We start from the raw sequence: 72089 nt of genomic DNA, 5'->3' as shown, positions 1-72089 counted from the left end.
CACACCTCCCTGGACATGCTCAACATTACATGGTTAAACAATCTGCTGTATACCACTGCAGCTCTTCATGAAATCTTAATCCCTTTGAATTTCAGAGGTTTGTAATAAAATCCATGGATTGAAAACCTGCCCCCACAATTATGGATCTGGGCCAGATCCAAGACCAGAAGGTACATATTTCCACTGCTAGTTTAGCTGTAGCCAAAAGTGTCATTTGAACAGCCATTCTTGCAAGGCCTCTCTTATTTCAGTTAGAAATCTGATAGCAGCAGCTTATCTTCTTTTTCTTTTTTTCTTTTAATTTTTTTTTTTAATGTAAAATACAGACCTGATCTTATGTTCCTCCAAAGGCTTAAACACATCTATAATGGTTTCTTTCACTAGAAGTTCTACAAGATTTGAGATTTGATTAAGTGATGAAGTGTTCCAAACTGGACATGTGCTGTAGTCAGCATTCAGGCAAGAGTGTTTCATGCTCTAAAATGAACTTATCAGACACAGGTTCCATTGCAGCTCTTCTGATATGCTTCAGTTACAACAGTTATGTAGGATGCTTGTAGGCACTACTGTTTCTGGAACCTTTTCTTCCAGGAGGTGAATGTTGAAAGCAGCACTCACACAACATTGCCATTTCTAACCTTATACCTTCAGCTAACACCTGTAGACCTTGTCATTAAACCTAAAGAGTCACTCATTACCATCACTTTATTAAACAAATCTGTGTCATTAAAGGTATCTCCTAGGTATTTACTAGATATTCACAGATGGCTTTTTATCTCTTTGACAAGATTAATAAGGCATGATTATTCTTCTTTCTATTACTGTCTAGCCTTTGGAAATGTGAAAAAAAAAAGAAAAAAGCATTGGAGATTTTTTTTCTCAATGGCAAAAGGAATGAATTAAAGACTTTGTGTTAATATTACAGATGGATGCAGATGGGGAAAATAAAAAGCTGCGCACACGCTCAAAAGGAACCAAGGGTGAGTTAGCAAGCACATTCCATGACCCTGTGCCCAGCACACCATGAAATACGATAGTTCTGTGCATAGTCTCTAATGTGCAGTAAGAGTGTGTGTAGCTTCCTTTGGGTTGCTTTTTTAATCAATGTAGGACACAGACTGCTGACATTAAGAGGCATGATGTTATTAGCTATGGCTTAAAGAAAAGCAGAAAAAAAAAAAAAAAAGCAACTCTACTGTATACTATTTTCTTTGAGCTATTTCAAAAGGAAATAAAGGTTATGTGTTTTATTATGCAAACGTGTATTTTCCATAGGGAGTAGAGCAAGACAATATTGAATGGATTCTTTCAAAATAACGTATCAAACTTTGTCTCAGCCAACTAAATGTTTTTCTGCCTATTGCCATTAGCTATCAGTAAATTACCCGTGTAAATGCTTCAGAAGTAAATTTACCTTAATCAAAAAGTGCAGATGTATGCAATGCAGGAGAACCCTGTGCTTTTTTAAAGAACTGGTACTTGTGTTTGATTCTGCAAAGTTATGTCAGAGTTGTATTTCCCAGCTATTCCTCTCTTTTTATAAGGAACAGATGGAAATGCAATACTGAGAGATAAACAGGCACTTAATGATCTCAACATCTGGAAAACATGATTGACTAGCAATACAGTCCTTTCAGGAGAATAACTTTTTATATTAATACATAACTCTTTTTGTGACTCTTGATAATGATTGAAAAATTGAGATACATAAAAATAAATGTCAAAGATTTGCCTTTCCTGCAAGCATTTTTGCTTGTGACTGTTTTCAGAAGAACAAAGCATCCATCTTCCAATCTGATTTTAAAGGGAATTTTGCAGTATTAGTATTGTGAAAAAAGGACTAGTTTGATTAACTGACATAACTTAGAAACTCTAGGTTGTTAATATCATGCCTTCAGCTTGAAGCTGTAGTCAGAGTGAAAAATTAAAATGTAGTTTGGCTTAATTCTCTATATTCAAATGACCAAAGGAGTGTAACATTCCAGATTCCACTGAGAAAATGGCAGAGAATATGAGATGGAATGCTATCCACTGCCCATAGATGAGGGGATAAGTACAAAAATGATAAAAATGTTAGATCTCTGAAGCATCCCTCAAAAATCTTCTCTGAAAGTTAAGTAAAAACATATATTTCAGAAGTATAAGAATAGACAACTTAATGTTACGGGATCCGAAAGATATTGGGATATAGGGAAGTTATTCAAATCTCAACATTAGAGTATGTCTTCTCTGTTAAAAGAGTCTCTCTCTGAGCTAACAGGTGAATCAAATTTAATAGAAGATTTTATATTCATACTCTTTTCACTTAAGAAGATAATTGCATCTTTCTAAAATTTATGAATTTTCTTTATACTTTTAATACACATACAAACACATGTATGAACCAGTAGCTCTTGAGTTGGACAGCTGTCCTCATGTGGACAGCTTTCGTCATTCCCAAATTGAATTAAAATTCAGAAAAAGCAGAGATTTCTTATGCTTTCAACAAACACATGCCATTCTTTCTATTTATTTTTTTCTTATTATTTTTCATGTTTGTTTGTTGTTGTTTTTTTTTTCTTTTTTCCACTGAAGATTATGTTTCAGGTTTCATTCATCCTAAAATAACTGAGAATTATATGTTCAGTTAACATTTGCCACTGGTAGCTAGAATCCCGTGGTTAGCATGAAATAATCAGCTGTGTTTTGATGACTGTTTCTCAATCATCAGATAGGCAGGTGCAAGATTGCAGAAAGCACAAGTCTGGAAATGTAAACTAATTCATTCTTTCCTTCTGCTTTTATTAACAGTTCAAGTGGACTCTATAGCTCAAGAGCTCAGGTAAGAACTCATATTATTTATTTTTTCCAATTTTACTTTCTGATTTTATCAATAAATCCGTATCCAGGATATTGCTATCAAATAGAAAATCCAGAATATGCAGTGGCTTAGCTTTGCTCTGACAAAAGAGTGTTCTGATGCAGATATACTTTTAAAATACACCAAAAATAAAAGCAAAATGTTAGCAGTGATTATGCAAGCATAATCAAAAATGATGCACAATTTGCCTATGTCAAGGCACACAACAAAAAAACCTGTGGCTTATGATCAGTTTTCAGTCTTGTATTGTTGTAATAAATGTAGCATTTTAGCATCTGAACATTCCAAGAGCCATGAACATTTATATGGTTTTTATTGGATGGCTTTTATAAAACCAGTAGTCTCTGTCTATTTCTGTAAAAATTCTAAATATGTTCATTTTTCATCAAGTACTTACTGAGTTTCAACATATTTTAGAAATAGCAGAAAGTACTTTTCAAATTTGTGCAAAGAATGGCATTTCTGTCAAAACTACAGATTCAACAAGGATATATATACAGACCATCCTAGTAAAGTTTGAATATCTAAATCTTATTAATATGGGCATCAGTTCATAATAGCTGGTCCAGGAGCATTAGAAAAATATTATGTAAAGACTGTTATATTTTCAGGACTCGATCTTGACAGAAAGAGCACTTGGAATTAAATACAAATTTTCACCAATACAAATTCACTATTCCTCTCAAGAGAAATATTTTCAGTAGGTGCTAATCCCCAGATCCCTGGACTTATCCATCCAAAAAACAAATACTGCACTATAAATACTAAAAACATTTTTACCAAAAAACTGTTAAAAGATTTGCTCAAATTAATTTAACTTCACATACTCAGTCTTCTTTATCGCATACAATTGAGCTGCATAACAGGCATTTGAAGTATGTATCTGTGGATTCTTCCGTTTGGGGAATAAAACCAGCTTCACATGATTTATTAGATCAGTCAGAATGCCACTCTCTCTTAACATAGGGCATGAAATATTTAGAGAAATTTTTCTTTGCAGTTTAGAAATACAAGGGCTGGTCTGACAGTAATGTCTCCCATTTTATTATGTTGGCCCAAGACGTCAAGAGGAAGGTGTTGGTGGTATAGCAGTAGAGGTTGAACGTTCCCGCCAGTATCCCATTACATTTTGTTGCCATGCAACAGTTGGCAGCAAAGGGGCAGTCAGACAGAATGGCATCTGTCAGGGAAGTACAGATGAAGCAAAGGTGTGTCGCTGAATTCCTCCATGCAGAAAAAAAATTACACCTATTGACATTAATTGATGCTTACAACAAACAAATAATGGTGGTGAGTATGCTGAAAAGTAGTGCTTTGTAGCAGAGAATCTGAGCTATCAAATATGTTATTATGCTCTTTGTATCTTTGTCATTTCATGGAAATAAATAGGAAGCATTACTTTCAGAGCATATAATATTTAAAAGTTTTGTTTTATAATAAAAAAGAGGACATTGTAATCTTTTCATACATCTTAAACAAGTGCAATTGTAGGTTAACTTCTCAGATAAATTATTCATGATGAGTCACTCATTCAGCTCTACAGTGAACCTCATTTTTCTGTATAGCTTCAGTTTCCTGAGATTTAGTGCTTCTCCTTTCTCCTCTGTTCATTCCTAATTTACACACCAGAAGGATGCATTAATCCAAAGAGGCAGTCATCCAAAAATGAGTATGGTCCATGTGTTCCTCAGAGAAAAATGTTTGAAAAATAGAGGATGTGCAAGTTTCTGCAACATCAGAGAAGCTTTTAATTCATTCGTTATCAATTAATAAAGGTTTTCCTAAGCAATTTTCCTTCTCTGTATGAAATACCTGTTATTTAAGAACTACTATGTCACGGATTGATTTTTCTGCCGGTAGCATGAAATGCATCTGAAAAGAAAATACAGTAGTTTAAAACACTGAACTAATCATCCAAAAAGTCATTGTCTAGACGCTAACTTGGTGTTAACAATTTCTACAAAACAAGATTTCATATTGTGTATCTCAGCAGTCAAATGACTACTGACATGAGAGTCAAATGATTGACTTCTATGAATTTATTTGTGCATGAAAAATGAAGCTACAGGAAAAGAGCTGTCTTTTGAAAATGTAGCCTATGAACATATTCGTATTACTCACACCTATATTATTATGGAAGAACTATTGAATGTTCCTCAAGAGTTAAAGAATGAAATAGTCTATTGTGTTCCCTGGATACTGGTATTGGAATGACTGTCTTTTCTGACCAACATTCTAAACACTGTGTCGGCTGAGAAATTTAAATCCAGGCATAATTAATTTCCCCTTTTCCCCTGGCTTATCCTATCTGACAAAGCACTTTTACACTCCTTATTGAGTTTCTGTTACAAAGTGCCTTGGGATACTTCTACATGAAAGGCACTACATAAGCTTGCATGCTCATATTGTGTTATTATTAGTTTTGTAACATTGATTGGTTCTAGAGCATTTGTTAGTCTTTTCTTATTCTTCAAGTTGTTTCACAAAAGTAGAGAATGAAACAAATATAAAGTAAAGCAGAGTTGCAATCACCAATTAAATACAATAATGCATGAAAATGTTTCTTATCTAAATTTCAAGGGATACACTCTTGCTTGAATTCAAAATGGAATTCAATACTAAAAAAAATTATAAGAATTGATTTTAGGAAAACAAAAACTTCACCAAGAAATCTGGCTAATGGTTTTGCTATTATCCATCTTTTCCTGAGAAATATGACCATCATTCTGCTAAAAAATTAAACCCTGAGACAAAAAACACTTTCAGTGCCCAGGTGTATTGTTGTTGTAGTAGCTGTTATTCTGCTGAGTAAAATAATTAAATTTCTCTTGCACTGCACTGAGTTTCTATAATATAGTACCTTTCTTCCTCCTGTTGACCACATATATACAACATTATTTCTATTTAAATGACAAACTTACTCTGATGTCATGTAATAATATGCCTTGAAAATTTTCAAATTTTAAAATCATAGGATTTTCTTCAGATATAATAGGGCCCCCAGCACAAGAAAGACACAGAGTTCTTGGAACTGGTCAAGAGGAAGGCCACTAAGATGATCAGAGGACTGGAGCACCTCTCCTATGAAGAAATGTTGAGGGAAATAGGCTTGTTTATCTTGGAGAGGAGAAGGTTCCAGAGAAACTTCATTTTGACCTTCCAATACTTGAAGGGAGTGTATAAACAGGAGGGGGAATAACTGTTTACATGGGTGGATAGTGATAGGACAATGAGAAGTTTTTTGAAACTAAGACGGGAGATTTAGGTTATACATTAGGAGGACATTTTTCACTCATAGGATGGTGACACACTGGAACAGGCTGCCCAAGGATGTTGTGAATGCCCCATCCCTGGAAGCATTCAAGGCCAGCCTGGATGTGACTCTGTGCGGTCTGGTCTAATGGTTGGTTGGCAACCCTGCACATAACAGGGAAGTTGAAACTAGATGATCATCGTGGTCCTTTTCAACCCAGGCCATTCTATGATTCTATGTCGTCAGTAGTTCAGATTTATAAGACTTTTTTTCCTGTATTTATTGTATAGATTATACTGCTGAAGTGTAGTATGCTAAACTAATACAACATTAATAACACTTCAAAATAGAGCTGCTTCTCCTGTCTGCCTGAATTATTTACTTACAAACTACATGGTTTGTACTTCTACACACAGGAATAAAGTGCTTTGGTCATTCCATTGGTAGCTTAACACACAAGAGATCAGTTTCTGTCACAATCTAAACTTCACAAAACAGAGCAAAATATAATGCATAATAGAAATGAGTTCTGAAGTCAGGAGTTTTCTGTCTCATACGTTCAAGTTTGAATCTGACATTTTTCAGTCATGACATCTCTGTTGTTGAACCCATCAACAAGAAGCAGAAAGAAAAGGTCTTCTCTTAGATTATTTAGTCAGAGACGATTGAAAGGACCAGGATCTTCAGCTGTGCTAAGGATTAGAGTGGAAACCAAGGGGAAGTGAGGAATATTGATATGATGTATTCTCATTATTATGTTCTATTTAACAGATGGGATACAGTACGATGAACCATCTGTAGGTTATGGAGTAGCATCTGGGTCAGACCAAGGAAGAGCAAATTGGATTGATCGAAACATAGGATTATAAATGCATAGATCAGTTTGGCCAGATCCATATCTGAATAGAAAGGGTTTGGTTTCTGGGTTATATACAGGTGAGAACAAGTCTTTCTGACTTCTGTCACTAATGTTTAAAGAAGACTCTACCACACACTTGTGCTTCAAGTCATGGAGAACATACATGCTCTCTGATCACTGTAGCTACACTTCCAGTTACGCTTCCCCTTACTATCAACAGTGTTAGAACATTTCTTCAAAAGGACTATTTCTTTAAGAAAGGTTAATTTTTGTTTGGAGCCCTTGTTTCACATATGGGACATTGTAGATATTCAAATAAGTGATATTGGGATTCAGTGTGAATAAAAGTGCTTTCCCAGAAAGGTGATAGAGCAGAGCTGCCTCAGATGTCTGTTAAAAGAAACAACTAGACACTTTACACTTTGCTGCTGTCTTTTGACTGGGAGCATGGAAAGCAAGGAAAGCAACCTCGCAATCAACAACGCTGAAGTACTTCAAAAGGTTTCTGTTGCTAACTTGTATTCATCAACTTTAACCAAAATATTTAAGTATGTCAGTATAAATGAAAGTATTTACATGTAAGGAAAATCATTTTACCAGGTAATGTACTTATTATTTATTTTGCAATTTGGAATGTTTCGCTATTTTTGTCTAAGTACGGGTAGATGATATGTATCATATTATATCTGAAATTTAATTTCAGACAGCAATGACATGAAGGTAGATAGTTTGATACATAGAAGATATTTTGGCCACTCAGGAAGTTTGCAACACACGCGCGCACGCACACGCACACGCACACACACACACACACACACACAAAAAAAAAAAAAAAAAAAACAAGCCTAGCTGCATTTAAAAAGAAATAATTAACTGGTGTATGGGAACTGCTGAGTCACGGCCTGAACCTCTGATTGATCACCTGAGGTGAGCACTGAGCCAGCTGGAGGAGCACAGGTGAAGGCAATTCACCTGTGCTGCCAGAAGGGGTGGAGCCAGGCTGCACCCCTGCTAGATCTATTTAAGAGCTGGCTACCACTGGGGAAGGTTCTCATCTGGAGATCCCTTCTTCTGGTGTTTTGTGGTGAGCCCAGCATAAGAGTAAGCCTTCCATTTATTCTCTTTTGTTATCATAGTCCACTTTGCTTAACTCTCTTGTTTATATTGTGATTGTAACGTCTTGATATCCATTGATTATACAACTGGTAACTCTTTTTGTGAGCATCAGAAAATAAGCAGGTTTTTGAAGAAGTGTTTTTATGAAAAGAAAGTCTGGTGGATTACCTCAGAAAGAAATGAAAGCGCTATTTAGATGGAAGGAGAAGTGGGCTCGAGATAAAATCATCCAAATAGGCTGGAAGACTCCTCAGTAGGAACTGCGAGTGTGATTGATTTATGTAGCTACCACCTTCGCAGTACTGTTATCCCAAAGAACTGCCTAAAGTTGAGACACTGGCAGAGAAAGCAGTTTGTTCCTAGCTTATATGTAGAAAACTGTCGGGATTCTTCTTAGTTTTTACTTGTAGTTTCACAGAAATTGCTTGTGGACTTATATTTTTGGAAACCACTATGTTAAAGCACGTTGCTGTTGGAGCACATCCAGAGAAGGGCAAGAAAAAATATCCACAGAATGGAACACCTCTCCTATGAGGACAGGCTGAGAGAGCTGGAGCTGTTCCGTCTGGAGAAAAGAAGGCTGCAAGGTGACCTGATAGGATAGCAGTCTTTCAATATCTGAATGAGACCTACAGAATTACAGAAAGACCAAGGTTGGAAAAGACCTACAAGATCATCCAGTGCAACTATCCACCTGTTACCACTAGTTCTCACTGTACCATATCCCTCAACACAAAATCCAAATGTTCTTTGAACACCTCCAGGGTCAGTGACTCCACCACCTTCCTGGGCAGCCCATTCCGAATGCCCAGCCTAAATCTCCCCTGGCACAGCTTGAAGTCATTCCCTCTAGTTTTATCACTAGTTACACAAGAGAAGAAGCTGACCTCCAGCTCCCTACAGCTTCCCTTCTGCCAGTGATAGAGAGAGATAAGGTCTCCCCTGAAAAAGAGACAGACTCTTAGGGAAGGTCTGTGGCAACAGAAGAAGGAGAAATAGCTTCAAGCTCAGGAAGGGTAGATTTAGGTTAGATACAAACAAAAATATCTTTTACAGTGAGGGTGGTAAGGCACTGGAACAGGTTACCTAGTGTTGTGGATGATTCCCTGACACTGGGGACTTTCAAGGCGAAGCTGTATCAGGACCTGGACAGCCTGATCTAGCTGTGGATGTTCCTGTTCGTTGCAGGGAGTTGGACTAGATGGTCTTCAGAGGACCCTTCCAATTCTGAGGACTCTATGATTCTTGATCTAATCAGCAGAGCATTTGATCTGAGACAAAAATCTTTATCGTGCTGGTTTTACTTATAACTGATTTTCAGTTAAATAATAAGCATATATATTAGTAACATCTACTACCAGACTCTGGAGTTAGAAGTAGTTACTGTTTTCCCTATTGTTTGGGAAAGAAACTTCCTACCTACCCATCGTAGAAATTTAAATGAGAATGAGTCTTTGAAACTGTTAACTTTGACTTCTTATTCTAGGACTTCTGGCATAATCAAGGATGTCCTGATGTCACCAATAGTATTTTCTTCAATTCAAAATAACTTTTATTTCTTATTCTTTTATGATGACATTTTTAGATTATCGAGGAATTCAGGCTACCATTCTAGTCAGTATTTTCCTCAAAGAATCTGTGGAAAACTGTTTTTTACTAAGGAAAAATTATTTTGTAATTGGTGTTTAACAGAAAACATTGAATAGTTAAATATAAACAAACAATGAACAATCTGTACGTGGTACTGTTTAGAGTAAGGCAAAGGCAAGTGCATGATGGTCACAGACCTAATAAAATACTAGTGCTGAAATTCACCTGTCCTTATAATTATAGCCCACATATCAACTGTTCATATCATAATAAATAAAATTTTGTGGGACTGTCATGTCTAATATCCTCCCATGTTTCTTTCTTCATATCCTAGTCCCACTTTAAAAAGCCATCAAATTGTGAATTGTGCTTTTTTTGCTCTACTTTTCCTCCCCCTATGCCTTACTCTAATCCCCCTCTCTTCTACTCTCTTTCCTAGTGCTCTGAAGAGCTTATGGACCTCAGGATTTTTGCCCTTTTTGTAGCCCCCATATGTTTTCATACTTCAGATGGCACTTCCAATACTGTTAAATCATATCAATAAAGCAAAAACATTAGCATAGGAATAAATTCAAAATTCAAATATTCCTCAGTTTTTTCACTTTCAAATGTTCACATTAGAGAGTTATAGCTTGCATTAAATGTTTGGAGCTGGTGTATAATGAACACCATTTTTTTTTCCCTTGAAATTCTTAAATGAAATTATAAGTTGTAATAGAATGTTCATTCAAAAAATATAACCCTTGTTTCAGTGAAGAGAAATGAAAGGGTTTTGTTCTGAATGAGCACAAGTAATGACATTAACATTTCACAGGTAATCCTAAGATTGACAGTTATTTTACTTGACTATTTAGTGAACAGCTCTCAATAACCATTAACGTAGCTGAAATAGGAACTGTATCTTACATTTTGTTTGATATACCAATAGTTGGAGTTGCTCACTACAATGGATCATTTGCCTAAGTCATACAGCTATTAAAACTTTTTGATTTATACTCTGTGACCTCTATCTTTTTCTCTGTATTTATTTAAAATTTACATTTTACATTTTCTTCTAATGTCTATCATGTACATTTCTAGCCAGCACCTGTAGTATCAATGTCTTTTCTTGTGTTAACATGACTTTTCATTTGGGTATGGTTCTACTGTTTTTCTCCTTAAAGTCTCAATTTTATATAAAAGCTACAGTGTATATACAGTGTATAATTAGCTTAAATGTATTTTTTTTTAAATTGTTACTTTTTCCACATGTGGCAAGTCTGCACCTCTTTAACTGTGGCTGCTAGGCTGGCAGGCTCTTATTTGCTGGTTTTTGGTTGTGTTGTTTTTTTTTTTTTTTTTCCTGAGAATTTTTTGCTGGGTTAAGTGACCAGGCTGGATGGGGTCCTGGGCAGCCTCATCCAGTGGGTGGCAACCCTGCTCAAGACAGGGTTGTGGGAACTAATGTCTTCAAGGTACCTTCCAACCCAATCGGTTCTATGGTTCTATGGTTCTATGGTTCTATGGTTCTATGGTTCTATGGTTCTATGGTTCTATGGTTCTATGGTTCTATGGTTCTATGGTTCTATGGTTCTATGGTTCTATGGTTCTATGGTTCTATGGTTCTATGGTTCTATGGTTCTATGGTTCTATGGTTCTATGGTTCTATGGTTCTATGGTTCTATGGTTCTATGGTTCTATGGTTCTATGGTTCTATGGTTCTATGGTTCTATGGTTCTATGGTTCTATGGTTCTATGGTTCTATGGTTCTATGGTTCTATGGTTCTATGGTTCTATGGTTCTATGGTTCTATGGTTCTATGGTTCTATGGTTCTATGGTTCTATGGTTCTATGGTTCTATGGTTCTATGGTTCTATGGTTCTATGGTTCTATGGTTCTATGGTTCTATGGTTCTATGGTTCTATGGTTCTATGGTTCTATGGTTCTGCAGTGTTCCTTACTTTGAACTAAAAAAATTGTTATTTAATGTATTCCTGGAGGCATTATCTACACCATCAAAATTTCAGTGTTCATCAGCACATAGTAAATATCATCCTTCTAATCACGTGCTGGAATTTCAAGTTTTGTATGCCTTAGTGTTTTCTGTTGAGTGACAGAATGTATCAAATGTTATGGCCCCAGATGGTTGCTTCTTATGGCAGATCCATTCTCTGTGAATGACCACAAGCCATATAGAGAATGAAATGTCAGACACAAATTTCTGCCTCACATATATCAATCATGAGTTTGGACTCGATGATCCTTAAGGTCTTTTTCCAACCTGAGTGATTCTATGAGTTAAATATTACTACTAGCTGCATTGCTCTGTTTAACTGATGATAAGGGTGGATTCAGACAATAAAAACAGAGACAAAACAGACTACATGCAGGCAAAAGACGGCTAAGAAAGGTAAAGAATAAAGCCAGCATCCTTTTATGTTAAAACAGTTTCTGACAATGAATTACTTAGGATCCCATTGTCTGTTGTCAAAAGAAAAGGGGGGGAAAAAAAAAAGTCTTATCCTCTCTTACATCTTCTCTAAACTAACTGAAGGAATTTGCATGGTTTTTATTTACAAATTTATGGCAGCTAGCAGGCTGACCATTCACATGTAAGGCTTTATGCATCCAGAGATTGTATGGATGATCTGTAGTTCTGACTATGAACTTAATCCGTTCCAAGCTGCATTCCTGGCTTGGGTCCAAGAATGTATTATTGACCTAGTGAGCAGAGACAGACTGAGTGACTGACTAAAAAAGGGGGTAGAAAGACTGATTTGGCCAAGCTCTTGGGCACACATTCAGATCACCAAGTTTAGGAATTTCCTGAGTTCCAGTAAATAAAAAATAAGTTTTCTCCAAACTGTCTTTTAATAAACATAACTTATCTGTTGTTAAAGCATCCAAATCTGTCTCTAGCTACGTAGAATTCTTGAACTGTGAACATTAGAATAAAACTTTAAAGTAGCTGCTAATTTCATGACATATTTAAGTAACAGTATCTATGTATGACATATCTGAATATCATTATGAGCCCACAAGCTTTTAAACCAGAACAGGAAACTCAGAAAAGAGAATTAGAGTCTGTGCTGTCCTCTGAGTTGTCTTTTCTGGGAAAGAACCATACTGAAATAGCAAACTGTAGTTTAAAAAGAGAGAGAGAGAGATTTAAAGAAAAAAATACAATTTCTTCAGCATAATTACATTTCAAGTTCTTTTTCTAATCAAAATTTACCTATTGCAGCTTGAAATCCTTATCTTTTAGCCTCTGGTATCACATGATTAGACTTCACCATAACTACGTGTTTTTTCCTATGTTACTGCTGACTTACCATCACTCCACTCTTAACATGTATCATTTTATTTGCTCAGTCATTTCAGTTCAGTTGTTCTTTTTGGTCAGGTGGCCTATAACATTTACTTTAGTGTCTGAAACATCTCCAAGCTCAGTATATAATGACTCAACACGATTAGCCATTTCTCCCCAGTCTCTTTTCATGGGGGCCAATAAATCCTCTTTTACCAACAAGGCTGTGGCAACTCTTTTACTTTTCTTATATGTCTTTTCAAAATAAAATATATCTTTCAATATCATTCTCCCCCCAGCTTTTACTTATGATACAAAATTTTCTCCACTTTATTATCTGTCTAGTCCTGTTACTTTTTTTCCTAGCTAAATCTTTAATTTGTGTATACAGGCACACACTTTAATATCTTAAAGTTACTGAGATAATTTTGCTCATATTAGTGTTCACAATTCTCCTTTTATCTTTCTTCTCATCTATACCTCATGTGCTTTCCTTTCATCTTGGCCTGGCTCTGGACTGAACTTTTCACAGCTCTGACATTTGAGAAAAAGATCATTGTCCATGTATGGTAGTTACCTTTTCTATTTGTGGAATGCCTTTTAACCCTGGAATGATTGCTTCAGTGCATAGGAACAAGCCCTGTACCTTTCATAGATACAGCTTGTAGGTTAAATGTTTTGGTTTCTATGGCTTTGTTAGAGAAAGAAAGAGGTGAAATGCATTTTTGTGTCGTGTTATAATGAAAAACAAGAAACATTTCTATTTTCTTTAGTTATCTTTGTCATGTTCTGACTTTTTATCATCACTTCTGTGACATCAGTTCACCAGATCTAAATGACAAGCTAGTTTATTAGTTTGATCTCTTCCTATTTTTATGTTTAAAAATATCGATGAAAGGAAACTACTCTTATCTGATGAATTCCAAAAGATTTTTCAGGAATTCTCATGTGCAGTTTTTTTTCTGGTGATACACTGTGTCTCATAGTTCATCCATTGATTACAGTTTTCTCAGTTGCACATTTTTTTTACTCCTTGAAGTTCTTCAGCCAGACAATATGTTGCCACCTCTAACTTGTAAAGTAAGCAGTTGTTTCTGCTCATGTGTAATTTTCTCATGTCTCAAAATTCACAAGTATTTCTTTTATTTTTGTAGGTAGGTAGAATGATCTTCTCATATAACCTGTGTTCCAGCACATTCTACTATTCAATGAGCAATTCAATGACACACAAGATATCGGTTAAGTTTACAGTCATGTCCTCCAGAGTAGAATAACATTTGTAAATGGGAAGTACGTTTTAGCATGAAACATCAGAACGCAATGCTGTATAAATTTTGAGAATGTATGTAATATGTAAAACAGACCAGGTACAGGGAGACATCATTTCAAGCTTCCAGTATTTAAAGAGAATTTATAAACATGAGAGAAATCAACTTTCTACACAGGAGGTTGGTAATAAGACAAAGAGGGATGCTTTTAAACTAAGCAGAGGAGATTTAGGTTAGATGTCAAGGGGAATTTTTTGACTCAGAAAGTGGTAAGGTGCTGGAACAGGCTGCCCAGAGAGGTTGTGAATTCCCTGTCCCTAGAGTTGCGTAAGGACAGGTTGGATGGGGCCCTGGGACACCTTGTTTAGTGCTTGCTCTAAAGGTATGCAATCGTATCTGTGGCAGAGGAGTTGGAACTTGATTCTTGAGGTTCCTTCCAACCAAAATGATTCTGTGGTGATCTTCCTAACAATTTGGCTTGAAGAGTTCTGAGATAGTGCGAATTTGTTACTCTTGAGCTGTCAGTCTCACTGATGAAAAATGTCTCATTGAGTATATTCCTTAATAAGTAAACTTGTAAATAAACATATGATAATAAGTGATTAATCTAGAGGTTCTTACTCAATTAGAAGAATCATTTTTAATGTCATCTGATTGACCTTTTCTTAGTTAACTACCTGGCACCTATACTGATATTAGAGGGGAATACTGTAAATTGAATTATTATTTAATTATTATTTTTCCAAGGATTCAACCTTTTGTATTCCATCAAAATTGATGCATTTTCTTCCATTAGAAAATTATGTTCTCTCCCTACTTGTAAAATCTGAGAGTAACTTTTGTCATTTAAAAGTATGCTCTATCTAGTTTCCTAAGTTTAGGATTTGTCTTTGTATGTCGTCAGAATATGTGGATTCTTTAATGGTCAGTAATTTCATGGTACTGAGAACAACATCCTAGCCTTTGTATAATTAATAGTTTAAGTGGACTTGACTGATATTGTGGCTTTTTAGACTTTTTGTGAACTCCAACTTCTGACTATGATGAGACAGTGTCTTAATTGTCTTTATGCCTCTGCTCACTTTTAGAGCAACCTGAACTAAGAATATTAACACTCACTCCAACTAGGCTATAAAATTTACATGCAGTCTGCAAACAATGAGGATTACTTAAGGAAACAGAACATAAATCTGACTGACTTAATCTGAAAACAAAGAATATAATTGGATTATAGTCACTTTCCACCTTCCTCCTCAACCACTAATGTCTATCTGAAGATGCTGTAATTTACAGTATTTGAGTCTAGTTGCAGTGATGAGAAAACCTATGTTGTGTTTCTTTTAAGTCCAATGTTTCATATCCTTTCAGGAACTTCTAGCATTCTTAGTTGCTGTAAACAATTACCTCAATGTCATTTCAATCAACATATGATCATCCCTTTCCTGTACCCAGTACTAGTCATTTCTCCTGATTATCATCAGCTTATGTGGAGCTCAGGATTTTTTGTTTGAATTTGAGGGATTAGTGACATATAGCTGTAGCCTAATCCCTTGGGAGCCACTAGGCAGTTAGAATCCAACTCATCTATTTCTTAGGTTGCTAGAAGGTGTAGAAAAGGACTAAGGTAGGGACATTAAGGATTTCTATTCCTTTTCAGTACTTCCACAGCTTTCACATTCTTAGAAGAAAATCCAACTATGACAGAAAATTGTAAGCTATAGGTTCAGCTTTGAGTAACGTGTTCCTGAATCCTAGAATATAAACTTTTCTCACTTTTAAGAAATAAGTAGTATTTGATAGAGAGTAATGGGACACCTGCAAATCTGTGAACAAACTTGATCAAGCCCTAAAGAAGCCAAAAATATCTTTACTCACAATCTAATTAAGGAACAGTTAGGCTAACCTTCTCCTTTTTCTGCTGGTGTGAAATTAAATTAAAAAAAGACAGATCAGAAGAGCATATATCCTTTAATTGAAATCCAATAGTTTAATATTTACCTTTGTGACATAGCTATCAGTCAAAAGGTAACTCAAATTAAGAATTCAGTTGTTTTCTCCACAAACTAAAATGTTCCATTAACTACTCTTGTGCAAACTACACGAAGAGCAATCCTTAAATACAAATCCTTAAATAGTATTAGACAATACATGAAAATTCCTTGATATTCAAAGACAGATATTTTTTGTCCTTATGCTAAGGAGCATACATGAGAAGAGGTGTGTTCTGTTCTTATTATTTTACATGACATCCACTATAGACAGTAGTAGACACCAGTTATCAAGCTAAATGTACCCCTGGTTTTATCCACTGTAGCAATTCTTATGTCTGTTACCATGCTTTACCAACCTGCAGGCTGCTTTGAATAATTAAAAAGAAAAAATTCCCCAGAGGTTGGAAATCTTGACAACATACTGATGACAAAAATCTTTGCTGGCTACAAAAGGTCAGGGTAAAGGTTTGACATACACACTGCTTAGATGAACTGTTTACAAAAAAAAGATGGACATGACAATAAGACAGTTTTCAGTATTAGGAAAAACTACAGACTGTGAGGATTGCTCTCTCTTCTTAGGCATTGCTTTGTGAATGCAAACCAATGCACCACTGTATGTCTATATTACCAGTGTCTGTCTCAATACATGCAAGTAGATCATATATGTCTTAGATATTAACCTTTTGGACCATACTGTAGCTGACACAAGATTATTTTTCCTAGCTCAACCAATGACTAAAAAAAAAATAACAAAAAAATTCTTCATTATAAAAGTGCTAAAATTATTTATTATTCAAAAAATATTAGTACATTTAATTTGGGGAAGAAATGTGCATTGACTTTGAGCACAAGAACAAAAAGAACTTCCCCTGGTTTATGAGCCTCACATTACCAAATAACCTTGACAGCTGAATCAGTGTTCCATGACAACAAGCAAGCCATTGATAAATAGCAACAAAACTATTAGACGTTGAATTTATGAGATGAGTAATAGAGAAGCTAAATTATAGGTTTACCATTTGAAAAACTACAGTATGACAAATCTGTTCTAACGTGTGTGTGTATGTGTGAATGCACAGAAGGAAGAGAGAGAAATGGAAACTTTTAAAGACAGATATAACATAAACATGCCATGGATATTACAAATGCACAAATATATTATTTTGTGAACTAGTGAAATTCAGTGTCCATTATGAAGTAATAAACAAATCATGTGTAAGTAATTGAAAAAGCTACCACTTGTGAAGTTGTCTTCCTGGTTTTATTCTCATTTTTATTTTTAAGCATTGTGATGTAGGAAAAGGGAAATTGTGGTAAGTAGTAGATCTTTAAACTGCCTATTGCAAACTAGTAGATTCCATTTAAAACTGAAGTATGAAGAGTCACCTCCAAAAGCAAGAGTATGTTCTTCTGGAGTTCAAAAACCTCTTCTTGGTCTATGGAAAGTATTTTGCTCTTCCTAGGAAAGAAAAAACAATTATTTTTTATCCTCCTGTAATCAGAATGAATGGTATCAGAAATCATTTCAAGTAAGGTTGAATCTTGCATCTGAAATAGTTTTGCTAGCAGGGGTGGGGAAGTAATTGTCCCTCTGTACTCAACAATGGTGAGACCATAACTCCAGTACCGTGTTTCATTTTGGGCACCTCACTGCAGGAAAGAATGTGATGCCCTGAAGTGTGTCCAGAGAAGAGCAACTAAGGTGGTAAGGGGTCAGGAGCACAAGTCTTATGAAGCATGATTGAGGGAACTGAGATTGTTCAGTATAGAGAAGAGGAGGCTCAAGGGAGACCTTATCATTCTCTATAGCTATTTGAAGGGAAGTTGTAGTGAGCTGGGGGTCAGCCTCTTCTCTAGTGTAACTAGTGATAGGATTAGAGGGAATGGCCTCAAGCTGCACCTGGGTGGATTCAGACTGGATGTTAGGAAATACTATTTTTCTGAAAGAGGGGCACTGGGATGGGCTGCCCAGGGAGGTGGTGAAGTCATCAACCATGGAGGTGCTGGGGGACATGGTGTAGTGAGAAATATTGGTGATATGTGGATGGTTGGACTGGGTGATCTCATATGTCTTTTGCAACCTTGATTCTATGATTCTGTCTTATGTAGTCACTTATTTTAATTTATTAATATTTTTATTTTATTATTTATTATTTTAATTTATAGGAACTATAGAGGAAATCTGAGTGAGTGGCTGTTCATGTACAGAGACAGATATGATAAGAACAAGATAACAGGAAACTTGGTAATACGACTGATTGTTTTCCAGGCAGACCTGTAGTGGGATTCTTGTGCTCATTTTTCAAAGCAGGACTACATTGGCAGGTGGCAGCAGCACTCTAGGGCTCATCTTGTCTGTTATCTGCAAGTGTTTGAGTTTGGCTGTTTTTCATGGTGAAACACCAATAGATTGACAGCTGACATTAAGTTCCTAGAAAAGTACTGTAGTAGTGAGGAAGAATACAGCAATCACCTTACATTCTGATTATGTTTTTCCTTACCTTGACTGGAAGATGCACAACAGTCAGACAAGTTACAGGATTAATGCTGAGGAGTTATATGAAGTTCTGTGACCTGTGTTAAAGAGGATAGTATACTAGATGAATTGATGGGATCTTCTGTTCTAAAAATCTATTAATTATACTTCTGTAAGAAACAGCTGCAGCTTTGTCAAAGGGAATTAAACACTGAAAATGCATATTGTCCCAAATACTGTTACAGTAGCTACTGGAGATAAATTTGAAGCTTGACAAATAAATGAAGGAGATTCAAAGGCAAACTTAGCAAAGGTTTTGGTTAATAAAGCAATTGTGTGTGAAGGGTATTCAAACATTTGTCATTTATTCATTTTGCCTGAACCAGCATGAATGGTACTGTCACTCACAAATATTCATTAAGAAACATTTGATTGTACTTTTTTAGAAACTAATTATGCATGTTCATCTGTACTGCATCCATGTCTGATGTCTGTTATACGGCCACCTTTTCTAAAGGGACACTTAAACTCTGTTGTGATTCTGACCTTTAACATGGTATTCGTGTTATCCTCTAGTCTTAAAAAGAGAAATAACCGAGAAGTCTTAGTATATTCAACCTCAGATAGTAGTTAATGTCCAGTAATGCTAATGCCCATGGCATTTTAGCTTACAGAAGATCATGAATATCTGCTGTGTTTGAGGTGCATATGGTAGAATTGTAACATTCCCTCAAACTGCAGATCATCGTATTTCCACGTCCTTCATGTTTGCAATGATGAGTTGCCAAAAAGGTGCTTAGCCAAAAATGGGTATTTTTTTAAACAAAATGCTGAAGTTAGTCATATGCTTTCATCCAAAACAATCAGAACCTGAGCCAATTTAGTGCACATAAGATACCTTGGAAGGATTAATTTATGCTGTAGAGCTTGTAATATGTTTAACCAATAGGAGTTCTCTGCACACATGGATTTTTAAAAAAAAATTTTTTTTTTTTTTGCAAATCTTGCAGCTAAGTCAGTGAGCCAAATGCAAAATCTAGCACCTAAGAGCATCTTGTAGATTTGTAATGCACCCTGGGGGTGCCTAGGGTTGAGAAATCATTGAGTGGATTGCACAGATTCATATAGTTATTTTTGTCAATGCTGAAAGACATAATATGAATATTATTATTCATACAGCATAAATTTCTCAGAATACTATGTACAGGAGAACAATAAAACTGCACAATATCGAAAAAAGTTATTTTTAAAGAGTGATTTGAAGGTTTGAGCCTCTTTATTGAGGTACTGCAAATATAATACCTATGCACCATACAGATCAGGTTTACAGTGGACAAAGCTTTATTAAATTTCTCTAGAAGCAAATTAACTGGCAGGTCTTGTAGGAGATGAAAGAAATATATCAAATCTGCTAATAATCTTCCTCATTAAAAGTCAGTCATTTCTCCTCAGTCAGTCATGCAAAAGTAAAGTATTTAGACAAGGCTTATTCCAGGGGGTGGTTTGCACAATTTATGCCGAATAACTAGTTCTTAGTGGGATGAATAGCTCTCTGTTGGAGCCTCTTTCCAGAGTCTTTACAAAGACCTGAGAAGATCCTAAACCAGGCACTTCTGGCATAAGTTAATGAAATGAAACCAGTGCTCAGAACTAGTACTGAAAGACCGATACTGAAAAATATTCTGAATATGCACTGTCTTTCAAGTGTGTTCTGTTGTTGAACTGCATGTGATGACTAAAATTGAATTCAAGATATGTGGTTAGTTTTTCAGCTTATGTGAGTATGTGGAAAGATCTGGCTCAAAAAGAAGGAATGAAAAACATGACTGTATCTAATGTGTGTTATATTTTCTAGTCATACACAATACATTTTTGGGTCAAAATCTCCTTTTTTCCCCAACGTGGCTTTATAATAAACAGGTTTGCCATGTTTCTACCTATAGAGATGGCAAGGAAGTTTGTTCTAAATGATGCTCAATGCAGCAACAAATATACCTAAGAAGACACAATCTACAGACTTGGATATAACAAGAAATTGTCATGTTGGCACACTCCAAGACACTGCTGCAATTCTTTTAATACAGGAAGATATGGAGAACTGTATTTAAGAAGGAAGCATTGCCCAGTCTCAATGGGGTCTGATGACTGCATCTGATATACAAATCCAAAAACAAAATTAGACATTAAAAGTATAAAATTTATTATACTTCTCCACCCAAATTCTGTGTGAACATTTTTAGTTAATATCAAAGATAATAATAAAATTGATCACTGAGTCACAAAATAACATGCTTATCTTAAACTTGAATGTCAACCAGTTATCAAAAAATGAATAAGACCTCTGTGGTCAACACTGGTATGAACAAAGAGGGACTGCTGACTGTAGGTTTTGTAATTTAAGGATGGTGGGGAACAATACAAAGTACACAAGTAAATGTACTACTAGTATAAAGACAGTGGGGCTAAAGCATATTGTAATATAACTGGTGGTATATTTTTTTTCCCATTAGTTGTTTTCTCTGGATTATCGGCCCAGCCTGCATCTTTGTTCATCCTTTCCTGGGTGTATTTATTCTACAGCAGAGCTTGGATTAACATATGATTACTTAAGATCAAGCATGTTGAATTATCGGTCTTTTAGTTTTGTCTTCCTCTTCATTCCCCTTCCCCCAAAGAGATTTTGGCAGCACTCAAAAAAAAAATAATAAATTTGTCAGGATCCTGGAAACTTGGAGAACATAAGTTAAAATTAAATTTCTGCTAAACACAACTTGTTGCTGTTGCAGGTGAATTGATATTGTGTCAGTCCTCTCCCGTATACATGAAATGATGATTGTAGTTTTGTAACCAGTTTATCCCTCACTTCTCTCACTTTTTTTCCCTGTCATTACCCATTAATCATTGCAGTGCCTACAAATGCTCCATGGCTAAGAGAAAAGCTGAAGAACAGATTTCAGGTGTTCCTGTCAACAAAAGGAAGTCTCTGCTAATGAAGCCTCGCCACTACAGTCCCAGCCTGGAATGCAAAGAGGAAAATGAAGACAGGACAGATTTACAGGAGAATATTGGTGTCCTCGATAGCAATTCAATTCCAGGTAATCATGTAATAAGGCTCCACTCAAACCTGAATTCCACAGAAGGGGAGGTATGAAACACTGTTTTCAAAAACGATGCAGAACGCTTTTGGCTTGTAATGGAGTTGGAATAGTGCATTTCTATCTAGCTTTAACCATTCAATTATTTTGTACAAACTCCTCCTGGGGTCTAGTAAATGCTTTGTAGGTCACACAGAGAGACAACTACTACAGCAGGTCAGATATGGAGCAGCATCTGCTTCTCCACTAGGTCTGTCAAAGAACAAGGTTAAACCCACCACAGATAAAAACACATTTATGAAGAGCAGATTTTCATTGGAATATATAGAGCTCTTAGGGAAAAAAAATGCTTGGCAAAATGTTGTTGACTTTAGCATTTAGCAAAGCAATTTCATGCGTGTGACGGCTACGTGTGTTCTGATTAACACAATTATTAGAGTCAGCACTTTTATACTTGTTATTTAAACTCTTCTAAGTCAGACACGTCTGACAATTTATTGAAACTTCTACAATGTGTCTGCTGCAAAATATAGAAGAGCGTGGGGATACAGAAATATATAGCTATAGGTTTTTTTGTTTCTTTCTAATATATTTATATATATATATATTCAAGATGAACAATTAACATCAATCTAAATTGACTGTTGCATATCTGTTTAAATAATACTGCACAAGTTGATAATCAGGGAAGTGAGAAATCAGTGGAGTATATGCTGCATTGTTTTAAAGGGAAGAGTCATCATTAGATGGCAAACATCAAGATAAAAAGAAAGGGATCTGGCACTGGGAAATTAGTAATCACAGCTACTATGAAAACAGAATACAGAATGAACTTGTATCCTGCTTGGTTGTTTGTTACTATAGATGTTTAAAGGTAATTTACTTTCCTCTCCCATTACAAGGTTTCCTGCACAAACTTCTAAAATATTTTGGAAGGAAGCAGAGAAATGAGATTAAGAATTTAGATCTTTATTCACTCTAAATAGGATTTTCAAAGAAGTAAATAACTCTTCCACATATTCTACGTATGACAGCTACATATACATACAAACAGAAGACAACTGTCAGATTAATCAAATCCCTGTTCTGCTTAAATCAGTGCAGAACTCTGTCTTGTTTCTGAACTCACTGAAGGGAAAATATTTTGATGATTAAATAGGTAGAATGTGCCATATTCAGATGAACATAACTTATTTAACTTTTTTTTTTTTTTTTTTTTTTTCAAAAAAAGGGCAAGTGTTGAGCCAGACCATTGACATAAATTAGTAGAACCTTATTTGCACCCAGTCATTCAGTTATGAGAAACAAACTGATTTCAAAAAGGGTAACTTGATTCATATTACACTTCTTGCAATTGTTTTTGGCATTGATAATGCAATCTATATCTTTTGAATTAACCTTATTAGTTAAAGTGTCTATGAAAAAACTTCAGCTGGAACATAAGACTGATTGGATATTTACTTTTAATTTCTTAGAGTAATATTGCTGATTTTATTGTGAACTTTTCACTCTTGTTGCTTCACCTGTTAATGCTTCAGTTCATGCACTGAGGCCACTGCAAACTAAGCTGAGTTCTGATTATTTTAAAATGAAATCCAGTCTATAGAGTGAAAAGCAAAGCTGAGATATCTGAATCATTAAAACCAGTTAAACACATTTTTTAACATTGCATTTGTAAAATTCCTCATTTCAGTATCAATCATGATGGTTTAAGAAGCCATCACCGAAGTTGTGATGCCTTGTATTGCTTTACATCTTTAATCTAGAACAATAATAATTGAAAATATCTACTGCTATTATCAAACCTTCTTATTTTTATTTTTATTTCTGAATAGTGGGTAGAACTAACTTCTTACTTCTATAAATGACATTTTGATGTTAATGTTTCATTTTCCAAACAGCAGAAGAGCAAATAATAAAATGCATTTGCCTAAAGTTTGTAACAGAGCCAAATGATCATTCTTACTTGCTGAGATGTGAAGACAACAGACTTCTTTATTCAGAATACTGCAATGTGTGGGGTACCGGAACAGCTGCTAAAAAGTTACGCTAAGGATTACAGACATTTTTTTAAAACACAACTTCACACACACAGTGCACAAGGCCACCTCTCCCTGCATGAGCCCAATTTTCTGAAGAATAATAAGAATTAATCAATATTTTCTTTTAACATATAACAAACAGTTGAACCAAACAATTATGTAAACTGGAAATGACCCAAAATGCTAACAGTTTGGCAGCAGTAAAGTGAAATGCATTGTGGTGCACATGTGCATTTTTGTCCCCCTTTTCCCCTCCACAATAATCTGCACTTAATAGGAATATTTTAAACTATGTAGCTAAGCAACAGAGGTAATTGTTGCTTTCTAGAGCTTTTGTTAGGCACTCTAACACAGCCCAAATATGCATAATTAGGTATAATGTCTATAAATCATTATTGTACACATGTGGGTAGTTAAGTGGATTGAGAGAATAGTTCAATGAATTGGACATATTCACTGAAAATGCTTTTTATTTGTTTTCTGTAGTTCATAATACTTTAAAATTATCATAACCCTTTACACTTTCTCTTAATAGCTCACTGTGTTATGGAGAGAAACTTCATTTGCATTTTAGACTATACCTAATTTATTATTTAAACCTGGAGTTCTTCTGATTCAGGAGAGAGCAGACACGTCTTGGGAAATAGTCTGTGCTTGTTTATTCATCTTCCTTTCTAGGAAGTAAAATGTTAAATTTTTCAGTTTATGTTGAATAGATCCCAACAAAAGAATGTACCCTATAATCAGCATTATTGAAGGGGCTAGTGTTGTGACTAAATTCTTCCCTTCATCCAAAAATGCTTTTAGTTACTATGGCAATATTTACTTGATCCTGGCAAACCAGTGTTGATTTTAGAGAGATAATTACCAGAAAAGAAGATGATGGAGATGTATTTTTGAGTGTCCTTGTCAGAGGAAATGTTTATAAAAAAATTAAATGAGATACAAAAGGCATATTGTCTTCCACACCGTCCACCTCTCCTACATGCAGCCTCTGTTACCATCTGCCTGCTGCTTTTCTTCTGAAGAAAGATGTTTATAAAGACAGGATCCACTTCAGTGGTGTCTTTAACAAGCCCTTTATGAGTCTGTACATAACAACCATTTCTGTTTGCCTGCATGACCTGATCTATCACTTAATGTGGCAATTGTAATGGTGACCAGGAGCTTGCCCTTAGTGAAGTGCGGATGTTTTTTTCCTTCAAGGTCTTTCATGGTGCTCAAAAAGTAATTGGGGTCTATTTTGAGAAAATATTTAGGAATCTTAGATGAAAGGAAAATGAAAATGGATTTTAGAAGAATTTTTAAATGTGTGTGTTTGTATATGTTTCTGTGTATATGATATAGATTCTGCTTATATAGTATTTATGTGCATATCTGTAGTGCATTATACTTGTGCAAATATATGTGAAGATGTATGTTGTAAGACAGTATATTTCTTTACCAACAGTAAAAAACAGCAATAATGAAGCAATAATATAAGGCAGGTACAATTTTAGAAGGGCTTGTCCTGGTGCTACAAGTAGTCATTTCAAATACAGCACTGGTGAATTAAATAATTTAAGGGTACTTTTGAGTAAAGTAATGAAAGTTTTTAATATCTTCATATCTCTTCTAAATGATATAAAAAGCTTTTCTTACATGTTTTTCTCTTGCCATTTTCTTATGCAGAGGAAAAGATTGCAAAACCATGTGAGGAAACCCCTCATTCAGGTGGGCAAGAAAATTCCAGTCAAAGAAAAGATAACTACACCAGTTACCAAGATGCCATGGCCAAATCTTTGATGAACAGTGGAAAAATTGCAAAAGATGCACCCAGTCAAGCAGTGGCAGAAAATTTAAATGACAGTAGCATTCAATCCTTAAAAACAGAAAGTGATGACACTGATGAATGTTACATGATTGACTCAGCTGAAAGAAAGGAAAAGACTGTTATTTCTGACCCAAAATATTGTTCATCTGAGGAAAACGAAAGCAACTCTGAAATGATGGAAAACGAGTGGGACAGCTCCTCAAATTTTTCAGAAGAAACTAGTGAAAAGCCCCATGTAACTCAGAAATATATTGCAGAGTGTAATCAACCTAGCATCTTGGAAGTCCCTGAAATTAAGAAGGAGGAGGTAGAATTTGAGCCTTGTGAAACACTTTGTGATTCAGAAGCAGAGCTAAGAGCACCCCAGGAGTCTCACCCAGATTCTTTTGAGAAGAGAATGCAGAATGTGTTCCCTGAAAGTGAAGAAGATGACAACGAGTGCCTGTCAGAAACCACAGAAATGTCAGTTGAACTGGACAAAGCAAAAGGGAACTTGAGTTTGCTAGAAGAAGCAATAGCTCTGCAGGCAGAGCAAGGGCATGTGTTTCACAGCACCTACAAGGAACTGGATAGGTTTCTCCTGGAGCATCTAGCAGGGGAGAGAAGACAAACCAAAGTTATTGACGTTGGTGGGAGACAGCTATTTAGCAACAAACGTAAGGAAGTATTCTTGGCTGTTCTTGCTGGCTTAAGTATTTATCCTGTGACTGATAGAGAACTCTGAGTGAGGTTTTATAGAAGCAGTAAAGAATCTGGAATTTACCTGGTAATTTTGCTAATTATGTACCTTCACTCTAGTGCCTTACATCTGACCAGGTTAAACACTGGGTACTTGGCTTCCTGCCAAACTGCTATGTGAAATGTTCAGTAATGGCTACTAAAAGGGCTGTGTAGCTGGCACTGACACTCCTTCTCCTCCTTCTCCTCCTCCTCTGCCTCCTCCTCCAAAGAGCGTAAATACATACCTCCTGAATTTGAGCAGCCAAAAAGAAGGCATTAAAACAGTGCTTAAGGATAGGTTAGAGTGAAAAATTGGCTTCTTCCAAACATATCACCTAATTCCTAAGCCACGCGCTTTCTGAGCTCTGCCTACTTCACGTATCTACATTACATTTTACTATAGCCAGCATTTTTGAGCCAGGAAAGCACAAGTGTGCTCTTCTGCCTCATTCACCATCAGTGGAATTACCAGTAAGTTCCAAAATCTTTATTGTTTCTGGTGCTGTGTGACATCCCACAAAACTGCAGAACCATTGTTCCATATTCTATATCTAATCAGGCTTCTAGAATTGGAGATTTGAAAGATTCAGGTTTGATTTGTATACTGGGTTGGCTGGCATGAAAATCCTTGACTAATGGTAATCACAGAACATTGAAAGATGTCATTTTATAAGCACATTTTCTGCTGTAGTAAGTAACTCTACATTAGTCTGTCCTTTGATCTTTCCTTTTTGGCTTCCAAATATGGTGAAGCCACTCTAGCATAGCTGCATTTTCTGCTTTTGTTAAACAAATGGATTTTGTGTTTCTGGAGTTACTTTAGGGTAACTCTTCAGAGTGGCACTTTAGAGTCCATGTAGATGATGTTGTGGCATTTGCAGATACTATAGTTATTTAGTTAACTAAAACATTCAGTGTAATAAGATAACATATTTTTTCACTATTTGCAACTATGCTGTATTCTGTATTATTTTCAGGCTGGAAATACATGTCATGCATCTCATTCTGTCTTCCCATTAACATGTCCTAAGCTGTATGTGCTAGGTGTTGGTCTACCTCCTTGCAAAACTACATTAACCTTTATTTGTTCAGATGACTATGATAAATGTAGAAATTCTGCAGATACATTTTTTTTATCCCGAGACCAAGTTTGTTCACTTGGGTTCACATTGGAGTCAATGTGAGTTTCTCGCAACATAAAGAAAGGAGGAGTGCTGGTAAGCATGGTGAAATTTTGCACTTTCTGATTTACCTCATATTGTCATTACTAGTAGTTTTCACGTGGACTTAGGGGCTATGTTCATACAGGAACAAATAAGACCGTCTTCAGGCTGTATAAACACTGTATGATTTTAGTCAGTATATCATCAGGCACAGATTTTTTTTCTTTTTTTTTTTTTTTTTTTCACATAAATAACTGGTTTTTATTTCTAGTGATGAAAATCCACCATCAAATACATCAGCTCTTAATTTTCTTTCTTGGATGCCACATCAGAAGAACATGTCTTACATTTACATTTTTCCATCTTTTTAATGATAAAGCTTTCCAATTACTGAAGGAAAAAATTAAATCATATTTTAGGGTCTTTCTTTATTCTCTGTCCACTACTGCAGTTTTTTCCATTTGCAGTTATTCTAAAAAGCATATGGTCTCCTGTTGATGCTTATTCGATTTACTTTTCTCCCCAGTTTTTAATTTTTTGTCTTTTACCTAAAGTCTTGCCAGGAAGTTTAACCCTCAGCTGTCTCGCAATCCTGCCGCTGAGCACATCCTACCTCACGGTCCAACAAAATCAGCTTGAAGAAGGCTGCTCCCTGTGCTGGCTGCAGCTGTTTTCTCCCCCAGCGCTGAATGCTGTTGGCAGCCAATCACAGATTGAGCTAAAACCATCCTCAGCAATTTATGCGGCCACTTCCTGCAGATTTCTCACAAGAGATTTTCTGGACCAGAATACATTCCTTTCTCGCCCAGACTTCTGATCCTGCATTGGAAATCAAATAAAGGCTTTTTGACCAGAGCTTCTTGCACAGTTCTAGGTGCTTGAAACAAAAATTGGGATTGCACTGTGGCTATTGCAGAGTGGTAGCTCTGGGGCTGAGCTGAGACCTCCTCTTTGAAAGGGTATCAGCTGCTCCATGCTTTCACTGTCATTGTGGGCTATTCCACAAAGCAGCACTGCCATGTGTACCAGAGGGAGCTGCTTGCCTTGCCTCTCAAATGTAAAGTGGCACATATTCAGTTTCCTAACAAAGAACCTACAGCCTAGAGATCTGCGATATTTAAGGAATGGCTTCTGATTGAAATGCTTTTCTGTTTTTGTTTGTTTGTTTTACACCTCATCTTTTATTTGGTTGTCCCAGCTTCCTGCAGTCTGACATTAGCAGAGTAAAAGATTGTTTCTGTTTGGTGCTTTTTGTTTTTGTTTTTTGATTTATTTATTCCTTTATAGATCTTGCAGTTGGCTGATGCTGCCAGTTCTCTGGCTTACTGGATTGTGGCTTCTGTCCTATTTGAAGCTCTGAATGGAACAAATGACACTGCAATCCTAAAGCTATATAGTTTACCAAATAAATGGCTTACCAGGAGTGAGGAGCCTCTGCTTTAAGGATACAGTGTGTAATAACATAAAGAGATGCTGGAATTACTTAAACCTGTGATAAAACTTTGTGTAGGAACCGTGTCTGAAGTACAAAAGAGATTTTATCATCCTGCACTCAGCTGAGTGCAGATAGTCAAAAACCAATCAAAATCCTTATCTGACTTTTTTTGCAGACTCACCCAGGCCTGAAAAGAGAGAAACCAAATGTCCCATCCCAGGATGTGACGGCACAGGGCATGTGACTGGGCTGTACCCCCACCACCGCAGTCTCTCAGGCTGTCCTCACAAAGTTAGAGTGCCACTAGAAAGTGAGTATCATCGCCCTGAAGTCCAGAGTAACTGGATCTGGACTACTACTACTGTCAGTAGCATGTGTTCTTGCTGGAAAGGAAACCCACTTTTTCTGTGTGAGATTGCAGAAAAGGTCTGGGAGCTGCTATCCAGCTCTTGGTCATTCCTACTTGCATACAGTAGCCAATGGATCTTGAGAATCTTGCTTGTCCATGCCTTTCCAAAAGGCATACAGCACAGAGATTACCTGTCCACTTCAGAGCTTTAACTTGATTTGATTTCCTAACCAACCACCATGGCTGCTGTTTTCACACTGAAACTTAGAGTCCAGGGCATGACTTTCCAGAGATGTTTCCAGCACCCTTCCTTCCACTGATCTCAATGAGATTACTTCCATCCATGCATCCCAGTAGTGGTCCACAGCAAGTCCCTCTCCTAAGACTGTATCACGCTAATCTTTGTGTGGCTAGTCTAGCCTGAATTTCCCTCTTTATTTCTGATTTTACTGATCTTGTTAAACTGGTATGTGTGTATGTATGTAATCCTGCAATGAGATGCAATGAAGTGTTGCATAATAACACAAAATATAATGTGAAAATTTGTTTAAACATCCTAGATAGTAAGATTGCTTTCTGCAGCAGCATGCAAGACAGTAAATTAAAAGAATACCTGATAGAACAAATCATTTGACTGAATGCACTGTACTCCTAAAGGGATAATGAAGGTATGAGAAAAGATATATAAAGATGTCTCCTGTTTGACACAGACTTATGTCTTGCTCTTAGTAAAGATGGTAGATATCACAGCACATAAGAAATGTGCATGGTTGTAATCCCTGTTGAGAGTGTAAATTGCTGCTTGGGGTTGACCAGTTGATCAAAAGTAGATTCAGAACAGAGCAGATAATCAGAAGATATCAGGATTCAAAAGGACATACTCAGAACAGATCATTTTACATGGTGGAAGGTGTCTTCCTGAGCCAGAGAGGGATTGTAGCTGCAAGTAAGCCAACTGTTGTTCTTAGGAGTTCTCTATAGCCTCACTGTTTCATTTACTGTGTTAGTGGTGTGAACCAGAGAGCTATAGGCTTCATGACTTAACATCCCTGCTAAATTCCACCTTTGTCCTTCTGAAGTCCCTAGGAAAAAAACGTTCTGTGTGTTGATAGACACACTACAACTAAGTAGCAGTCAAATGGTCTGTCTTGGAGATACTGGTCTGGCTTCATTGCTGCTTCTCTTCTTTTAGGTCACAATATGACAGAATTGAGAATCTTCTGAGTCTAAAAAAGAAATATTCTTGTTCTTTAACATCTATATTATTCAGTTATGTATGTTACCAATTGTTTTTCTTCCTTAGTTCTTGCCATGCATGAAAATGTTTTAAAGTGCCCCACTCCAGGATGCACTGGAAGAGGACACGTCAACAGCAATCGCAACACACACAGAAGGTAGTTCAGCAGGCAAATGTTCTGCCTGCTTAAAATCTGACATGTACTAATGAATAAACTGGTGGTCATGCCTTGGAATTGGGTGCTATTTACTCTACTGCAAAATGCCTATGAACAGCAAGATTAGTCTGTATTATTTATAACAATTGTTTTTAATTTGATTATATAAAAATGGCACAGCACTGTAGATATTTGATTTCACTAGTCTTTCTCACAGATGAGTTTTCAAAATGTGGTATCACTATAGTAATAATGATGAAACACCATCATATAAAAAAAAAGTTGGAATGAACAAATATATTATAAATGCTACAGCTAGAAATCCCCTAGGGAAAAAAAAAAAGCCTTTTTGTTTTGTACTATATATACAGTAGTCCTTGGCAGGAATTAACTATGTTCTGCTTCAGCAAAACATGAAATTTTACAGGCAAAACTTTAGAATCTCTGTAAAAGCAAACTCCATTAATTAGTTTCAGGAATGTCATCTTCCTGCTTGGAACATCCTTCTCTGTTTAACTTTCTGCCTGCAGGGAGAAAGTAAAACTAAGGAAAGCCTTCCAGACAGGCAGCTGGGGAATCACAGCTGGGCTGCAGGTGAGGCAGAGAGCTGAAGCCACTGTTGTCAGCATGGCTCCTATGAGCACTGATGTCTCCTGGCAGGCAGTAAGCCAAAATATGCCACTGTAGTTCTTATGGAGCGCCATTCCTCTGGAAGAATATATTGTCCATCTAATGATAAAACTTGTCGCAAAAAAAGTCAAAAAAATCTTGGCTGAACTGAATTTTTGTGGGATTTTTTTTTTTTTGCATGATTGATTTTGGTTAATTGGCTATGGTGAAAGGGCACCAAACTCAAGGATTAACATACTATGTCACTATCTCTGATGTAAAAAGATAGCATGAAGTCTTAATTAGAGTGATCATTAGATTGTCTAATATAATATATAAGGAATCATTAAATATTTTTTTCAGTGTTTAGCTGTTTTAAATCCTTGGTTTTCTTAGCAGCACATCACGTGTATCATAACTGAAACATGAATAGGGTAAGAAAGCATTGTTTAATTAAAGCAAATAGAGAAAGAAAGAAAAATAAAAGAATAAACAAACAAAAAAAAACAAAAATAAACAAACGAACAAAAAAAAGTCCAGCCAGAAATAGTAAAATGTTCACTTTGGTAAAAGCCATACATACAGCTATATTTTTCTACAAATCCACTTTCTAACTTTCTAATCTTTAGGAGGTTTATACCCAAGAAATAGCTCAGTTAAAAAATAAGAATAAAAAAAATAAAAATCTTGCTGTGACTTGCCAGCCACAGAACATTAAAGCTCAATGCTGGAAAATTCCTACATGATTCAGTTTCCATTTTTATCTTCTCTAATATGCAGATTTCACAGTTTTGCACTAAGGGATGAAAAACAAATGAATCTGACTTTAAAGGGCAGCTCCTATTGCCATAGGGTCCCAGAGAAGTTTGAAGCCATTGGTTTCCACAGCACATTTCTATTACTTAAAATTTCATTTTAAGATTTCTTTCTTTTTGTTTCTTTCCTTCACCTTGTTTTTAAACAGCCTTTCTGGTTGTCCAATTGCTGCAGCTGAAAAGTTGGCAATGTCCCAGGAAAAAAACCAGCTCGAGTCTCCAAAAGCAGGGCAGTGCCATGATCAAACTCACAGGTAGGAGCCTACCATGGTCTAGTCTGCTCAAAGTATTCCGTACAAACTCTATCAGTCCTCAGGTCCTTCACCCATTTGCTAGAGAGGTATTTCAGTTTTGCAAAATGAAGCTCTGTGAAGGTAAGTAACTTGACTGTATCAAGTGGCATTCTGCTGGTCATTGTGAGTGTGGCTGACGCTAAAGACAACGGACATATGTTTCAAAAAGCAATTCATTTTCTTCTACTAAACCTTACTTCAACACAAGTATCTTAATGGACCATTCTCAAATGTCTTCCTTCTGTAAACAAAATCTGCTATCTTTGCTGAAATGTTGGAAATGATTTTCTGGAACTGTTCCTTTGTTACAACGCTTTGTCCACTGAAACATTTTTAAAGATTTTTTTGAGCTTTCTGCACTTCTAGCAGCATGGGGCTACTTTGTTGTGATTCTTTTCAGAGGTATCTTTCAGTGACCCCAAGAAGTTGTATTGTTGATCCACTTATGTGAAAGGATTGAGAACTCTGCTCTTTCAGTTTCCCCACTGTTGATTAATTCATGTTATGAGTTTCTTTAAGTTCATTGATTTAATTAGTTTAATTTATTTTTTGTACAATGGCATCAAAAAGAGAAAACATTTTTTATTGTGATTGTATTTTGTTCAGAGTTATATGGACCCTACAGACATGCATAATTTGCACATCATTGGCACCACGACCGTTACAACCTATTATATTCAGGTCTATTTGGGGACACTTTAATTTGTGGATTATTGACATGATCAGCTCTAATGGTTCCTTCAGAGCCATTATAGAATATTATGTCCATGTGTCTGCCAACTGCACGTGCCTTAACTCTACATATGAAAAGTCCTTAGGAAATTATTAAAGACAAGTACTTACTGAACGGTAACTAAATGGAATAACATGGAATAACACACTATAAATAATTCTTCCCAAATAGCAGAAGCAATTATTTTGGATCATTCGTATTAAATTTATACCATAATCATTCACAGTAAAGTGAGAATAGTGATCCTTAAGAATACAAGTCATTTGTGACTTACGAAAATCCAGAAAAATTTTACATTAAAAAAAAAAAAAAAGGGAAATACAGTGGTACCAGTGGTACAGAAGTAAATTGGTATCCTCTTTGTAAATTGCCTGCAGCATTGCTATAGAATACTAGGTATTTTTGCACATACAGCTTTGAACTTATATGAAGACAAAGTACTCTTTGACTTCTTGGTCAGCCACCAGAATTGGATTTCTTTCTTGTACGTATCTACCAGTAGATGTTACATGTGAAAACTTGCACTTTCTGATACTGGGTTGCAACTGTCTGCTACTTTTCAGTAAAATATTATTTAAAGATATTCTTGCTTTGCTATTCTTGTCTTTCTCATGCTTTTCATCCTTTTCTCTGCAGCACAAATTTGACTAAGCAGCTTGAAGTAGCTCAGTACAATTACAGAACTTCACAACCAGTCACTTCCTCCAGAACCACCCTCACAAAAGAAAAGGAGAAGTTTGGGAAAGTACCCTTTGATTATGCCAGCTTTGATGCACAAGTCTTTGGCAAACGCACAATAGCACCTGCAGTGCAAGGGCGAAAAACACCACAGTTCCTTGAATGTAAGTTTGAAATTCTACTATATTTTGGGAAATGGGCTTTTTTTTTTTCTTCCCCCCCCTGCTTTCAAATTTATAGAATTCAAAAAGTCTTTATAGGAAACATCTTAAGCTACTTATGGCCAAAATGCTAAATATATTCACTGTTTGCTAAATGTAGACTGCTAGATTGCTGAATGTGATCACTATAAGGTTTACTTTTTTGATGTGTCTTTGAAAAGCAATTGTCAGAAGGAGAGTTAAAAAAATGAATGATTTTTATCTTATCTGTTGGCTTCCTCCTTGGCTAAATTTTTGTATTCTTGTGATGGTATGCTACCATGAGAAGTCCCACAGAATGTCAACACAGAATGCTATGAATTGCATATGGCATAATAAAATTTCAAGTTAGGTTTTAAAAGAAACTTGAGATACTTTTTACCTGCATCCATACATCCATACACATACTCCTCCTCCTAGACCATGCGCTTCAGCTGCATTACTTTCAGGACTGAATTTAATTCATTTTGATTTCTTATATTTCTGTACTATACCATATTCACAGTGCAGACATATCGAATGCATCAAATCCTTATCCAAAATCTTATCAAGTGCTTACATCACTTGCAGATTTGCTGAAGTAACACTCTGTAGAAATGAGATGCTGCAGTGTGAACAGTGATTGCTTATTGCAGACCCATTTTCACAACCTGCATGGGAAACTTCAGCAAGATTGTGCTGTATAATTGGCCATTATAAAATACTTCTTAGTTTCAAGAAACACACAATTCAGTTTCCACAAGGAAAATGAGAAAAAAAACACTTTAATTGTACCATATATGGGTGCAGAAGAAAATAGATCTAAAGTACCGATTGTGTGTGACAAAAAGAGTAGTAAAAGAAAACAAAAAAAGGAAAATTCATCTAACTTAAAGAAAGGAAGGAGAACATTTGTAGCAAGGTGAGCATAAAAGCAGAATTTTTTAAAATGCATATATACGACATAATACTTCTAAGAATATATTATAAATATTTTTATATATTTATAAAATATGCTTATTTGTTCAAGTATCTGAGCATATGTACATACATATATAATGTATATGTAGACACATGCATTTTTGCATATGTGTGTGTATATATATAAATACCTCATTTAAAATGACAAATGGAAAGCAGATATTTATATGGAATGGAAAATAGGCTTGTTCAGATGTAAGCAAATATGTGCATTGCCAATTTTTTGGGTGGCAGGTTTTCCAATTTTGTTTGTAAAATTGAATACACCCTATTAGCTGTCTCTTTGCACAGATGCATGTCTATTTCACAGGCTCATCTCAAGGAAAAAATGATTGAAATGTTTTTATACAAATCAAATCCATACATATGCAATTTCTGTATAATGTATATCAGGACTGAAGTTTATGGCCTGTTCTTACAAAGATTGCAGTGTACAGCTATTATTTTAATGAAAGGTGAAAGTAAAAGAGCAGGTGAGTGTTTTAGCTGAGCAGATGCATAAAAGTTGGCAGTAAGAAGCTGTGATTTACAGTCTGGTTCAACGTCCTATGTAAATATGAAGCTAGCCAGAACCACATCATTAGTAGTCTGTGGATTCTGCTTTTATAAACTTGATTTGCTGACAAAATGTGTATCCATCAGAGCCTCGTTTTTTGTTTTTTTTTTTTTTTTTTTTTTTGCCTGTTATGGTGGCTAATAGATAAAGCACCTTTTTACTTGTTAAAAATAATATGAAATTAGCAATAGTAAGTGCTAAAAGACCCTCTTGTTCTGTAGTTTCACAGAGGGGTAGTTTCATTTGTACTGGAGAAAAGGAGAGCTGAATCATGAAGCTCTTATGTTTTGCTTTATTGAGATGCCCTCAGTATTTAGACAAACCAAACATGGCATTCAACTACAGTCAGTGCACATAAGCAACTATTTCTTCTACAGCATCCCGAGATCGAGGAAAGATGTCTTGAACATCTCGTGTAGGTCTTATCATTGAAATACAGTCAGCCAAAGCTCTACGTCCACAGCCTTGGGGCTGAAATCTTTATGCAGCAAGCTGTTTGTTACATGCAGCAATGTTCTCGTGTATCTGGGTGTAGGCAGAGAAGCTGGATTTTGCATACTTTGTGGGACACTGTAAGAGCTACAGAGATGACGATTGTTTATTAAGAACTGAGATCATGATGCTGTCTTTTCCCAGCCACAGTTAGTGACTTCTCAAACTCCAAAATACAGAAAAGAGAGTACAGTTCTTTCTACCTGTTTCGGATTAAGTATTGGTGATGGAAGAGAAAACAAAAAATGATAAATGCCACTTTTGTCCATGAAAGTGCTTTTCTGTTCACCTGCTGACTCTTTGTTCTTAAGTGACCTCTTTGTGTCTACTGAATCTTATTCCAAATGACAGCCAGCATGAAGATATCAGCTAAGACCACTTTTATTCTGAATACTCATTGTTTGTTCTTTTTGTGTGTTTTCTTTTTTCTTTCTTTCTTTTTTTTTTTTTTTTTTCCTTGTTATTTTGTTGTAGGGAAGGGGATATTTCAGTTTGGGGTTATTTTGGGGTTGTTTTTTTTTTTTTTTTTTTTTGGAATTCTCTAAAGGGTAGACTCAAATTACAGAAAGTTTCCAGAAAAACAGTTTATTCAAGAGCCTGATCTTGTTCTCTTTACTCATACAAACAAAGCTACAATAAATATATATAAATATATAAATAACAGTTATTCATTGAAGTAGAGTAAGCAGTGTTGTTTTAGCTAAGACTGGACAAGTCAGTTGTGTCTTCTTGCACAGTAGAGCTCCAAGGGGAAGCCTTCAGAAGGATATATTTGCAAGTTCATTTCCTTACCAGTGTCATCAGATCAAATTTGATTATGTATTAATCCTTGTTCAGTTTTTTCTTAGACATCATTGTGTTCCACGCCTGACTAAGGAATGAGAAAATTCTGAGTAAATGTCTCAGATGCTTTGTTGAAAGATGCGTATATGGATGTGTATAGTTATTTTTCTGGTAAAAAACTAAGTATTCATATTTCTGAAGCCACTTTTACAGTAAACCTTTAGAGTCAGTAAGAAATTCATTGTTTTAAATGTATTCTCTGAATATTTTATTATATGAAATTGTAGTCTGAGAAACAAGACTATTTTATGGAAAGAAATTGCATATTTAAAATTGCTAATCAAATCTCTCTTCAACAGCAAAGCATTTTTCAAATCCAGTGAAATTTTCTAATCGACTGCCTAGTGCTAGCGCCCACACACAGAGCCCTTGCCATGCCAACTCTTATAGCTACGGTCAATGTAGTGAAGACACCCACATAGCAGCAGCTGCTGCTATCCTGAACCTTTCCACCCGCTGCAGGGAAGCAGCAGAGATCCTCTCCAACAAACCACAGAGTCTGTCTGCCAAGGTAGGGTAGTCCAAGAACCTGGAGGGTGTGCTAGCTACTGAACTGTGCGAATAAACTGTCTTTCATGTTAGTGACTGCATTAAATCCCCAAAAAGAAGGCTTCTGTTTGCATGCTCTTTTGAAGAGAAAGAAAAAAATCAGTAATGTAGTGGCCATTTATTTATAAAAATAAATAGCAGGAGTTATGTTGTTACTCTTTTCATAATTGAGCACTACATACAAGGAGGGAATTTTATAGGAATAATAAAGATGGATATGCAAAATCCAGCAACAATTCGTGTTGGATAATGAGTTAGATATGATTAAAGAAGGAATTTTCCTCTCTCTGAAACCTGCCATAAACAATCATTTTGGAAGCTGTGCGTTTAAAAAACAGTATTAATCAAGGTGATATTTTGCTTGCTATTAAACAGGACTACATCTATTGAGTCTGCTGTATTCTGAGCGCATATGATAGTTTGAAATGGTGTAGAGAGATAAATAACAACTGACTTGGATAAAATGCTTGTTTCTGCTGGTGAGAGAGGAGAATCAGACCCACAGTATTTGGAGATAGATAATTTGGGCAAGTCTGTCGTAATGGAATGCTGCCTAATCTCGTAGATGTTTGTGTGGCTTTCATGTTTTGGTTTTGCTCTGCATTTCCTCACAGATCTTTATGATTTACAAATGGTACTGTGTGAGCTATGAGCCTTATTTTCTGTGCCATTACATGGTATTATAATGCTGATAAAAACAGACAAGATTTTCTTCTGATGGGTGTGCGTGTGGGAGCACTGTTGTTTGTTATTTGCATTAAAGTTCCATGTGCTCCCTTACGAACCAACAAAACTTTCGAAGGCTCTGTGTAGACGAGGATTTGCCCTTACAAGAACTTGAGAAGAAATCACTGGGGGGTGAAAAGAGGTGTATTTATCAAGACACAAATTATCAAGCGTGTTTCTGTTATGGGACTCAAAGTCTTGATATGTATTCCAAATGACCAGTGATTGTTACACTGCAAGCCTCAGGGTGGCTAGAGGTGGCTTCTGCAGCTGTTGGTTTACAAATTTTGTTTGGCCTCTGTCTACTACTACTAAGAGACTACCTGTTATCCTTTGAGGGGAGCCACTTGTTTTACTACAAACATGGCACCTTGTCAGGCGATACAATCCATTCTCCCTTGCATAGTAGTATCTCTTACTTTTCTAACTTTTGTTTCCATCTGTGCGGTCTTGAATCTTGAAACCAGCACTGGGAGGTGCCACAGGGTATACATTTTAGTGTATTTATATGCATTCTCCATAATTTAGATATTACCTATCCCAAATATTGCACATGAAACCTTTCTCATGAAACCTGACAGCTGCTGCAGAGAGGTCCTTCCACTGATCTTCTGTAGAGACTTCTAGCATGAAAATTGAAAACTGATGCCAATGGCTGGATTACATTGCTGCCGCAGCCTTTGGCTGACCTCAGCAATACAACTTTCTTGCCAGAGAAGAGCAGTAAAGGGACCAGACATAAACCAAAGATTTTCTCCTCCATACCTGCTTCACAGTTGCCAAATGATGAGGAAGGTTTGAATAGGAATGAATATAATAATAACAATACAGAAGAACACTTGGGGCACATAGCTTACACCTTTTTCACAGCTAGGAATCCAACTTAAAAGAAAATCACCTGCATACCTTGCTATCTGCCTGCATCTACTTTTGCCAGACTTTCTGGAGGGCGTACTGATACAAAACATCTGACAGAAGAATCAGAATTAGCTTCTGGCTAAAACACAGGCAAGTGAGCCCCAAACAGACTTGGTGGCCAAAACCAAACAAAACTGTTTTTATTTGGATTTGGCTATTTATTACTTTAAGAACTAAAGCAGAAATAAGTCTGTAAAAAACTCTCTTCAGTGTAGATATATATTTTTTTATGTCAAAATATGAAACAAGTATGAGGCTATATCTAAAGATATATATTAGAGATATATATATATATATATATATCTAAAGATACCACCATCTATTTGTCAGTATTCTTGAATTCATTTATGGCTAGTATTGGTCACCAAGGTAGATTTTTTTAATGATAGAGTGTCATATATTTTTAGATAATCAAAAACATCTCATGAGGACCTTTTCAGTGTTTGGAACTCAAATAATTCACCATGAGCTGATGATTACAAATTTAATGATTTATTTTTCATGTTAGTGATAGTACACACATTCACCAGGTCTGAAAACACTTGTGAAGGGTGGCTGTGTTTAGAGCTCAGTGAAAGATCTCTGAGCCCTGATCTTGCCACATTCCTTTTGTTCCTTGCCAAAGAAAACCTGATTAACATCATTCTTAATTTAGTGGATCAAAGCCCCTGACTTCTAAAGGTCTTTTCTATTACATGAGCACCATGAAGCCTCCCACCAATGCAAGCCACAACACTTGAGAGTCAGAGTGGTAGAAAAAGGGCCAATGGGACCACGGAGGATATGGTAGGAAATCTTTTCCAAGTATATCTATAATAGTCAGATCTGTAAAATACCGTGTTTCTACATTTTAAAAGAACTTCAATCATTTTAAGCAATTGTCATTTTCTTGTTTTCTCTCAAGGTGCATTGTCCCCGATTTTATTTATTGACCTCCAAGGGCTTGCCATTTCTTTTTAGTAAGAGCTGGACATTTTAACTTGAATGCTCACTACTTTTCTGCAAATATGCATATATAATACTTAAATGAAAAAGAGACTTTTTTTCACTGCAAAGTTTCAATTGTTATTAATTCAATGGATTTTCAGGAAATGATCTCATATTTTCCACATATCAGTTCAAAAGGGAGAATCCAAAGGGGGGGGGAAAAAAAAAAAGTGTAGCAATGGTAGAGAAATCTGATTACACATTAATATTAGCACTGCTGTTGGTAAAAAGAATTTTAAAAAGAGAATCAACAAACCAACATAAGAAAGTTATCTGACATATATTCCTATATAAAAATTCTTAATTTATAAATTAAACAATTTAAAGAATACCTTTATTCTAAAATGGACGTTAAAATTGATCCTAAACTGTCCCCGTAAGTCTCTATTAGCTGTGTGCTACTTACTAAGATAATCAGACTCTTGATTATACCATTTATGTTATTATGTTATTATTTATTTATTATGTTTAAAATAAGTAATACCACATTAACTTTACAGTATCTAAGCCATTCCATTTCACAGGTGCACAGGTTCACCAGTAAGCTGTTCCCCTGCTTATATTGACCAGCCAATTCTCATGTGGTCTGTACACCAAACCAGTACACTCGTCTCCATTTGATTTCCAGCTCATGTCACTACTTTCAACTCCTATTGAAGTAAACAGAAGGACTCCCCTTGAACAATTAGCCTGCAGTTTTCAGCACAGCGCAAGACTCTACATTATCTTAGCATCCATCCACTATTTACAGCTCTCACCACATTCACATCTCACATAGGTAGTTGCAAGCAATGCAATTTAACTGTATCCCCATCACTACTGCTTGCCAAACATTTTGTTTAATGTTTTGGTGTTTTTCCCACCTGCTTAGACAAAATGGCATATGCATGCTATGTCTTGAAAGAAAACAAAAAAATGACACTTGCTAAAAATATTTAAAGTTCAAATTCTGTTTTTGAACAAAATTATGTCATCTCTATATTCTTGGATGTTGATGGTGATAACTACATCAATTATTTCAACAATGTAGTCAGTGTTGTCACTTAACACATTTGTCAGGCATTCTTTTATTCCAAATACCTTAAAACCTAAATACAGAGTGAAAATCAGCCAAGAATATCACTAGGTTCCATCCTGTTATACTGCTGTGCATGTTGCTCCTTGAGTAAGTGCTTGGCTGCCTTTATTTAATTTGTGAATTGCTCTGGGCTGAAACTGTGACTTCATTTGTTTCTCAAATATCACTGGGCAGCTACAAGTTTTCCTGTTTTGCCTCTGTCTTTCAGCTTTCTACAGGGTAACTCAATTGTTTAAATTTACGTCTGAGCTATGCATGCATTTATTCTTATTAATTGTGAATAGAAAAAAAGGTAGTCTTTCAGATGGAGTCAAACTAAGAATAGCATTCACACACATGGCAAGAAAGATATTAGTTCCAGAGTTATTTCTAATGCTAGAACTGAAAAGCCCTTTTGAGCTTTCTAGACCAGACTGAACTGCTAGTTGGAAGACAAAATCTTTGATAATGTTGTTTCTTGGGACTTACTTAGTATTAAGAACTATGACTGATGTCAACCAAAGAGTACATAAAACTCTTATATATAATGACACAATCTCCCTTAGGTCACAGGTTTGAAATAGAAATAGTTCATACAGACACAATAATTCACTCTTTCTGATTCGTCTATGAGATAAAGCTTAACTTGTAATCATTACTTGAGACAAATTGCAGAGTATTAGTTTTGAGCTACCAAATGAACCAAAAACATATGAAATAATGCAGCAATAATTTATGAAAAGCAAACAAACAAACCCTCCTCCCTTTTATTATCTTGGCTGATATGCTTGAGTTCCAAGACAAGATTAAATAATGTACTAGATAATACTTCGTAATAATTATGCCATAAAATGAAGTGAAGTGAAAAAGCCTGACTTTAAATTATAAAGCACTTGAAGAAGATAGAGACCATTTCTTCATCTAATTTGTGCTAGTCTTCATTTTAGATGGATATTCTTCACAGAATACTAACTGTACTTTATCTTTTTCTCTGCATACATTATGGAATGTAGAAAATATACTTTTGTCTTTTTTCTCTCATTTTTCATTCTGAACTCCTTTTTCCACCTCCTCTGGGAATGATTACACTGTCAGTGACGTGGAAATAGACAAGAAGTAACCTGAATTTAATTACTGTAGGTCTCCTTTCACCCTTATTGATTTTTTTTTTTCATTGCTTCAGTAGATTTTTTCCTGGTTTACATCAGTGTAAATGTAAATAAGATCAAAATCAGATACCGAAGATTCACTCAGCTGACAAACTATTATTTTAGGAAATAATAAGATACATTTGCATCTTTATTTTACTTAAATTTTAAGGGAAAGACAGAAAATATACATAGTTTTCTGTAGGTACTATTAAATATGTAATTAAAAATGGATAAATATGGGACAGTTCCTGTCTAGACTAGAGTTGACAGATCTTGCCTTCACTGAGGAGAACACAACCTTTACAAGCCTGAGATAAGCATAGTAAGTGCCATTTTCTGTCAGTATGCCAGCATTCTTTAGCATTTTTGCCATTTTTGTCTTTTTAGTTCCATTTTAAAAGTAATGTAAAAACAAATGTGGTAAAACAAGCAAAGCAGACATATTGAGAGGAGGGTGGGATGAGAATAGGAATGAAAACTGGAGCTGTAGTTCTGAGCATCATCTCTCTGCCATTTGGAGTTTGCTGTGAATGTAGCAAAGTGATAGCTATTTTATACTGTTCTGAATAAAAATCCATGCTGTAAACGTGTGATCCATCCTGTGATGGGCAAAAGGGGATATTTTTCCATGACTATATTTAATTGCTGTGTGCATCTGTGAGCTCACTTAAACCCCATCTGTACTCTACTTCACAAACACACAACCCAGCCTTTCCTGATCAGAATTAGGTGCGTTGGACAACACAGCTTCTGCACGAATTTCAGGAAAGTGCTGATATCTATCTATGTTAGTAAAACATTCTCCTTATAACTCAAAGCTCTTGTTTAGGTTAATGGTAGCTGTTTCCCAGGGGCTATAAGTTTCCCAGTATTCTCCTGTGTACAGTTTAATCAAGCAGGGAACCTTGAATGCTTTTGGTCCCTTTTGTTGCCATTGTTGCCTTCTGAGTAGCTGGTATTTTGTCAGTGACAGAGAATCTGCACTATTTATGGGTTTTGCACTATAAAACTACTGCAGCCCAGTCACATGGCTTCCTTTTCTAAGCCATCTGTCACAGAGGTCTGGAATTTTATGTGAATGTTGGTTGTGCAGACTTAACCCAAGTTTTTTTATTATGAAAATGTCAGCAACTACAATATTTAGCATTTTACTTTACATTGGTCATTAAACTTGATTACTGTAGCTCTGTTTCATGGCTATAGTTACATATCAACTCTGAAGCCAAAAAACACTGGGGCGATCATGGCAGAGCTGTATTGTCAGATCCTGGAGTGTGAACTTGGCACTGATATAGTTAATATCTTGGATTTTTGTAACTAAGGTTTATTAATGCTGGTATAAAAAAATGTATTTGATATTATACAGATGGCATAAGATGTGGTGGATACTAAGTTATTATCCAGGATAAGCTGCACTGTCAAATTCAGGGCTTAAAACTATCACAGGAGATTAAACTATTTACTAAAAAGGGGCAGAAAGATATAACCAAAGCGTCTTAGTATGAACATATTAGAAGTGTATTTACTTCCCATAAATATAATAAAACATCTCTTTAAGCTGTATGATTGAAAATGTGAAGTTTGTCATGCAGACGAAGCAAATGTAAGAAGTGTCTGAGTTTCTGAACTGGGGACAAGCAGATGGCTTGGTATGCTTCAGTCTAGGTGTGCATCTATCACAGGCCCATGGATACAAAATGGAACCAGGATCCCCAAGTCAGGACAGATCACTGGCCCTGAAATTTTCATCTTCTACCAAAATTTTCCTTGTGATCAAAAATATTTCATCAGCTGCATTTCACCTTTAAGTGAGTCACCACTGACAGTGGTAGAAGACCTACCTACAAGCTGCATGAATGAAGCTTGTGCCTTCAGCCAACTTTCTTTGTCATGTCACATTTTCAGTACAGAGGAAGAATTCTCCACTTCATTGTAACTGTTTTTAAGATCCACAAGTAAGCATAAATTTGGTTGCCCTATCTTTAAGCAATCAATGACAGACTAATCTCCAGCAATAGTTAATGGGAAAAAAAAGAGGAGATTTACTCTGTCAGTGTCTCATCTTTTCCTAAGAAAGAGATGAAAGTAAAATGGAAAAACTTGCTCCCTGGGCTTATCTGTCTCTTTTCTCTTTTCAACAAAGGATCTAAGTGATTCCATTATGGTACAGCTTTACTTTTTTTTCTTACTCTTTCAGAGTAAGAAAGCTTGATGTGGGCTAATATGACTGTCTCTGAAGGTAGCCAGCACCTAATACATCTAGCCTCAAATTCCCAAGTGGCTTCTGAGCTTTGTGGTGATGGAAATAGAAAATAGTACAACAGGAGAACTCATCCACATTAAATATAGCATTCAACATGAGTACTACTTCATATGACCTTGTCATTTATCTCTGTAGTCTCTGCATATTTTCCAACTTGTTCAGGTTAACACGTACAGCTAAGCTACCAAGTGTTCTTTCAGAAGGCACCTTTTTCACCTCTTTTGCTACTTGATTTAATAACTGCTGTCAATAGTGAGGACCAGTCTTACCCATATCTAAACACTATGCCAATATGCAGTGTTGCTCCCTGGTTAAGGCATACATATTAATTTCAGACAATATCCCTGCATTTTAAACAGTAAGAGCAAAGGTACAAGAAATCCCAGCTATAAAAAGGACACCTTGAGCAATTATCTGTGGACAGGAATTGCAATGGTCACAAAGAAGTTTGCAGTGGTAAAATCACCATCAGGTCACTATTTATCTGTCCATGAGGATAGGACAAGGGAGCAGTATTTCATCAGTGAGTGAAAGCAAGAAGTTTTTCATCTTCTTAAAGGATGATGTGGACATGCAAAAGCCTGCTTAGGCCTATGTCCAGAAGCAGAAAGGCTGTTTTCTCAGTGCAGAATGGGCTCGGGGTTAGCCCTCACAACATGAGCATGAGGTGAAATTTTTTGTTGCATCTATCACTAAGCTGTACTTTCAGGAACTTTTTGTCATTTTAAGAAGAGTTTTTACTGTGGAAGGCAGAACAGTGAGCTTTTCTTCCTTGGTTCTCCTCATACAGCTAAGCAGCACTTGCTTCTTCATATGAGCAGGAACTGACCCGAGAGATTCTCCCTGCCTGGAAAGAGAAGCTGGGTCTCTTTCCAAACTGCGTGCTCCTTTGCAATCAGAGGCTGCTTCTTGCTGTACTTCCCAGAGTAGCAAAGGCTCTTTTTACTCATATTGGAGGTCTTCAAGGAGATTCTTCCAAAGATTCTTCTGTGGCTCTCAATCTATTGCTCTCTACATAGACCTTGTTTTGTGGCAAAACTTGAAAAGATTATTTCCAACTCAGACTATGATTAAGATAATAATATGTGAAAAATTCTCCTCCTGTGTTTCTTTTAGGAATATTTCTTAACCCTCCTTCTCTCCTCCGTGATGTAGATTTAATATTTGTGAGGCGTGGGGGGGAGGGAGCATATGTAATAATAATGCTGGTGATGATCTAAGCAATGCACTAATGCTATTAACTGTGAATTGGGGTCATAGTTTTCCGTAAGAGTGAAAAGATCAAGAAGATTTAAAGCTAAACTTTTTTTAAATAAAACTAGATTTATAGTGTAGGCTATGATTTAGAGGCATTTTTTTAAAATTCTACTTACAGTGTTTAAGCTGAGATGCAAGGACACCATTACTGAAGCTACCCTTAAGTCTGCCTAAGAGTTGGACATTAACTGATATAAATCGAAAAGCTGGTTTTAGATTCAGATAAATTTAAATAAAAGCATGCATTTATACTTATCCTTTAAAAGCACCACATGTTTATGTTGCAGCTTCACCATGTCCGTATTTAAGCATGTCTCTGTTTCCTGTTGCATGTCAGGGAACTGAGATAGAAGTGGATGAAAATGGCACTCTGGATTTGAGCATGAAAAAGAACCGAAGCCAAGACAAAGTTACGCCTCTCACTTCTTCCAGTACAGTACTTCCCACTCCTTCCTCTTCTCCTTTCAAAACAAGCAGCATCTTGGTAAATGCAGCCTTCTACCAGGCTCTTTGTGAGCAAGAAGGCTGGGACACACCAATCAACTACAGCAAGACACATGGCAGGAAAGAAGAAAAGGAGGTATTTTTTTGCAGTTTCTGAGTGATTTTTTTCCAATGGGCGAGTGGTCAGATAATGGTATTTCAATAAATCTCTGTCAGTGAGCCTTGGATCTCACATGTAAGTCTATTGGTTCAGAATCCCATCTGAGAGCATAAAATCAGAAATAAAAAATTATTTGAAATTCCTGAAGGTTTTTGTTACAAGTAGCACAAAAGTGTATGTATGCGATTTCCATCAATAGTGATGACTTTTATTCCGTAAGAAAACACCAGGGAAAAATGTAATAGTACATACAAATGCTTTGCCTATTCAACCTATCCTAGGGAATGTAATAAGTCAAAAACATAGAAAAAAAAGTGAAACGGACAACTAAAATTTCAGTAAATGCTTTCACTTAGTAATTTTGCACGTTTCATGGCTATTCTTCCTGTCTCCCCCTCCCAACTTGATCATAATATTGGTTTTGTTTACTTGTCATAGAGATTTATCCCATGTTGGCAACATGGCAGCAGAGTCTTCTATTGTTTTTCTCTCCTTCTATTTGACAAGCTTTGGCTTTCAGTTATTTTTGTTCTGTTATTTTTCTTTTTCTTGAGTCTGGTCATCAGAATATGGATTACTTGAATTTTTCTTAAATAAGGAAAAAATCATAAGTCATTTTAAGTCTAATTAGACAAAATCTTGCTAATTAACATAAATAAGCCTTAATGATAACCTTTGAAGTAGAATGTTTTGATTTGAACTTTTTTATTTGGCTTCAAATACATTTACTTCCTATTTGTTGTTTTTACATTATTAAAATATTTGAACAGTTCAATTATTACAAAATTATCTTTTCTTCAAATATCAAAACTGATACTTCAAGAAGGCATACAGAATGGTAAAGCTGTTTAGAGCTGAGGTTAGGGGATTCACATTTACAATTCCAAAAAATATCCAGAAATAGAAGATAATTCAGTTGAACACATAAAAATCTGTCAGGATTGGGTAAAGATCTGCCATAACGAGACAATTTGTGCTATGGTGGATCATTTATCGGAGGCAGGGTTGTCTTGAAGAGCACACTGCTGACACCTCTGTGGGGCTGACTGTGCTCTTTGCCTCAGCCACAAAGCTCTGAGAGCCTGTACCAGTGTTCTGGAGTGAATTTCACACAACACAGTAGGCTGAGGGCCCCAGCTTTGAGAAAACTGCCTTGCTGCAGGAGATCAGTTGATGCCACAGACTTGGCAAGGGCCTATTCTGTTGCTCCTCCTCCCTGCAGCAACTGAGGATCAGAGAAGGAGCTGTAGCAGAAGCACCCCACTCTTTATGGGATTTCAGATTGCCAAGACATGTGGCTGCCTGCTTCACTCGGCACCAGAACAGGGAACTGGATGCATCAGCACACTACACAAAATGACAAAGATCACTGCTCAGGCACTCTTGCCCCTAACACTCTGTGCTTTGACTCTATATGGCTTGTTCCTAATTGAGGATCTGGACCCAGACCTCTGCTGTGAGCTTTTGCCATCTCGGTGTGTCCAGTGATCTCAGGGCCAGGAACTCTGTTTTGTAAATCGAAGACTGGCAGTTATCCTTATGCAAAGAAAATGACTGATTATATCTATTTCTAATTCATTGTTATCTGGTTCATATGCACAACAGTTGCTTAATTTTGGTGGTAATTTCCAGAAAATATTGTCTCTCTCTCTCTCAGTGAAATAGCCTGTCCAGATGCCCCCTTAAAAAAAAAAAATCTGAATTTGGAAAAAGCTCAAAATCACTCCAAAAGGAAAGCACTGAGAAATAACTAGAGCTGTCAGTTAGTTCAACTGTCAGTTCTCCAAAGATTTCAGGGCTTAAAAATGTTAAAAGTGCCAGATGCTATTATCTGTTATTCATGTTACCATTATGTTCTGGTCTTTGCTGAAATCAATATAAACTTCCATCTGTACATTAATGGAGTTTCATTGCTTGCTTGCTTTCTGGAGTGTGCATGCGTGAATACACACATGCTCTGCAGAAAATAGTGTGTTGAAAGCTCTGCAGAAAGTAGTGTTTGGATGGATTGGTCTGGTTTTCCTTTTAGTCTGGTATTCTTCAGAATTTTAATAGCATTTAATTATAAATCCCATCAAATAGAAAAGCAAAAAATTATACATACACTTAGCTGTCATCATCATCATTTAAAAGACCAAGAAGTAGGAAGCACTGAAGGTGTTTTTTTCACAAGGGTTTATTTTGCCATCTAAAGCTAAAACTCTGGAGACAGATGTGGTCCCTTGTGGGCTGCATGTATTGACTCTAGGGCCAAGAAAGGCAAAGTTTGGATATTCTTCTAGACCTTGGGAGAATTTTTCTTTTTTCAAAGGAGTCCATCTATGAAGTTCTTGTAGGTTTTTCTGCATGTCTGTGCATGTATAGCTGTTGGTTTAAAAATTTAAAAATCTTAGTCTGGAAAAGCTGATTCTATAAATCCAGAATTAAATTTTGGAAAAAAAAAACATATGGATATCTTGTATATGCATTAAAAATATGCATATAGATATACTTACGTGAACTTTTATCTTCCCATTTTATTTTTTTAATTATTCTGTAGATACTTGAATGAAATTGTGTATATCAATCTCAATGCTGCTGCATTTTGTCAAGTCCCAGTATGTAGAATTAATAACCAGTCCTCTCTATGCAATACGTGTCAGTCAGTGACTTGACAAATATCTCACACAGAGGTTTCTTGTCCAACAATTGATAAAGAGATATCTTCCATTTGAGTTAAAAAACACAAGCTGAAACTGAAGATATTAAAAAACTGCAGTGTGAGCAGGCTGATGTGTGCCTGGTCTTTATATATTTCTAAGATTCATCCCATATATGCACTAAATCTTTAGAAAAAGCACTATTTCCCAGTTCAGTAATACAGATGTAGCCTGTTGGATTAGCTGGTAAAAAAAAACGCACAAAACTCATAAATCAACCTTCTTCAACATCCATTATGCTAAATGGAAACCAATCTACGTAGGGCTTCTGAAGTTATCTTGATATCTGAACCCTGCAGCTGTCAGGAGAAGATCACCAATTTGTTGTTCTTTTAGGGCTTTTGATTTTATGGAGACTTACAATAGTGATAATCCCTGCAGAAGCTTTAATTTACATGTATGAAAGAAAGTCAGGACAGAACATGTGGAAAGACATAGTAATTAAATAAAACTCTCTTCTTATAGCTTTAAAAGGAAAAACATCCACATAAGCGACTAGAATCAGGATTTAACTTAATGCTGGAAAAACAGTCTCTCAGGTTGCTTGAATCTGGAACAAAGCTGGAGTTCCTTTTTCTTTTTTCAATTTTTATCTTCCTGGCTTCCGTGTTTGGATGACTTTCAAATATTTAGTATTTCTATATGAATGTTTTAGCAATGCTGATCTATTACTCTTCTATTACTCTTTATGTGAAATTTTTATGTGAAATAAAATTCCAAGAGCCTGAAATATATGTTTACTTTTATATCTTAAAATATGACTTGTCAATTACTATGAAAGAGAGTAGTAATTGATATATCAATAATATGACATGAATTTCTGTGTATGTATAGTGTGAGTTACAGTAGGCAGTAGGTAGCCAGTACCAGAAAGCAAAACGAAGTCATATTGAAGATCCAGTTTCCAAACAGGCAAAGATGAGCTGCCAGAATTGACGACCATATGGAAGCTTTATCAGAAGAAACACCCCCGCAGAGCTTACAAGTCCCAGTAGGCAGAATCTCCATTTTCAGTCCAGATTCTTCTCAGCCCTCCACTATGTGCTTAACAGTTCTGCAGACATCCCTGCCCCTCTGTCCTGGCACATTCATCAGCTGCACAAGCCCAGAAATCTACAGCATCAACCCTGAGAGTTTAGCAGAAGCTGAGAGGTCCTCCCCTTAACTGCAGGCAGCAGTTTCTGCTCCTACATGTAGCAATCTCAGGGTGCTACCTGCTTGAGAATCAGGCAAATCCAATGTGAGTTCCCAGCAAGGATTTATAGAGATTTAACAATTGATGCTAAGGGCTTTGGAGATTTCTTGAATGATGAAATATCCACAGAGCATTACTCCAGAAAGGAAAAACTTAACCTTCATAAAAATAGTAATAATTGAAGACATTAATCCTCAAAACAGTAAAAATGAAGATATCTGAAATGATCAAAGTTTTTTTTTGGGTTTTTTTTTTTTTTTTTTCAGAAAATGAAAATGTTATATTCTCCAGAGCTCTGGATTTCCAAATTGTCACCCCAGGAGAGTGAATGTTCATAGTGCATACTATCTATCAAGCAGGCTTGTAGCAGTGATTTTAATCTACAAGTAGTAGAAATCTATAATTACCTTTACCAGCCAGCTGCTATGAAAATCTGTGTTTTTCTTCTCATGATTTTTGTTTTATCAAGAATCTTGTCTCTGCATAAGACATCAGATCATAGCTTTCTACCAACCTAGAAAGTGTGGTATTTACATATTTTTACATAGAATAGTTTTTTAATTTATGATTATAATTTTTTAATTCACAATATGACACAATGGTTCTCACTTCAACTGTGTATAAAACACAACGAAGTACTTGCAAAGAAAAAGCAAGTATATACTTTCTGAAGTCTTGTTTGGCTCTACATTCAACAATTGCCTTAATTTTCTGTGTGTTTTTCTGTGGTCTTCATCATTGCTATATAAATGTAAGCCTAATTGTCTCTATGTACATACTAAAACAGCATTTACCTTCAGAAATAATTTCATACTATGCAGTTCAACATTTTAAAAAGTCTACCTGCCAGTGCTTTGAATTACAACGCATTAAACTTTCTTAATGGTACTTCTTTCTTATGGTACTTTTAAAAATGTTTTAAAAGACGTTCAAGTTATTTGTTGAACATGTAGAATTCTCTTGATGAGATAAACCATTTGTCACACTCTCATCTAATATTTCAGAAAGACCCAGTGAGCTCTCCAGAAAACATGGAAGAAAAAAAGTATCCAGGAGAAGTCTCCATACCAAGTCCTAAACCCAAGCTCCATTCAAGAGATCTCAAAAAGGAACTCATCACGTGAGTCACAAAAAAGCGCCATGTTCCTCTACCCTTCTAAAGACCGAGTAAATTGTTTGAGTGCTGAATTGAAGTGCATTTGAGGTAGCCAAGTAGGGAGACCTTCATGATCACTGCATGTAGTTCCCGCTGTAGGTCAGCATGGAGCTGAGACGAGGCAGAGATAGGTGTGAGAGTCTGGACAGATTCAAGACTTATATTCTGCTCTCTATCAGTTTTTATTCTTCATGTAGGTAGGTAACAAATGGGCCACATTTACAAGTAGGCTGTGTTAATGTTTGTGTAATTGAATAAACTTTATTTGGAAAGTCTTTGTTACAGTTCCACTTCCAAGAATTTGTGGAGAAGTGCAGCAAATTTTGCAGACATTAAACATACAAAGTTCAAAGGATAAAATGGATAGTGAGTAGTGAGGAACTGCCCCAGGGTTTTCCAACCCTAGGAAATAGGCTTTAAGTTCTTAATTTGCCTCCTTCAAAGCATTCTGTCATTCTGTCCTACTGAAAATCCAGTGGACTCACAAATTCATACTCTGGGAGAATAGGCTGATGCTCTCTTTTCCCAAGAAAAGAGTCTCATTTGCTTAGTTTTAAACTCCAAAACTTTACTGTCAAAAACTGCAAAGAAATCAGGATAGTTTTGTTTTTGTTTTTGTTTTTTTTTAATCTTTCTGCACATAACAGTTTGTTTTGGTTCAGAACAGTTTCAGTAAAATTATAACAATCAGCTCATAATACTGGTCACCTTTTAAAATCCCAGTTAGGCTCTTCACAAAAGCCTACTGGATTCACGTCAACATTGCTATCAATAGAGTGGGTTTTTTGCCATATGGGATTGAGTGATCATTTATTCCACTTTTCTTTTTGTCCTCAGTACAAAGTAGGTCTCTCTAGACAAGTGGAACGTAGAATTACTTAGTGATGATAGTCTATAATGTATCACTGCAGGCTCCTCCATAAATAAATGAGTTGCATCCCATCACCTTGTGTACTGCTCCCCAGACTCAGTGGCACTGAATCAGTTAGATATGACTCTGTCTTTAGAAATAACATATCCCTGGGGCAAGCTTCTGTGAAGAGTGATTCTTTCACCTCATGCCGTGCAGCCTGCATGTTGCCTACTCACCACATTGTATCTGTACTTGTAGTTCACGACCTAAATTGAAAGAGGTCATGTTTGTTTTGCCTCCTCTAAAACAACTGCGGACAAAAATACTCAGAGTTTATTTGCTGAAGACTCTAATGGCTTTTCCTTTGTATTATTTATTCCTTTGCGATACTGACCTGTTTTGAGATGGCTGTGAAACATTTTTCTAATCTCCTAAATAATAATTCTCCACAGTATTTACAAAAAACGGTGATAATCTGACATTGGTTTTACTGTATTTTTTTCACATGCCGAGTAGAAAGAGGCATCTAAGATGTAGCTGTTCTAAAAATTAAATAAGAAATAGCTTTAATATATCAGCAGAATCTAGGTGCAATTACAGGAATCAGACTGCATTTCTGTGATCCCGCTAAGCCTCAAAACTCATACAGAACAATCCAATACAGGTGGCTCCATCATGAGGAAGTTTTTAAAATGACATAAGCACATGCAGAGAAAAAAAAAATTGACCCCATTATCTCATTTGCAGTGAACTACCGTATGAATATCATCTTACTGCATGTGCCTCTTATTTTTCCATGCTGATTCTCTTTACCAAAACTACACTGCTCAGGTTGCAGTGGGCTACGATACCTTGCTAAGGCTTTTTTACAGATTCGAAAAGTTCCTACCATTCTGCCACTTCAGAGAAAATAGGCAGGTGAGGATCTGAGGTTTACTCATGGAGCACTAGCTAAATGTTTCTGTACAGATTCTGATTGCCCAGTGAAACACTGGCGTCCAGTGAAACACAGCCATTTATAAGGTGAATGGAGGGCTGCTGTTAGAGGTTTTAAAATATTGTAGAAGGGTATACTTAACTCACTCCTCCTCATCCACCCACAGATTGCATTTCTTGCAATTTTTGCACTCTTGCAGAGGATCAATTGGGATCAATCTGATAAATGATCTCAGAGTTATGACTAAAGTTGAATTGAGGAAAAAAATGACATTTTTTCCCGGTCAAACATGCCTCCATCTCTTGGCATAAAGTCAAAAAATACGTTGTGCTAAATGTACACCACATGTAAATGTAAATATACATTTACATTTATATAAATGCTAAATGCACAATTTTATGCCACTTCTCATTTCAGCTGTGAAAAATCCCATGAAAACAGACTCATTCTGAACTTTAGCTGATACATTTTCTGTTCTGCAAGAAACCATAGCATCTATTTCTCACTTATTTCTCACAGCAAATAAAGATCCTGAATGCATTTCTAAAAAAAAGGTGCATTATTTTAGTCAGAAGCTAAAGGAATGATTTGGGATATTATTGTTCTCGGGCCTGTGTTACACACAAGATCAGATAGGAAACTTTACCTCTAGGATTTATGAACTGCAGTTAAATATTGGTAGCAATAGTGAAGTTTCTTTTCAAGAATCTGAGTTGTAACTGAAAAAGCTATGCAAAGCAAGGTGGTTTCACACTTGCATAGATCAAAGAAGTAAGGTTTTGACTGATTTGCATGGTGGAAATAGGAATTTTTTTCCTTCTGTGCTTCAAGTACTAATTGAAAACTAGAACTGTTATGTAGATTTTGTTAGTTTTTGTGGTGTCATGATGATATTGAGATGGGTTATAATGAATATGATTGTCCTACATATCGTTATGTACTTAATTGCAGGGTAAGCTATGTGATGTCTTGTGCATGCTCTAACCTCTCACTGCATCTTTGCATAGCTGTCCAACTCCAGGATGTGATGGTAGCGGTCACGTAACGGGAAACTATGCCTCACACCGCAGGTAAGAAACAACAGGAAAACCAAAGCAGGAAATAGTGCTACTTTTACCTGCTATCATTTAACTTTTTTTATATACTAACCATGGATAAGTATTCAAAAGTAATTTACAGAAAATAATCCGTACAGAAAAGGGTCTCTTTTTTCCTGTTTTATATTTTGTAGAAGGTCTGGACTCAATAGTCTGATGAATTTAGGCAGCATATGCTTATTACTCAAGATGGTTTAGCAAAGACATGTAGATAAGTCATTCAGTAAAGGTTGCATTTCCCTAAGTGAACAAGCACTCTCTATACAGATGAGATATTGGATGGGATTTTAAATAAGGTTTCCGTAGAAACTTTTTCTGCAAGTGGCTTTGAAATTAACAGAACTTCCAATACATTCTGTAGCTGCAAATTATTTCTTTAGAATAGCCTACTGTCTACCTGGGGCTTGAAACAATATTTTTTTCTGTTTCCTTTTGAGAACAAAATGGAAGCAGCCACATGGACCAGATGCTCTACCTGCCATTTATGTAGAAAGGGCTCTGCATAACACCACATTGCCATTTAATGCTTTACAGGGACTTAGAAAGCTCTAGCCCTAACTATATATGTTTTCAGTAATTCAAGAGTCTGGCATAGATTGTTCTTCCTTTGTCAACAGGAAATAGTTGAGGGTCTGTTTTTTTCCCATTTTTAGTCACAGATTTTATAAAGACTGTTGTTTTAAGAAAAGAATATATACATTTTGTTTCAGTGAAACATTCCACATTGTATTTTTCAGTGTTTCTGGGTGCCCACTAGCTGACAAGACATTAAAATCCCTTATGGCTGCTAACTCTCAGGAGCTTAAGTGAGTATTAATAATAGTAAAAATGTAATTCTTATTTATCTTTGATCAACATGTTCCCTATAGTAATTGAGTTGTTCATTTTAATTACTCTGTGCAACGAAGTATGAAATATTTCAGTGAAGTTCACTTATTAAAACAGAGTTTATTTCTCTCAATTTGCCTTTCTTGTTTAGTGTCCCTTCATTTTCATGAATTAGCCAGGACATGAAGAAAAAATACTGAAAACACTAAGAGTAACAGTATTTTTCATTCAGGAAGAAAGAGAAAAATATTGAAGACATACCACTGATTAGGGAAGATAGAATAAATCAAAAAACTAGACCAGAACTCCTGCATATCATTTTTTATCATTCAGTACCATATACTATGTGTTTAATGTCATTGAAGCAGACATCAAGTCACATGATTTTGTGCTGGCATAATTTTCACCATGAAATGTCACTTACAAAAGGACTGTGCGGGCTCTGCTATATAGACAGATGTATAGGGACATATGAATATTTCAAAAATCTGTAGTCAAGAGAGGCACTGGCAACCAGTCATCTAGTTATTGAATTGCCTTTGTCAATAAGGACATGGGGAAGAGGAAAGGATAATTAGAGTTCTTTCATGGCTTTCTCTCTGCATCTTGTAAATTGGATCCTGTAATAGATGGCTTGGAAATCTCATGGATGCATGTAAAAAGAGAAGAATCCCGTGACCGTCCTTTCTGTCCTTTACATTCATCCCTAATCCAGACAGAAGAAAATAAAGTCCAACTATGGCACAGTTATGCTGATAAGATGGTGTTTATGACTGTACTGATTACACATAGATTTGGCTCAGTGCTTAGTCACAAGTTAGCTGACATAGATCAAATACTAGTGGTCTCATTCTTTAGCCCAATAACATGAATTAAAAAAAAAAGAATGAACTGATGGTAGCTATGGACGTGAACCTGCTAGAGGTGCATCAAAATGGCAAAAAAGGTCCATTTATATGGGCAATTACTTGAAGCAGTTCTGAAATTTATTAGGGAAACTAACATACTGGCACAGTATTTTATTGAGTCTCAAATGTATAAAATTTAATTTTAGTATTTTTTTAAAAGAGCAGCACAAGAAGCAGGGAACTGACTTGTGAAAATGCTGACAAATTTGAAATCATTTGCTGAGTCATATGTATTTGTCCCTGCTTTTTCTGGCTTTCTGCCATACATAGACACTCACACAAATATTTTGAATAGTTGCTCTTCATGCAGCCCCTCCCCCCCATATTCATGTGTGAATAAAGAAATTTGCATACCAATATGGTTATTTTTCCACTAAAGCTTCTAGAGTTTTGGTCATGCCATAAGGAAAGAGGAGCAACAGCATATGACTTAAATGACAAACTGCACATTGTACGCCATGTATTATAAGTGAGTTGTGAAAGACAAAGTCAAAGTTCATGAACGTTTCACAGACAGAAATATGTTGCATAATGCACTTAGCATTTAATTTCAATTAGCTAGAAAAGAGCAAAAATCAAAATCTGTTCACAGACAATTTGCAAAAGGGAAAAGGGCGAAATAAAATCATTTTCCACAAATGTACCAACTTATTTTATCTTCCTGCAAATGTAATTCAGGTGAAATTTTAAACAAAATTCTGCTTTTGATAACAACTAAATGAAATCTTTTGCTTTTAGTATAGTATAGTGATATCAATAGTTATAGTTACATCTCATCACAGAGATGAGAGTAAAGGGCATAATGCTCATAGAATCAGGCCACCAACGTACCCTCATGTAGTTAGGCGTGAAGAAGAAAAAGCTGTGTATTTTTTCCAAATGTTATTCGTGTTTAATTTGCCAGAATCAAGATATGATTTTGGCTTTAACTGTGAATCTCTAAGCCAGCAAAGATACAAGGCTTCCATGTGATCTGCAGTTGAGAAATAAGGAATATCTGCTCAAAAAGTAAATCAGTCAAATTCAAGAAATTTAATATCTGAGAAATTCTCATTGCACTGCACAATTTAAGATGGTTGAATTAAAATACACTAATGTTGATGAAGGATTTTTAAGCTATTACGGAGAGTTGTGATTTAATTCACTTTCATTTCACCAAAGAGCTGCTTATCAAACCTTAAACAAGTTTAAAAGTATACTATAAAAGAATATCTAATTAGAGTTCAGAAACATTAGGAAATAGGTAGATTCCATATACCAAGTTGATAAGTTATCCATATTCCATCAACAGCAGCATTCTAATCATTACCCTTTTTAAGTGACTTGTGCGGGTTTGCCTTAGGTAAAGTTCCTATCCAACAATTTCTTAGAGCTTTACCACCAGTAGAAGTATCAGAAGTGCTCCTAGATTCTCAGCTGAGTGTATCAATTTTATGTGAAGTTGTAGTTTGTCTACCTAAAGATAGAACACTGAAAAGGGGCACAAAATGACAGGTACTTGATGCATGGTTACAAAAATTGCTGTGTGAAATCACTGTGAGATTTGTTCTTAGAAAACAAACTTGATGAAGTGTAAAAGAATCTGACCTACACCCATTCAAGAGCTGACATCGTTTAACTTGAGATCCTGTGACCTCTGGCTCTCCAACACAAATGTGATTTTCTTTGGCTCTCCACAGTAACTCCCTAAGCTGGGGCATCAGTTCAAACTCATCAGCCAGTTTAAAGCTGATCAAGATCCACATTACTACTGACTGAAAGGCAATGCATTGTTGGTATATCTTGTGTTGTGAAATATCACAATATTATTAATATCTTACCTTCATATCTTTAACATTCTCAAGAATGCTTTGAATTCCAATCTAGTTAGTCTAACTGCTACCTGAGGAAGCAAGTGCAGATGGGGAGATTCAAAATTGTCTCACTGTACTTTTATGTCCATAACTTTCAGACTCATGATGTGAATATATTCCATAAAGAGCTCTTAGTAGATTAAAATCTGGGTGCAGTCTATACAGACAACTCTTCCATCTGTGATCATCTGATAAAACAAGTAGCCCAAATTAATATCCATAGTATTTGGCAGGTATTCTGGCTTTACTGGTGAGCATTCACACCCTCCAGACATCTGCCCTAACTGCCTGCTTCACGTAACATTGTGCCCAGTTCTTGTCATATGCTCAGATAGGTAAGCATTTAGCTGAACAGTCAAGCATATCTGGCTCTCTGCAACCCACACCTCTACTTTTATTGTCATTGTGAAGCATATTATTCTGCCCAAATACTTTTGTTCAGAAAATATCATCATGAAATGTTTTGAAATTGTTATTTAAAACAAACAAACATACAAAAATAAACAGTTTTCACTTTCTTCACTTGAAATTATTTGCAGAGTTCTACTTGAATCACTGAGTAAATCTGGTCATGTCCAAAAGAAAAGCATTTTCAAATATTCAAAGATACAAGTGCACACGTAGACATGATACTACAGTTATACATGTAGAAGTTTTCTGTGACAGTGTACAAACAACGGATCAAATCACCCATCTTGTCATCTCGGCCAAGATTCAGTAACAACCAAGATCCATACAAGATTCCATAATGGTTCATTCAAGATTGTTTGGCAAAACTTCTGTAATTCTGAAACTCTGTAAAAATCATAGTATTTAAGAGGCCTTTAGGGATGATTAACATAACAACCTGGTGCTGTAGAGCACAGAAATGTGGAAATGGCTGGCACTACTTCTAAAGGTAAATATTTTCCTTATGCTCCTTCCTGTATTGAGGCATGTTTCTCTAAAAAAAACCCACACATATACAAATTCAATGAAAAAAATGGCAACAAATGACCAAAAAAAAAAAAAAAATTAGTTTGAATGACTGCTTCACCAGTAGAAAGTGATGTCAGTAGGGTCCTGTTCTCAAACCCCCAGAAGTCAGTGGAAAGACCTATTGACTGCAGTAGGCTTTAGGAGCCCACTTTTCATGTAGTACTAGTACCAGACCACCAGCAATGATACATTAACAGGCAAATTTGTTTATTTTCATTGTATGGATGATTTAGTACTAAATATTCATTCTTGAAAGGCTTCTATTTTTTGCGCACACACACACACACAAAACCCCTTAACTATTAGATGTAAACATAATCCAATTGCCAAGCTGAATATCCAGTTGCATCTAGAGTTAAACAGATAGATATCCTGTTGTATAATTACAGTGCTAGGAATATACAAACTACTAAATTCAAATTCTGGCTATCACACTAACTCTATTGATGTACAAAAGTAAAACTGCTTCTCTGCTTCCATTTTCCCTTTTGTAAATACTGGCAAAGTGCTTATTTGCATCCATACCTGTGAATATCAGAAGGATAACAAACAAATACATACAGTAAATTTACAAATAGATCTATATCAATCGGCTTTTTGCTTGTTTGTTTGGCTCTGTGCAAGGAAAAATGTTTGGTGCAAACAGTGTTATGAATTGCTTAATTCCATATATCTTATGCAGTACGTTTAATGTTCCTTACTAAAATTCAATTATATTAAAAAAAAAAAAAAAGTATTTTGCACATTAAAAAAAAAAATCAACAAGAATTAGCTTTAATTACTCAACAAAAGCTATATGGTGGAAGCTTTCTCTCACTCTAGACAAGAAGCACTAAATACATGTTATTTACTGCTATCTTCAAAGTCATGTAAATATATTATTCTATAGGTGCCCGACACCTGGTTGTGATGGTTCTGGCCACGTGACTGGGAACTATGCATCACACAGAAGGTAAGCACTGTCCCATGAATTGAGACTGCAGCACTCGGGGTTATTGTCAAGCAGCATCCTAAAGAGGTGGATTTTGTTCTGTGTCCTTGCAGCTTATCTGGTTGTCCCCGTGCCAGAAAAGGTGGTATCAAAGTGACTCCTTCCAAGGATGAAAAAGAAGACCCTGAACTTAAGTGAGTACAAATGTGTAAGTCGTTGTGAAGGGGGAATAAACAGTAAGAGCTGAAGGAATGAAACATCATAGGAATTAACCAACCCATCTGACAATAAGCCCAATAGCTGAAGCCAAACCAACTGCTTCAGTTTTTAGTGAAGCTGATGGAGTCCATCACATCGGAGCTTGAACAGCGAGGAAGACTTGTATTTTCTCGTATCATTCCTACTCATTTAACTGATAGAATTTCACTTGAAGTGAAAACTGAAAATTCAGTGAGTATTTACTGCTTCCTTACTTGAATGCAAATTCCATTAAAATCAGTAAGCGATAACTTCCAGAATACAGACATGAAGATTTAGTTGCACTCATTAATTTTCTTACTGCTTGCTAATGATATATGAGAGACTGCATAATAGTGGCTGAGCAACAAAAATAAAAGTAAAAATAAAAATCCTAAACCTTCCTTTCTTCCTTTCTTTGCATATGTTTCCAAGAGTTTTCCAGTAACATGGATCAGAATGTTTGAACCCAGCTTCCACTTCATGTCAAAAACACAGAGAAGAGAGAATGCTAATGTTTCATATACCTACAGGTTGTGTTTTATAGTCTATGATAGAATTTCAGTTTTCTTTTCTGGTAAAATACTATCTGAACAAATGGTTTCATTTCTTAGGCTGTTCAACTTCACTTTACATTGCCTAATCTTAAAATTAGGTAAACCTTCATAACTCAGCTTGACATGAATTGAATGCTCAGGTATAGTGCATCTTTGGGGACCAAGCGTTAATATACGGATGCAAAGTGACATAAGTAGCTGAACATATTTTCTCAGACTTCCTTGAGACTGCTTTCAACAGGTGTCTCTAATAAAAACCAGGGTTCTTTTGCTGTGTTTCTGTAGATGCCCAGTGATAGGCTGTGATGGCCAAGGTCACATATCAGGTAAATACACTTCTCATCGCACTGCTTCTGGTTGTCCTTTGGCTGCCAAGAGACAGAAGGAGAGTCCCGTCAATGGGTCTTCACTATCCTGGAAACTGAACAAACAAGAGCTGCCACACTGTCCTTTGCCAGGCTGCAACGGGCTGGGTCATGTTAATAATGTTTTTGTCACCCACAGAAGGTATAACTTTGTGTTTTCTTTTTCCTTTTTCCTTAAAGTTCCCCTGTTGAATTAGCAACAAATGAGGTTATAGTCTGAATAAATTGTACAGAGGTTATTTAAATAACGAGATAGTTTACATTGAAACTGAAGTAATATGGATCAGAACAAGCTTGAGACAGCTTGGATCAACTTTTAACTCTTTTTTTATGTTCCCCTACCAATGTGACTTCCCAAGGTCTTTTTATTCAGATTAACAGTTTCTATATGATTTAAAATTTAATAAGAGTTCTGTCCTAGGCAAATATGGAGTTGGATCTGTGTATCTTTTATAGAAAATTCAAATATCATTGAAATGTCAACAAAAGGGATTAAGCAAGAGCAATGTCTGCATTTATTTAATCTTTTTACCAGTGGAAAACTTGTTTTCATAAACTTTGTATTTAAATCGCTAGAACTGCACAAAAAATTAAACACACAGAACACATGGATCACACAAGTTTGCTGTTACAATTTTACAAACAAAACTGTCTTTACAAAGTAGGAATCACACATATAGCCAGTTTCAATAAATATCAGATTTTTATATATTAAGATGAAAGCATTAATATCATTTGAACATGTTCAATCAATATTACTCAAAGAATCCGTCTACAGAATCAGAAATACTACTTTGTAAAGTTTGATTTTCTGTGCATAGAGGGAATTAAATGTCTATTTTACATCTACTTTGCTTTCTTTTTAACATTCTGAATCAAGTTTTCTAATACAAGAATGTCCAATATAATCTGAACCAATTCAGTCGGAGGAAGTTCAGTATGATTCAGCAGAACAGCCTCTGAAAGTGGTTGTTTAAAGGTTCCCCAGCAAGCTCCATTGCTCTTACTTTTCCCTTTCCTTTCAACCCTTAGGTTCATTCTGGTGAGCCAGTCCTTTTCCTAACACTTTTCTCTATCTCAGCCTCAAGCCTGTGGCTCTGCCCCAGCCCACTCCCAACTCAGCACAAGACTTTGTTTTTCCTTATTTGGTTGTAATACAGTTACACAGAACTCTTAGCTCAGCTGCTAGGACAATGTCCTGCTGTTTGAGTGACCTATTCCCAGTTCTGTCTGCAGCAAAGTTTTGTGGTTGTGGTGGATTCATTGGCTCAAGAGTCAAACTGTTTGCTCTGCACCCATTTCTCATTATGTAGAGTTTGATACTGGGAGACTGCCAGTCCTCAGAAACAACCACCCAGGATGGAAAAGTATATCACAAATCCTTCACTGAAATTTTAGGCAGCCTACATATGAGCGTTAACTTTTAATGACAATGCCTCATCTGTATGGCAGATGTAGTGGAATCAGACCATGATGGGAATGCTGAGAGATAAATTCCTTAAAGAGTTGTGAACTGTTCATATGCAAATTTATTTATAGCAGAGAAGAAACCTCCAAAGCAGTAGATTTGTCCATTGTTATCCTAAATTTATGAGCATGGTAAAGTGTTTACATTACAATACTATTAAAAATTGGGGCTAATTAACTCATACTATGCAATATGACACCTTCAAACCAATAGAATAAAAAATTGGTCTCTTAGATTACTTCTGTCCTACTAGAGGCTGGATCACTCTTAAGATCATATAATTAGTATAGGTTTATGATGTTATATCCTTACCTAACACACTTGAAACCCAACAAACCACCCAATGACAGTTCTGGGCTGAGCTCCAGATCGATATCAGAAATGGAAAACTAGCACATTTAGCTAAGCAGGCAGGAAGCAAACTTAAACCTTCCAAAGTTTTTTCTTATTTATTTATTGACTTATTCATTTCCTCTGTAGAAACACCATGTTGAATAGGATTCTTTTTCCACCAAATAATAGTAATAATAAAATAAAAATAAATAAAAATAGTACTAGGAAAAGTTTTGGCTTCGTTCCTTACTTGGCTACATCTAAATACAAAGCCTTTTGCCAGTTCTTCAGCATGTGGTATTTCTTCTTTGTTATTTTTAAGACAGTGCAATTCATCTTAGCCCTTTAGTAGGCAATAAAAATTGCCTCAGATAATTACCAGCTGATGAAATTGTAAGCACTGAAATAGCAAAATATAATTTAATGTGAACAGTGGTTAAAAAGCAAACATTATATAATAGAACCATTCAAAAAAGCTATTATGGTCTATAGGGTATACCCAGAGTTATTATTGTATTGATCATTATTATATATCAACAAAATAATGCAATAAATGTGTGCTGTGGAAATCAACCCATTAACAATTTATTTTTTTAAGAACGGTAAACTTGCCATTTTAAAGGACCATCTGCCACTCTCCTCTGAAGCATAATCACTCAATAGAAACAATTGAGTTTTTATTTGTTTATAAGTGCTGGAACTTCAAGAATTCTGTAAATGCATTTCCATGTAACTTTACAATAGCTCCTAATTCTCTTTTGATTATTCTGAAATATGCTTAAATGTTGTTTACTTATTGGTTGAGATATCTGTTCCAATTTTCAGGCTGGAATATGCAGTTAAATAGCTCTTTATGAGTTATGTCATTCCCTGAAGCTATGCTATAATGGAGATACTGATGTGACCTTAGATACAGAGGTCTGTCCAAGTGCATGATAATATTGCCTGAAAGGATTGTTGCCACTTTCAAGTGGGTGCTAATGTTTTTTTTCCTATCTGTTTCAGTCTATCTGGTTGTCCTCTGAATGCACAAGCCATAAAAAAGGGCAAAATTTCGGAAGAATTAATGACTATCAAGCTTAAAGCAAGTGGTGGTAAGGAGATCTGTAAAAGATGATGACATTTATTCGGATAGAAGGGCCTGGTCTCCCATTTATACTCAGGCTCCTTGATGCCATTCTGGCATTAACTGTCACCCCTTTCAGTTGTCTCTAGCAATAACTAAACTTGAATAACAAAAATCTTTACATGAAAGATTATAAAATTCAACTCATTTACAGCATGATAATTCAAACTTTGGGAGTATGATCTTTTATCTCAGAATATTATTATTATTAATAATAATTTGGAGGTGCTCTTGCTATTATAATTAGTAATAAATTATTCGTTACAGATCAGAAGAGCTAGCTGATGTTAGCTAATGGTTAGGCTAACGTAAGGGAGCTTACGTAACGTAGAAGGGAGATAAATTGCATGTGTAAGTTGACTCCTCTTTGACTTCTCTTCTTAACTTTAATACTACATGTTTCTGTGCAGTGCTTTGAAAATTTTGCTAATCCATATAGTAAGAGTAAAGGAGCAACTACCAAATAGATGCAATATAATATTACTTTCTTATAAAACATGCTTTAGAAACCTGAGCATTGAGCCAGGATGAAAGGAACTTGCCTTTATGCTTCCAATAGCTGAGCAAAACAGTTGTGTTACATTGGGCAAATGATTTTGCTTTCATGTGCATCTGTCCACATTATCTGTAGGGGAGGAATTGCTACTGACAGATTTCCCAAGTTGATTCCCCAGCAGACTCAGTTCAGGGCTGTAGATTTTAAAAAAGAAACAGTCCTGGTACTTTTTTCAAGGTGGAATTGGTTTCAGAATGATAGTGAGCAGAAAGACAGATATGTATTGCCAGCTGCTGTAGCTGCTCAATATTTTTTAGAACATGACTTTACTGAAGGTCCAAAGATAATTTTCTTCCCTGCCGAATTTGTGGGATGTGAAAGTCCTCCTTTCTTCTTTTTTTTTCTACAATTTTTTTTTAGCTTTTGGTATCATTCACATTTCACACATACCTAAGGCTGTGATCCACTAAATTATTCCACATAGAATTTTGCCCCCACATATTTTCCTGAAAGATCAGAAACAGGTAATAAAATAAATAAATAAATAAATAAATAAATTGCAAATGCTCCCTTGTATTTTATGATATACTTTCCTCCTCCCAAGTATTTGTGCAAGTTTTTCCTTTCTCTGGCTAGTTTGTGGTTGTATGTTAAGCTGGAAAAAAGAACTGTCAAATACAAAAACTCAGAGAGCAATAATTTTCCCTTAGATGTTTCAGCTCATATAAAAGTTTTACAACTAGAAAACAATTTTGTCAATAAAAGCAAAGTAAGAGGCAAATTAAACATCAATAATTTGATCAAAAGCCTGTCTCCCTCTTGTTCAGCAACAGGTAGCACTGTTTGTTACTCATACGTCCATTTAGATATGAACACTTTACATCTGATATTGATATTTTCAACTATCTGCAGGTATTGAGAGTGATGAAGAAATCAGACATTTGGATGAAGAAATAAAAGAACTGAATGAATCCAATCTTAAGATTGAAGCTGACATGATGAAACTTCAAACCCAGGTACGACATCAAAGCCGAAGTTTTCATTTTTCTTGTACTTTGGTTAAAAGGATACTCTTCACTCTGTAGCATTTAAAATTGCAAAAATCCCAAGTGCCTTTTTGTCAAGTTTTTTTTTTATCTGTTTTCTGTAAGTAAGTAGCAGGTTCCTGAGAATTATTATGAAGATCTACTGAGTGATACGTTGATGGCAGTTTAGAGCTAATCTTGGCTACCAGAGAAACCATATTTACCAAACAAAACTTTCGTTTTCCTTTGTTGACCAAACCTCTGTTAAACACACCGCAGAGAATCCCATGACTGCGGTAAGAACCCGAGTTAGGGAAGGCATCAGGAGCCTGCTCTGACTTTTAATACATGTGTTTTGTTGTTTTGTACTTAAAAAACTGGCAGTTACTCAAATACTTCGAATTTTGCCCCCAGGCAACAGCTGGTAAAGAATGGATGCCTCTTTTTAACTGATAGGGCAGATTAGTTGAAGGGGGAGCTGTGGAAACGGCATTCACTGTCATTCTTTTGTAAACTGGCAATATGGCATTAGCCTCCAGGTGCCGACTGTGGTTCTATGGAGAATGTTCCTCCACAAAGGGACTTCTGCATGCACCTGAGTGTTCACCCAGGTAAATCAGGTTGAAATAAGAGCTCATTATTTTAGGAACAATAAGATTTTTAGAGAATAATTCCTAAATAAGAACAGATCTGGTAACAGAATGCAAGTCTAAACTGATCCAGAGCAGAGTGCAGCCACAGCCCTCATTTGCAGAATGCTCTCAGTGCTGATTCATGCTGTTTTTATAATATCCAGAGAGTGTATAGTCTAAACACAGGCAAAGTTTATACCACCTGCACTGAGTATAAACGCAACCATACTGCAATGCTTGTGTCCATCCCAAACCAAATAGCAGTGAGGTTTTCTTCAGTGTTTCTGGACGCTGCTTTCAGTTCTCTCTGTTTGAACAGAGATGGCCTAATTTATGCAGCTAGCTTTCTCCTCTGAATTACTCAAGATTGAAGACAGTCTGATTAGCAAAGCCTGAACTACATCTGCAGCAATGTGTTTGCTACAGGGCTTTGCTCTATCCCCTTTTAATCTCCCCGGATCAGGTGCTTGGCTGCCTGGAGCACGCTCCATAGGACAGGCATCAGGGGTGTAGACAAACAGGGCTCCTCTTCCTGAGGGCAGTCTGGGTGTGTGATGAAGGAAACTAAACTGACCAAAACAAGGAGAGATTTAAGCAGTGCAGAGAGGTGTCGTCCTAACAAGGAGAGAGTGGGTCTAACACTTGCAGCTGTGCCATTGCACTGTCCCTTCCAGGGCCATGGGCAGCCTTGGCAGTGGCTGCATTGGGTGAAGCACCAGGTCCTGCCATTGCATCCTTCTGTTTTTCAGCACAACTTTTGACATATGAACTTTCACAGCTCAGTATTGCCTTCTGCTCTCATGCAGAAATTATACCATTTCACTACCTCAGGAATATTTTTATGCTGTTTTTAAACACCTGGTGTTTCCATTTTGTTCCTCAGAGATCTCAGCAATCACACACTCAGCCTCTCAATTTCCTTCCTGCTCAATTTTTCTCCCACTGATTCCATCACATTCCATTCCATCCATTCCACTGATTTTTTTTTCTTGCTAACCAGGCAGCTCGAAGCTCTACCCTCCACTAAGCAGTGAGGCAGGGAGGTAGCATAACAACTAAAAGCTGTGTCATGACCATTGTGGGCAATCAGCAGGGAATACTTTAAGAGCAAGTCAGCAATGCAAATATCATCAGCCTCCTTTCTTCTACCTTCCACCATCCCTGAGGCCACTCTCCATCCCAGTGTATCCCCTTTCCCCTCTGACCTCATTTCCCTGCTCAAAGTGCTCTCCGGTGCCTCACTGACACAGGGTTTCTCTGTGAACCCACAGCAAAATCCATTGATTCAGACTGAACACAACTTGCTGTGATTATTCTATGGAGAGGTTATATCCATCCTTTAAAAAGTGCCTGAGTTTCAGACCCACAGTGTGACAATGTGACTGCCAGTTTGGGCTCAGCACTGCCACAGTTCTGTTTGATTGTAGATGTCTGTATTTTACAGATCACGTCTATGGAGACCAACCTGAAAACAATAGAAGAAGAGAACAAACTCATAGAGCAGAACAATGAGAGCCTGTTGAAGGAGCTAGCTGGTTTAAGCCAAGCCCTCATCTCCAGCCTTGCTGACATTCAGCTTCCACAGATGGTAAGACCACAGCCAGTGGCTTCGCACCTTCTTTGAGATTGTATTGCCAGCACCTGAAGCAGATGAGATTGCTCAGGGACCGACGGGAGCACTATATCTGCATTAGCAGAGCTCAGCTTAGCCTAATTTACTCCGCGGAGATGCTGGATCTTGGACTCTGCTTGATATCAGACTCAGCTGCTTCCAGGACTGAGCCAACAATGGTGTTTCTGCCCTGCACAAGCTTTTACTCCACCCCTCCCCAGTTCAGTGTCCCCCTGCACAAGGTGTGAAAATTTCACACTGAGAATCTGTTTTTACTCTTAGATCAGAATATTGGCCTCTTTCACTGAGCTCAGTGCTATGATCCTTTTAAGGCCAGCAAAACTCTGCCTCTGAAAAACTCCATGTCCTATATGTCATCCAAACACAGGCCAAATCCACCAAGGTAGTTAGGTAGTTAGGTCTGCAGAAATACAGTCTCCTTTCCCAGTCTCAAGAAGGGCACTGGTAAATTAGGTAAGGACAATTACGGGGATGTCAACCATAATCCCAGAGCCTCGATAGATAAGGTCTCAATAGAAAAGCAATTTATACTGAAGATAATATCTCAGAACATTTTCTTGCCTCGAATGTGCTTGGATGCCCCAACACATGAAAATCCCTCAATTTCTACAGTCCCTCTATTATCTTGGATGACTGCTGTGTTTATGACTTCTCCCCAGTTGCCATGTCAATGCTTTTCTATGCTTTAGAGTTGGGTGTTTGTATTCCTTTGGCCTTCATTTTATCTGCTACAATTATACTCTGTTTTGTCTTCATTTAGGGGCCAATCAGTGAGCAGAATTTCGAAGCATATGTAAATACACTCACAGACATGTACAGCAATCTGGAACGGGACTATTCCCCCGAATGCAAAGCTCTGCTGGAAAGTATCAAACAGGCAGTGAAGGGCATCCATGTGTAGGATGTGAAAGCTGCTGGGCAACAGAAATTACTTAACAGCAGTAAACTCCAGATGGATCTGTTAGGAGTTCATGTACTGCTAAGGGGTGTAGGTTGCCATGCTGCATTTACAATTGCAACATTGCACTAATTTTTTCCCAGCTGACATAAAAAAAGAATAAAAACACAACAGACTATTTGTATTAACAGCAATGCACTCTGTTAGTATATTATATTTATTTCAGTACAATTCTTTTTTTTTTTCTTCTTTTGCACTCAGTTTTTGTAAAGTGAATGTAAAAAGTGTGTGTGACTATTTTTTATATTTTTTATTTATTTCTAATCAAGGAGTTTGGTTTTTTTTTTTATCTTTTAACAGCATTTTTGCGGCCTGCCATATTTTTACAAATGTGTTTATTAATTTATTTTCCAATGGGATTTTAAATAGACTGAAAGTTATACTGTAAATTAAATAACTTGCTGGGTTTGTACAGGAAGAAAAAAAGCTATGAGTAACAAATGACGGAACTGTGGTTCTAGTTTTATTTTCCTCACATCCTGCTTTTTTATAATGGCTTTTTATCAAAAATGGGTTTGCAGTAACATGAGATGTGAAGATGCATGGACTGAGAAGATAAATGGTGCCCACTAGTGGGGAACTCGGGCTCTTAAAAGCACAGTATGCTGGAAAACAGTGTGTTAAAGAATACGTTAGCAATAATGAAATATAGCAATCAGCAAAGCACTTGACTTGGCTGTGTGATTTAGCCTATGCGAATGATTATTTAAAATGTTTCAAGAGAACTTCAGATTTATTTTACCACTGCAGTTTTTTTCAGAGTTAGCTTACAGAAGGAAATGACAATTATCTCTAAACAAGAACGATAATTTGATAGGACTGGTACTCTTTTAGTACGATACGTTGAGATTTTAATAAAGTGACCAGTATTGCTATGGATTTGGAACCGAAAAATGCAAACACATCCCAAGCACACAAGAATTTGTACATAATGAATCAAACACATCTCCCCTGAAATGGCATTCAATACTGGTTTGAACTTAACAGCAGTGAAGAAGGCAGCAGTCTGGAGGGGAATATTACTCCAGCTCAGTGGTGTTGCCCTTCTCACCGAACGAACGGTAGCAACACAGTGATTGGTTTCTCCCATCCTTATTCACCAAGACTAGTCTGATACTGGGTCGGTTGCCAGTCCTTCAGTAGGGTACCAGGCACTACAGGACGTCCAGGCACAGGGGAGGAGACATGCAGCTGTTCAGAGCAGCTCATGTGTGCCCTCCTCGCTGGTTAGCCTGGGCTTGGAGTTTCTGAATCCGTCAGAAATTAGCGGTTGCTGTAACCGAGGCAATGTCTATTTCAGGGATTGTAAGTAATTAAGCATTGTTTCAGAAGTTTTTTTTATATTTATTTTTTTTAAGAAAAAGGTATAAACAACCAGCTAAACTGCCTTTTTTGTATGCACACACACCTCATGTGCATATGTGCCTCAGTGTAAATGTATACATGGATCTAGCGTGCGTTTAATTTTTCCGTGCTATAATGAAAGTGTTTATTTTTATTAGCCTCATTTATATTTAGATTGAATATGATGGCATTCACAGGCTTGACATATACAATTATATTATTACTGTTCCTGCACAAAAGAACTATTCAGAAGTGAGTAAACTCTCATGCACTGTGGTCACTGTTCTGCATTAGGTGGAGCTTGCTTTTTTGTTTGAGAGTTGATTCAACTCTCCAATCCTAGTTTAGACAGGGGGAAATGTATGTTCTTAGGAGCTGTGTTTATTTTTAAATCAGTTTTTCAAAAGCTACCATACGTGCTGTCTAATATAAATAGGAAGACACCAAACAAATTTGCTATTAAAGTTACTGTACTCGCTGACAAAAAATCAAAAAGCGAACATTTGTTATACTTGTTAAATGCATACAAAATGAGTTCACTCATTACAAAGACTAAAATTTAATTTACTAAATATTTTAACAAATTTGTTATATATTTTATTTAAGTAAAAAAAAAAATCTCTTACCTATGTATTTATTATTATGATTTACTCTGGCTTCAGGTTAATTTATCTGTGTTTGGTTGTTTGCTCAGGATGTTCTGTGAAGTATGTTTGTATTTATTTGCCTCCCTTGTACTTGATGTGTTTTGTAATGTGCACTGATTTTTTTTTCTTTTCATTTTTCTTTTTTTTTTTTTTTTGTGCTTAAATGCATTTATGAGCTACACTGTAAATTAGATCTTTTGTAAAGAGCAATGATGTATGCATTTTTTAATTTGGAGTAGTTTGTATACTGTTTCTTCATACAATTAATATTTCTTACATCAAAGCAACGAAATTGTGTTCTGTGCTGTACATTTGGTGTATGGTAGGAAATAAAATTGATAATGAAACATTGCAGCAAGTTTGTTGGTTATTTTAGCCTCTAGATGCAGACTTGTATTACACATTCTTAACTGCACCTGGCACTATACAATGTGTCAGATGTTTTACTTGCTTTGTGTACAAAACGTGTCATCCCTGTAAGTAAATTTCTGGTATCAGTAATTTAATTAGTGTTTTACTTTGTCAATTTCAAGTAAGGAGAAAAGCAAACTGCTTAAGAGATCCTTTTCATTTTTGAAGGAAAAAAAGAAAAAAAATGAAAATAATCACTGCATGATTTATTGCATTCTTTTCTTGGCAGTTGTAGACATCATTTACACTGATAAAGTACAGGATTTGTGCTGACCTTTAACAGCTGCTAAATTATGTTTAAACATAAAAGCCATTGTAAAGTTTCCAGCAGTTTGGAACCACCCACGGTTCCAGTGCAATTTTCCCTGAGATGTGCAGTGTTTATACATTACTAATAAAAATCTACTGCTTTTAGAAAGATGATACTTCCAGTATCTAATGGACTTTCTTTTTTTTGCACTGCTAGTTGTACTGAAAACAAGCTATTTTCATTTAGAATTCATGCTGATGGCTTCAGGAACATTTCTTGTCTCAGATTCCACTGATAAATCAAGAATAATTTTCTTCAGAAAATATGGCAAATTTAAAGCTGATAAAGTAGCTGGTCATTATGTATTTGAGTAGATGTTGCGAGATAAATCAAAATGGACTCTAGAAAAAATGACGTGGTCAGCATTCAAATATACCAGATCAAGAATAATTGTTCTATAACTATGCCTATAAGACGCAGGCATGTGCTTACTTCAGTAAAAATATATAAATGCCATTGGTTGAACTAATTGGAATGGCATTGAAGCTCCAAATATCCAGGAGAATGAAAGGGAGTAAGTTCAATCAATATATGCTTGTCCTATCAGCTCCAGAGGTCTATATCCTGTCTCTTAATTGCTCATAGCAAAAGTTTTTGAGACTATAGTGTCAAAATCAGATTCTGTTTTCTACTGCAATCATATTTCCATTTACTAATTAAGCACCTCTTCTTTCCTGCTGGCTTATCGTATCTATCTAGTTACGTCAT

At 36.1% G+C, this 72089-nt stretch overlaps 1 protein-coding gene across 1 annotated transcript; it reads left to right on the top strand.

Annotated features, from left to right (window-relative positions):
* Positions 1-21609: 21609 nt before the first annotated feature.
* Positions 21610-71014, top strand: ST18 (ST18 C2H2C-type zinc finger transcription factor). The gene is made up of 18 exons (XM_052704383.1): positions 21610-21797; positions 25511-26308; positions 29146-29280; positions 30623-30713; positions 32287-32391; positions 33800-34005; positions 37192-37403; positions 46138-46380; positions 51303-51418; positions 54252-54314; positions 55079-55147; positions 59798-59860; positions 59953-60033; positions 60919-61140; positions 63805-63893; positions 65334-65437; positions 67523-67666; positions 68472-71014. The coding sequence occupies exons 1-18, from the start codon at positions 21626-21628 to the stop codon at positions 68610-68612; spliced, it is 3054 nt and encodes a 1017-aa protein (XP_052560343.1). The 5' UTR covers positions 21610-21625; the 3' UTR covers positions 68613-71014.
* Positions 71015-72089: the final 1075 nt, after the last annotated feature.

This window comes from Tympanuchus pallidicinctus, unplaced genomic scaffold (genome assembly GCF_026119805.1).
Source record: "Tympanuchus pallidicinctus isolate F22 unplaced genomic scaffold, pur_lepc_1.0 scaffold5, whole genome shotgun sequence".
Classification (NCBI taxonomy): Eukaryota; Metazoa; Chordata; class Aves; order Galliformes; family Phasianidae; genus Tympanuchus; species Tympanuchus pallidicinctus.
This window is presented reverse-complemented; position numbering and strand designations above follow the sequence as displayed.

Excerpts from the sequence above, each read along its gene's own strand:
- ST18 (XM_052704383.1), top strand. The coding sequence starts at position 21,626 with ATGGCTAAGAGAAAAGCTGAAGAACAGATTTCAGGTGTTCCTGTCAAC. Across the intron at positions 32,392-33,799 it reads TGCCATGATCAAACTCACAG|CACAAATTTGACTAAGCAGC; the intron begins GTAGGAGCCTAC and ends TTTTCTCTGCAG. Across the intron at positions 59,861-59,952 it reads AACTATGCATCACACAGAAG|CTTATCTGGTTGTCCCCGTG; the intron begins GTAAGCACTGTC and ends GTGTCCTTGCAG.